The sequence below is a fragment of the Phocoena phocoena genome, chromosome 14, assembly GCF_963924675.1.
Source record: "Phocoena phocoena chromosome 14, mPhoPho1.1, whole genome shotgun sequence".
NCBI classification, from domain to species: domain Eukaryota; kingdom Metazoa; phylum Chordata; class Mammalia; order Artiodactyla; family Phocoenidae; genus Phocoena; species Phocoena phocoena.
The window spans coordinates 4,882,982-4,955,070 of NC_089232.1; the positions used below are offsets into that span (position 1 = coordinate 4,882,982).

At 42.0% G+C, this 72,089-nt stretch overlaps 1 protein-coding gene across 3 annotated transcripts; it reads right to left on the bottom strand.

Annotated features, from left to right (window-relative positions):
* Positions 1-19,176: 19,176 nt before the first annotated feature.
* IL1R1 (interleukin 1 receptor type 1) lies at positions 19,177-44,997 on the bottom strand. Of its 3 annotated transcripts, none has more exons than XM_065891041.1 (10): positions 44,937-44,997; positions 38,139-38,373; positions 37,852-38,041; positions 36,921-37,089; positions 34,987-35,052; positions 30,913-31,030; positions 30,042-30,193; positions 21,344-21,487; positions 20,445-20,612; positions 19,177-19,916 (listed from the first exon to the last, which is right to left on the bottom strand). In XM_065891041.1, the coding sequence occupies exons 1-10, from the start codon at positions 44,995-44,997 to the stop codon at positions 19,498-19,500; spliced, it is 1,722 nt and encodes a 573-aa protein (XP_065747113.1). In that variant the 3' UTR covers positions 19,177-19,497. The 3 variants fall into 3 exon arrangements, with proteins under 3 accessions (XP_065747113.1, XP_065747114.1, XP_065747115.1); XM_065891042.1 differs by having other exon boundaries at positions 34,987-35,042; positions 36,917-37,089; XM_065891043.1 differs by having other exon boundaries at positions 19,498-19,916; positions 20,445-20,519; positions 34,987-35,042; positions 36,917-37,089.
* Positions 44,998-72,089: the final 27,092 nt, after the last annotated feature.

Genomic DNA, 72,089 nt, shown 5'->3' on the forward strand with positions numbered 1-72,089 from the left:
TCTCATAACAATGGTTGGTTAAAGAGGTCATTTATCTGGGAGGCAAAACATCTGGGCTCCCTTCTCAGCCCTCTTGCTAATTAGCTGAGAGTTATGGCAAATTTGGGGGCAAGGGCTGCCCCCCGGGAACTGTCAGTGTTGAGTGAAACTTTGAGCTGAATTACTTAATTTGAAAAAGAAACATTTATCATACGGATACCCTATCAAGTTGGCAAAGACTTTAAAATGACTGTTTTCAGTGTCACACGCTTCCTGTGGGAAGGCAGAGCAAATGTCTCCATGGATACAGTTAGCGAAGAACTTAAAGGTCCATTGCCCTCTGGCCCATTGATTCTAGGAATGTATGTGAAGCTAATCATCAGGGAAGTGGACAGAGATGTTTGGGTAAAGATGACTACTTCATTTTGACCCCTGATAGCTACAAACTGGAAATAATCTAGGTGTACAACCAAAGCAGAAAAGGTAAAGTATAGAGCATCCTCTTGATAAACTGAACGATCATTCATAGACCATATTTCAGATAATGTGGGCAAATGTTGTTACTAAGTTTTAAAAAAAGTTAGGGAATAAAATGCATGTATTATATGGTCTCAATTATATCCATAGAAAGACAATGAAATGTTAATAATTAACTTGTGACGTTATGGGTGAATTTTTCTCCCTCACAATATTCAGGAATTTCTATGTTCTCTCAAGCCAGCGTTGCTTCTACAATATAAAAAGTGTTTTTAAAATTGCAGAAAAATGTTTTTAATACAGTCAGCTCATAGAAGGATTACTATACCAACTTCCTCAAGACCTCTCTTTCTGACCCTTTACTCCCTTCTAATTGGCCTGCATAATAATGCCTGCCCCTCTGTTGACACTTTCTTTATGCCTTAGTGTTCTCCCATTCAAAAATATCCAAGAGCTTCTATATACCAACTCCAAATAATAAAGTCTAAATGTTTCAGTCAGGGAGTTAAGACCCTCTATCATAATGAGCTGGTTTCCTGAACTACCTTCTGTCGACACTAGACTATGACTAGAGAGATTAAGGGTTTTGCAACTTTGTAATTTTCTCAGTGTCTGATAGGCACATAGTTAGCACTTTTAGAACAATCAAAATTCAACTGGGCAGTGAATATATTCCCGTTTTGGAATTTGAGGGAGGAATTTGGGGTCCAGTTTTAGGCAACTAAGACTTCAGAAGCAGTTAAGTGTAGTGTGGAAGGTAGGATTATGGACTATCATGTAACAGTAAAGTCTTTCAACAGATGTGGCCACTGTCCACAGCTACAGAGGCAAATGAGAAGGAGTGTGTCTCAGGCTAAGCGGGATAAGCGATGTGAGATGGCTGAGGAGGGAAAAATGTGGGTAGCCAGACAGGATTCACCACGCGAGCAAAGGCAGAAATGGGTTCACGCGAGGGCCATTAAACATGTGAATACACTCTCACTGAAGACGTCCGAGGAATCTCATTCCAGGATGTGTTAAATGAAAGGAAAACCAGTGAACACCGCAGACTGGTATCAGTGCAGCTCATCCCAGACCCAGAAGCAGGAACTAAGTGACACTTGGAATGACTTCTGGTCAAGGCCTCCGAGAAAAATGAGTTTCCTTGACTTTCACTCTGAGTAAGTTCATCTCCCCACTGGTTGCGCCCAGAGCAAGTCAGCAGGATCCTGTGAGTCTCCATGATTCAGGTGCTTCAAGCTCAACTGGTCTGACAGTTGCACTTTTTAGTGACTGCTGCCTTGTGTTTGGGCGCAGATTTAAGGTGAACATTACAGGATCTATGAACTTTAAACAGCCAGATGACCTTCCTTAGAAGAAATCTGAGCCATGCATGTTAAGATGAGCATGTTTTCAGTTTAAAAGATTAATACTCACTTTAAATATTGTCATCTATTTCCTATAGCTCTCCTCCCTAAAATTTACACACACACACACACTTTGGCTGTTAAAATAAATGTTAGTACACCAAAAAAAGTCCCTCCCAGCTGTCTCCCCGTGTACATTTTTTCGAGGGTTGTCTATTTTTTCCCTATTTTTTGAATTCTTACTACGGTCATTATTCACTTGTGCATTTTATTTTAGTAAGAAAGAACTTCCAAAAAAAAAAAAGAAAGGACTTCCCCCTTCTAGCCCCAGATCATTCTCTTTCCCACCTGCTACCCTCTCTGTGGCCTCCACATTAAGCCAAACTCACCACATTCACAGATTCTTGCCTCAAAGGGGAAAAGGTTTTCTTTTGACAAACTCGCTTATGGAAATCTCTGATTTTCTAACTGTGTACTATTTATACTTAGCCCTTCAATTAATGTTTGGGAAACCAGGTGTATCGTAAACACCAAGCCAGATCCTGACTTGCTAAACTTGGATTAAATGGAAGCTATTATTTTTAGAAGCTGAAACCAGGACTATCTGCCCTCCTCTCCCTCCACTCCCCAATCCCCAGAATTTGAAAAAGATTCATTCTGGATTAAACGAATTTACTCTTTTACTTGTACTGATCAAGAGGTAAAATTAAAAAAATATATTCTGAGATTCTGTCTCAGATATTGGACATAGGCTTTCTGTCATAGGGAAAAACCTTTGTATTCTAAGTTAATCACTAAAAAGGTGTTGCCTATAGCGTTAATTATACATCATGGTCCGTCTCTGGGAACCCGGCCTCCCACGTAGTGATCATTAAGCTAAAAATAGCTGTTTAGCTCACAGGAGACATCCTGACCAGGCCCACCTGTGAATGCCTGCAGGACAGGAGAAGTTAACACATCCCCTCTGGAGGCTGACCTGGAATTGTTTGACTTTACTCCCTCTCCTTTTTGTATAAAAGAAGCATGAATTCTAACTCAGGCAAGGTGGTTCTTTGGGGTACCAGTCTGCACCATCTTCTCAATCAGCTGGTTTCCAGATACAGTCCCTGTTTCTTGCCCAAACAACGCACAGCTTGATTTATTGGCCTGTCTACAGTACTACAAGTTTGGACTCGGTAAAAAAAAAAAAAAAAAAAAAAATAAGGAACCTCCATTCCGTTCTCCATAGTGGCTGTAATTTACATTCTCACCAACAGTGTAAGAGGGTTCCTTTTTATCCACACCTTCTCCAGCATATATTATTTGTCTAAATTTTAATTATGGAAATTCTTAATGTTGTGAGGTGATACCTCATTGTAGTTTTGATTTGCATTTCTTATAATTATCAACGGTGAGCACATTTTCATGTGCATTGTGGCCATATGTATGTCTTCTTGAGAGAAATAACTATTAGATCTTCTCATTTTTTGATTCGGTTGTTTTTCCATTTCAGAAGAGTGAGCTGGAGATTAGTGCCTCGTCTGTCGCATCGTTTGCAAATATTTTCTGCCATTCTGTGGATTCTCTTCATTTTGATTATGATTTCCTTTGCTGTGCAAAAGTTCATGAGTTGACTAGGTCACATTTGTTTATTTTTGCTTTTATTTTTATTGCCTTGGGAGACACTTTTGTAAATAAGTTTTGTAAATAAGTTAATTTTTAAGGAACCTCCATACTGTTTTCCACAGTGGCTGTACCATTTTACATTCCCACCAGCAGTGTAGGAGGGTTCCTTTTTCTCCACACCCTGTCCAGCATTTCTTATTTGTAGACATTTTAATCATGGAAATTCTGATCATTGTGGTGATACCTCATTGTAGTATTGATTTGCATTTCTCTAATAATAATCGAAGTAGAACATCTTTTCATGTGCTTTTTGACCATCTGTATGTCTTCCTTGGAGAAATGTCTATGTAGATCTTCCCATTTTTTAAATTGGGTTGTTAGTGTTTTTGATATTGATGTAAATGAGCTGTTTGTATATTTTGGAGATTAGTCCCTTGTCTGTCACATCATTTGCAAATTTCTGCCATTCTGTAAGTTGTCTTTTCATTTTATGTATGGTTACCTTGCTGTGCAGAAGCTCATGAGTTTGATTAGGTCACATTTGTTTCTTTTGTTTTTATTTTATTGCATTGGGAGACTGGCCTAAGAAGACAGTGGTATGATTTATGTCACAGAATGTTTTGCCTATGATATCCTCTACAAGTTATATGGTTTGAGGGCTCGATTTAAGTCCTTAAGCATTTTGAGTTCCTTTTTTTTGTATGGTGTGAGGGTGTGTTCTAATTTCATTGATTTACATGAAGCTGTCCAACTTTCCCAACATCACTCGCTGAAGAGACTGTCTCTTTCCCATTGTATATTCTTCCTTTGTCTAAAATTAATTGATTGTAGGTGTGTGGGTTTATTACTGTTATCTCTGTTCTTTTCCATTGATCCATAGGTCTGTTTTTATGCCAGTACCATGTTGTTTTGATAACTGTAGCTTTGAGGTATTGTCTGAAGCCTTGGAGGGTTACGCCTCCTGCGTTCTCCTTTGTCCTCAGGATTTCTGTGGCGATACTGGGTCACTTATGGTTCCATATATATTTTAGTATTATCGGTCCTTTTTCTGTAAAAAAAAAAATGTCATGGGTAATTTGATAAAAAGTACATTAAATCTGTAGATTTCCTGGCCATTTTAACGATATTAATGCTTCCAATAAAAGAGCAGGTGATATTCTTCCATTTCTTTGAATCTTTTTCAGATTCCTTTATTAATGTTTCATAGTTGTCAGCATATAAGTCTTTCACTTCCTTGGTCACGTTGAATTCTAAGTACTTTATTTATTTTGATATGATTTTTAAAAATTTCATTTCAATTTTTTTCAAAATTTATTGTGGTACAATATGCATAACATAACATTTATCATCTTAATCATTTTTTAAGATTTTTATTTTATATTAGAATAGTGTTGATTTACAATATTGTGTTAGTTTCACGTGTAGAGCCAAGTGATTTACATATATATATATATATATATATATATATACTCTTTTCCAGTTTTTTTTTTTCCATATAAAATACACAGAGTACTGAGAACAGTTCCCTGGTATACAGTAGCTCTTTGTTGATTATCTATTTTGTATATCGTAGTGTGTATATGTTATACCCAAACTCCTAATTCAACCCTACCCATCTCCTTTCCCTTTGGTAACCATAAGTCTCTTTCCTCAGTCTGTGAGTCTGTTTCTGTTTTGTAAATAAGTTCCTTTAATTTTTAAGGACCCTCCTTACCGTCCTCCTTGATGGGTATGCCAATTTACATTCCCACCAGCAGTGTAGGAGGGTTCCTTTTTCTCCACACCCTGTCCAACATTTCTTATTTGTAGACATTTTAATTATGGAAATTATGATCATTGAGGTGATTCCTTATTGTAGATTTGATTTGCATTTTTCTAATTATTGATCTTGAGAATCTTTTCATGTGCTTTTGGACCATCTGTATGTCTTCTTTGGAAAAATGTCCATTAAGATCTGCCCATTTTTTCATTGGGTAGTTAGTGTTTTTGATATTGATGTGAATTTGTATATTTTGGGTTAGTGCCTTGTCAGTTGCATCATTAGCAAATATATTCTGCCATTTGGTGGTTTGTCTTTTCATTTTGTTTCTGGTTTCCTTTGTTGTGCAAGGGTGCAGAGTTTGATTATGTCCTCTTTTTTTTTTTTCTGCTTTTCTATTTCCTCTGGAGAATGACCTAAGAAAACCACAGTATGATTTCTGTAAGGGAATGTTTTGCCTATGTTTTTCTCTAGGAGTTTTATGGTGTGAGGTCTCCTATTTAAGACCTTATGCCAATTTGAGTTGTCTTTTGTGTGTGGTGGAGAGGTGTGTCCTAATTTCAATGATTTATATGGAGCTGTCCAACTTTCCCAACACCATTTGCTGAAGACACTTTTCTCCATTGTATATTCTTGCTTTCTTTGTCAAAGATTAATTGACTGTAGCTGTGTGGGTTTACTGGACTGTCTGTTCTGTTCCATTCATCCATAGTTCTGTTTTTGTGCCAGTACCTCATTGGTTTGAATACTATTGCTTTGTAGTACTGTCTGAAGTCTGGGAGAGTTATGCCTCCCACTTTGTTCTTTGTCCTCAGGATTGCTTGGGCAATTCTGGGTCATTCGTGGTTGCATATAAATTTAAGGCTCATTGGTTCTAGTTCTGTGAAAAATGTCATGGGTAATTCGATAGGGATTGTATTAAATCTGTAGATTGCTTTGGGTGGTATAGCTATTTTGAAAATATGAGTGCTTTTATTCCAAAAGCATGGGATATCTTTGCATCATCTTCAATTTCCTTTATTAATGTTTTATGGCTCTCAGCATATAAGTTTTTGACGTCCTTTGTGAGGTTGATTCCTAAGTATTTTATTCATTTTGATGCAATATTTTTGTATTTTATTTTACTTCTTGCAGATTTCTTTATTGTGGTATTACAGTATGCATAATATAACATTTATGATCTTAATTTTTTTCTGTTTTTTTACTTTATTTTTTTAACATCTTTATTGGGGTATAATTGCTTTACAATGGTGTGTTAGTTTCTGCTTTATAGCAAAGTGAATCAGTTATACATATACATATGATCCCATATCTCTTCCCTCTTGCGTCTCCTTCCCTCCCACCCTCCCTATCCCACTCCTCCAGGCGGTCACAAAGCACCGATCCCATATCCCTGTGCCATGCGGCTGCTTCCCACTAGCTATCTACCTTACGTTTGTTAGTGTATATATGTCCATGCCTCTCTCTCGCCCTGTCACAGCTCACCCTTCCCCCTCCCCATATCCTCAAGTCTGTTCTCCAGTAGGTCTGTATCTTTATTCCTGTCTTACCCCTAGGTTCTTCATGACATTGTTTTTCCCTTAAATTCCATATATATATGTTAGCATACGGTATTTGGGGTTTTTTTGTTCTTCTTTCTCTAATTGCTTAAGGTGCAAGGTTAGGTTGTTTATTCGAGATGTTTCCTGCTTCTTAAGGTGGGCTTGTATTGCTATAAACTTCCCCCTTAGAACTGCTTTTGCTGCATCCCATAGGTTTTGGGTTGTTGGGTCTCCATTGTCATTCGTTTCTAGGTATTTTTTTATTTCCTCTTTGATTTCTTCAGTGATCGCTTTGTTATTAAGTAGTGTATTGTTTAGCCTCCACGTGTTTTTATTTTTTACAGATATTTTACTGTAATTGATATCTAGTCTCATGGCGTTGTTGTCGGAAAAGATACTTGATACAATTTCAATTTTCTTAAATTTACCAAGGCTTGATTTGTGACCCAATATATGATCTATCCTGGAGAATGTTCCATGAGCACTTGAGAAGAATGTGTATTCTGTTGTTTTTGGATGGAGTGTCCTGTAAATATCAATTAAGTCCATCTTGTTTAATGTATCATTTAAAGCTTGTTTTTCCTTATTTATTTTCATTTTGGATGATCTGTCCATTGGTGAAAGTGGGGTGTTAAAGTCCCCTACTTTAGTAGTCACATCCCCTATGAATGTGTTACTGTCGCTTTCCCCTTTTATGGCTGTTAATATTTGCCTTATGTATTGAGGTGCTCCTATGTTGGGTGCATAAATATTTATCCATTTTGTTTCTCTTTTCAAAGAACCAGCTTTTAGTTGCATTGACTTCTGCTTTTTTCTTTTTATTTTTCATTTATTTCTGCTCTGATCTTTATGATTTCCTCCTACTAACTTTGGGTTTTGTTTGTTCCTCTTTGTTTTATTTATTTATTTATTTTTACATCTTTATTGGAGTATAATTGCTTTACAATGGTGTGTTAGTTTCTGCTTTATAACAAAGTGAATCAGTTATACATATGTTCCCATATCTCTTCCCTCTTGAGTCTCCCTCCCACCCACTCTCCCTATCCCAACCCTCCAGGCGGTCACAGAGCACCGAGCTGATCTCCCTGTGCTATGCGGCTGCTTCCCACTAGCTATCTACCCTACGTTTGGTAGTGTATATACGTCCATGCCTCTCTCTCACTTTGTCACAGCTTACCCCTCCTCCACCGCATATCCTCAAGTCCATTCTTTAGTAGGTCTGTGTCTTTATTCCTGTCTTACCCCTAGGTGCTTCATGACATTTTTTTCCCTTAAATTCCTATATGTGTTACCATATGGTATTTGTCTTTCTCTTTCTGACCTACTTCACTCTGTATGACAGACTCTAGGTCTATCCACCTCATTACAAATAGCTCAATGTCGTTTCTTTTTATGGCTGAGTAATATTCCATTGTATATATGTGCCACATCTTCTTTATCCATTCATCCGATGATGGACACTTAGGTTGTTTCCATCTCCGGGCTATTGTAAATAGAGCTGCAATGAACATTTTGCTACATGACTCTTTTTCAATTTTGGTTTTCTCAGGGTATATGCCCAGTAGTGGGATTGCTGGGTCATATGGTAGTTCTATCTGTAGTTTTTTAAGGAACCTCCATACTGTTCTCCACAGTGGCTGTATCAATTTATATTCCCACCAACAGTGCAAGAGGGTTCCCTTTTCTCCACACCCTCTCCAGCATTTGCTGTTTCTAGATATTTTGATGATGGCCATTCCGACTGGTGTGAGATGATATCTCGTTGTAGTTTTGATTTGCATTTCTCTAATGATTAATGATGTTGAGCATTCTTTCATGTATTTGTTGGCATTCTGTATATCTTCTTTGGAGAAATGTCTATTTAGGTCTTCTGCCCATTTTTGGACTGGGTTGTTTGTTTTTTTGTTATTGAGCTGCGTGAGCTGCTTATAAATTTTGGAGATTAATCCTTTGTCAGTTGCTTCATTTGCAAATATTTTCTCCCATTCTGAGGGTTGTCTTTTGGTCTTGTTTATGGTTTCCTTTGCTGTGCAGAAGCTTTGAGGTTTCTTTAGGTCCCATTTGTTTATTTTTGTTTTTATTTCCATTTCTCTAGGAGGTGGATCAGAAAGGATCTTGCTGTGATTTATGTCATAGAGTGTTCTGCTGATGTTTTCGTCTAAGAGTTTGATAGTTTCTGGCCTTACATTTAATCATTTTGAGCTTTTTTTTGTGCATGGTGTTAGGGAGTGATCTAATCTCATACTTTTACATGTACCTATCCAGTTTTCCCAGGACCACTTATTGAAGAGGCTGTCCTTTCTCCACTGTACATTCCTGCCTCCTTTATCAAAGATAAGGTGACCATATGTGTGTGGGTTTATCTCTGGGCTTTCTATCCTGTTCTATTGATCTATCTTTCTGTTTTTGTGTCAGTACCATACAGTCTTGATTACTGTAGCTTTGTAGTATACTCTGAAGTCAGGGAGCCTGATGCCTCCAGCTCCGTTTTTCGTTCTCAAGATTGCTTTGGCTATTCGGGGTCTTTTGTGTTTCATTACAAATTGTGAAATTTTTTGATCTACTTCTATGAAAAATGCCAGTGGTAGTTTGATAGGGATTGCATTGAATCTGTAGATTGCTTTGGGTAGTAGACTCAGTTTCACAATGTTGATTCTTCCAATCCAAACACATGGTATATCTCTCCATCTATTTGTATCATCTTTAATTTCTTTCATCAGTGTCATAATTTTCTGCATACAGGTCTTTTGTCTCCTTAGGTAGGTTTATTCCTAGGTATTTTATTCTTTTTGTTGTAGTGGTAAATGGGAGTGTTTTCTTGATTTCACTTTCAGATTTTTCATCATTAGCGTACAGGAATGCCAGAGATTTCTGTGCATTAATTTTGTATCCTGCTACTTTGCCAAATTCATTGATTAGCTCTAGTAGTTTTCTGGTAGCATCTTTAGGATTCTCTATGTGTAGTATCATGTCATCTGCAAACAGTGACAGCTTTACTTCTTATTTTCCGATTTGGATTCCTTTTCTTCTCTGATTGCTGTGGCTAAAACTTCCAAAACTATGTTGAATAAGAGTGGTGAGAGTTGGCAACCTTGTCTTGTTCCTGATCTTAGTGGAAATGCTTTCAGTTTTTCACCATTGAGGACGATGTTGGCTCTGGGTTTGTCATATATGGCCTTTATTATGTTGAGGAAAGTTCCCTCCATGCCTACTTTCTGCAGGGTTTTTTTAATCATAAATGGGTGTTGAATTTTGTCGAAAGCTTTCTCTGCATCTATTGAGATGATCATATGGTTTTTCTCCTTCAGTTTGGTAATATGGTATATCACATTGATTGATTTGCGTATATTGAAGAATCCTTGCATTCCTGGAATAAACCCCACTTGATCATGGTGGATGATCCTTTTAATGTGCTGTTGGATTCTGTTTGCTAGTATTTTGTTGAGGATTTTTGCATCTATGTTCATCAGTGGTACTGGCCTGTAGTTTTCTTTCTTTGTGACATCTTTGTCTGGTTTTCATATCAGGGTGATGGTGGCCTCGTAGAATGAGTTTGGGAGTGTTACTCCCTCTGCTATATTTTGGAAGAGTTTGAGAAGGATAGGTGTTAGCTTTTCTCTAAGTGTTTGATAGAATTCGCCTGTGAAGCCATCTGGCCCTGGGCTTTTGTTTGTTGGAAGATTTTTAATCACAGTTTCAATTTCAGTGCTTGTGATTGGTCTGTTCATATTTTCTTTTTCTTCTTGATTCAGTCTTGGTATTTTGTGCATTTCTAAGAATTTGTCGATTTCTTCCAGGTTTTCATTTTATTGGCAGAGTTGCTTGTAGTAATCTCTCATGATCTTTTTTATTTCTGCATTGTCAGTTGTTACTTCTCCTTTTTCATTTTTAATTCTATTGATTTGAGTCTTCTGCCTTTTTTTCTTGATGAGTCTGGCTAATGGTTTATTAATTTTGTTTATCTTCTCAAAGAACCAGCTTTTAGTTTTATTGATCTTTGTTATCATTTCCTTCATATCTTTTTCATTTATTTCTGATCTGACTTTTATGATTTCTTTCCTTCTGCTAACTTTGGGGTTTTTCCTTCTTCTTTCTCTAATTGCTTCAGGTGCAAGGTTAGGTTGTTTATTCGAGATGTTTCCTGTTAAGGTAGGATTGTATTGCTATAAACTTCCCTCTTAGAACTGCTTTTGCTGCATCCCATAGATTTTGGGTCGTCATGTCTCCATTGTCATTTGTTTCTAGGTATTTTTAAATTTCGTCTTTGTTTCTTCAGTGATCACTTCGTTATTAAGTAGTGTATTGTTTAGCCTCCATGTGTTTTTATTTTTAATGGATCTTTTCCTGTAATTGATATCTAGTCTCACAGCATTGTTGTCAGAAAAGATACTTGATACAATTTCAATTTTCTTAAATTTACCAAGGCTTGATTTGTGACCCATGATATGATCTATCCTGGAGAATTTTCCATGAGTACTTGAGAAAACTGTGTATTCTGTTGTTTTTGGATGGAATGTCCTATAAATATCAATTAAGTCCATCATGTTTAATGTATCATTTAAAGCTTGTGTTTCCTTATTTATTTTCATTTTGGATGATCTGTCCATTGGTGAAAGTGGGATGTTAAAGTCCCCTACTATGAATGTGTTATTGTCGATTTCCCCTTTTATGGCTGTTAGTGTTTGCCTTATGTATTGGGGTGCTCCTATGTTGGGTGCATAAATATTTACAATTGTTATATCTTCTTCTTGGATTGATCCCTTGATCATTATGTAGTGTCCTTCCTTGTCTCTTCTAATAGTCTTTATTTTAAAGTCTATTTTGTCTGATATGAGAATTGTTACTCTAGCTTTCTTTTCATTTCCATTTGCATGAAACATCTTTTTCCATCCCCTCGCTTTCAGTCTGTATGTGTCTCTAGGTCTGAAGTGGGTCGCTTGTTGACAGCATATATATGGGTCTTGTTTTTGTATCCATTCAGCCAATCTGTGTCTTTTGGTGGGAGCATTTAGTCCATTTATATTTAAGGTAATTATCAATATGTATGTTCCTGTTCCCATTTTCTTAATTGTTTTGGGTTTGTTATTGTAGGTCTTTTCCTTCTCTTGTTTTTCTTGCCTTGAGAAGTTCCTTTAGCAGTTGTTGTTAAGGTGGTTTGGTGGTGCTGAACTCTCTCAGCTTTTGCTTGTTTGTAAAGGTTTTAATTTCTCCATCAAATCTGATAGAGATCCTTGCTGGGTAGAGTAATCTTGGTTGCAGGTTTTTCTCCTTCATCACTTTAAATATGTCCTGCCAGTCCCTTCTGTCTTGCAGAGTTTCTGCTGAAAGATCAGCTGTTAACCTTATGGGGATTCCCTTGTGTGTTTTTTGTTGTTTTTCCCTTGCTGCTTTTAATATGCTTTCTTTGTATTTAATTTTTGACAGTTTGATTAATATGTGTCTTGGCGTGTTTCTCCTTGGATTTATCTTGTATGGGACTCTCTGTGCTTCCTGGATTTGATTAACTATTTCCTTTCCCATATTAGGGAAGTTTTCAACTATAATCTCTTCAAATATTTTCTCAGTCCCTTTCTTTTTTTCTTCTTCTTCTGGAACCCCTATATTTTGAATGTTGGTGGGTTTAAGGTTGTGCCAGAGGTCTCTGAGACTGTCCTCAGTTCTTTTCATTCTTTTTTCTTTATTCTTCTCTGCAGTAGTTATTTCCACTATTTTATCTTCCAGGTCACTTATCGTTCTTCTGCCTCAGTTATTCTGCTATTGATCCCATCTACAGTATTTTTAATTTCATTTATTGTGTTGTTCATCGTTGCTTGTTTCATCTTTAGTTCTTCTAGGTCCTTGTTAAATGTTTCTTGCATTTTGTCTCTTCTATTTCTATGATTTTGGATCATCTTTACTATCATTATTCTGAATTCTTTTTCAGGTAGAGTGCCCATTTCCTCTTCATTTGTTAGGTCTGGTGCATTTTTATCTTGCTCCTTCATCTGCTGTGTGTTTTTCTGTCTTCTCATTTTGCTTATCTTACTGTGTTTGGGGTCTCCTTTTTGCAGGCTGCAGGTTCGTAGTTTTCGTTGTTTTTGGTGTCTGTCCCCAGTCACTAAGGTTGGTTCAGTGGGTCGCATAGGCTTCCTGGTGGAGGGGACTAGTGCCTGTGTTCTGGTGGATGAGGCTGGATCTTGTCTTTCTGGTGGGCAGGTCCATATGTGGTGGTGTGTTTGGGGGTGTCTGTGGACTTATTATGATTTTAGGCAGTGTCTCTGCTAATGGGTGGGGTTGTGTTCCTGTCTTACTAGTTGTTTGGTATAGGATGTCCAGCACTGTAGCTTTCTGGTCGTTGAGTGAAGCTGGGTGCTCCTTTTGAGATGGAGATATCTGGGAGATTTTCACCATTTGATATTATGTGGAGCTGGGAGGTCTCTTGTGGACCAGTGTCTTGAAGTTGGCTCTCCCACCTCAGAGGCACAGCACTGACTCTGGCTGGAGCACCAAGAGCTTTTCATCCACATGGCTCAGTATACAAGGGAGAAAAAGTATAAAGAAAGAATTAGGAGAAGTAGAAAGAAAGAAAGAAAGGAGGGAGGGAGGAAGGAAGGAGGGAAGGAAGGAAAAAAAGAAAGAAGATAAAGTAAAATAAAATAAAGTAAGATAAAATATAATACAGTTATTAAAATTAAAAAATAATTATTAAGAAAAAAATTAAAACAAAAAAACGGACGGATAGAACCCTAGGACAAATGGTGGAAGCAAAGATATACAGACAAAATCTCACACAGAAGCATACACATACGCACTCACAAAAAGAGGAAAAGGGGAAAAAAATCATAAACCTTGCTCTCGAAGTCCACCTCCTTAATTTGGGATGATTCGTTGTCTATTCATGTTTTCCACAGGTGCAGGGTACATCAAGTTGATTGTGGAGCTTTAATCCGCTGCCCCTGAGGCTGCTGGGAGAGATTTCCCTTTCTCTTCTTTGTTCGCACAGCTGCCGGGGCTCAGCTTTGGATTTGGCCCCGCCTCTGCGTGTAGGTCGCCGGAGGGCGTCTGTTCTTTGCTCAGACAGGACGGGGTTAAAGGAGCCGCTGATTCGGGGGCTCTGGCTCACTCAGGCCGGGGGGAGGGAGGGGCACGGAGTGAGGGGTGAGCCTGAGGCGGCAGAGGCTGGCATGACGTTGCACCAGCCTGAGGCACGCCGTGCGTTCTCCCGGGGAAGTTGTCCCTGGATCCTGGGACCCTGGCAGTGGCGGGCTGCACAGGCTCCCCGGAAGGGGGGTGTGGATAGTGACCTGTGCTCGCACACAGGCTTCTTGGGGGCGGCAGCAGCAGCCTTAGCGTCTCATGCCCGTCTCTGGGGTCCACGCTGTTAGCCGCGGCTCGCGCCCGTCTCTGGAGCTCCTTTAAGCAGCGTTCTTAATCCCCTCTCCTCGCGCCAGGAAACAAAGAGGCAAGAAAAAGTCTCTTGCCTCTTCGGCAGGTCCAGACTTTTCCCCGGACTCCCTCGCGGCTAGCCATAGTGCACTAACCCCTCCAGGCTGTGTTCACGCCACCAACCCCAGTCCTCTCCCGGCGCTCCGACCGAAGCCCGAGCCTCAACTACCAGCCCCGCCCACCCCAGCGGGGCAGCAGACAAGCCTCTCGGATGGTGAGTGCCGGTCGGCCCTGAGCCTCTGTGCGGGAATCTCCCCGCTTTGCCCTCCACACCCGTGGCTGCGCTCTCCTCTGCGGCGCCGAAGCTCCCCCCTGCCACCCGCAGTCTCCGCCCATGAAGGGGCTTCCTAGTGTGTGGAAACCTTTCCTCCTTCACAGCTCCCTCCCACTGGTGCAGGTCCTGTTCCTATCGTTTTGTCTCTGTTTATTCTTTTTTCTTTTGCCCTACCCAGGTATGTGGGGGGTTTCTTGCCTTTTGGGAGGTCTGAGGTCTTCTGCCAGCGTTCAGTAGGTGTTCTGTAGGAGTTGTTCCACTTGTAGATGTATTTCTGGTGTATCTGTGGGGAGGAAGGTGATCTCTGCCTGTTCCTCTTTGTATAGTCACTTTATGTGTAAGGTTAGGTTGTTTGAGACTTCTCTTGTTTCCTGAGGTAAGATTGTATTGCTATAAACTTCCCTCTTAGAACTGCTTTTGCTGCCTCCCAAAGATTTTGGATCAACACGTTTTTGTTTTTATTTGTTTCTAGCTTTTTCTGAATTTTCTCTTTGATTTCTTCAGTGGTCCACTGGTTCTTCAGTAGAATATTATTTAGCCTCCACATGTTTGTGTTTTTTGCAGTTTTTTTTTCTTGTAGTTGATTTCTAACCTCATAGTGTTGTGGTCAGAAACAATGCTTGATATGATTTCAGTTTTCTTAAATTTACCAAGGCTTGCTTTGTGGCCCAACGTGTGATCTATCCTGGACAAGTTCCATGTGCACTTGAAAAGAATGTTTATTCTGCTGCTTTCAGATGGAATGCTCAATAATTATCAGTTAAGTCCGTCTGGTCTACTGTGTCATTTAAGGCCTGAGTTTCCTTATTGATATTCAGTCTGGATATTCCATCCATTGATGTAAGTGGGATGTTTAAGTCCCCCACTGTTAGTGCCCTACAGTCAATTTCTCCTTTTATGTCTGGTAACATTTTCCTTATATATTAAGGTGCTCCTATGTTGGATGCATATATGTTAACCATTGTTAAATCTTCTTCTTGGATTGATCCCTTGATCATTATGTAGTGTCCTTCTTTATCTCTTGTAACAGTCTTTAAAGTTTATTTTTTCTGATATAAGTATTGCTACTGCAGCTTTCTTTTGATTCCCATTTGCTTGGAATATCTTTTTCTATCCCCTCACCTTTAGTCTGTATACGTCTCTAGATCTTAAGTGGGTCTCTTGTAGGCAGTATAAATACAGGTCTTGTTTTTGTGTCCAGTCAGCCAGTCTGTCTTTTGGTTGGAACATTTAATCTGTTTACATTTAAGGTCATTATCAATATGTATTTTTTATTGCCATTTTGTTAACTGTTTTGGATTTGTTTTTGTAAGTCTTATTTTTCCTTTCCTCTTTTGTTCTCTTGTGATTTGTTGATAATCTTTAGTGTTGTGTTTGGATTCCTTTTTCTTTTTTGTGTGTATATCTATTATAGATTTTGGGTTTGTGGTTACCATGAGTTTCCGGTATAGCAGTCTCTGTATATACATGATTGTTTTAAGTTACTCACTCCTTAATTTTAAATGCATTTTATTTTCTTTAATTTTTATTGGAGTATAGTTGATTTACAATGTTGTGTTAGTTTCTGCTGTACAGCAAAGTGAATCAGTTATACATATACATATATCCACTCTTTTAGATTCTTTTCCCATATAGGTCATTACAGAGTACTGAGTAGAATTCCCTGTGCTGTACAGTAGGTCCTCAATTGTTATCTATTTTATACATAGTAGTGTGTATCAAATGTATTTTAAATATCTAGCATTTGTACTCTCCTCTCACAATTACTGTTTTTCATGTCATATTTGTGTGTGGATGACTCCCTACCTTTACTGTTTGTTTGCCTTTACCAGGCAACTTTCCCATTTCATTAATTGTCTCATTTCTAGTTGTGGCCTTTTCTGCTTACAAAAGCAGAAACTTTAGCATTTTGTTGTAAAGCTGTTTTGTTAGCATTTTGTTGTAAAGCTGTTTTGGTGATGCTAAATTCTTTTAGCTTTTGCAAATCTTTTGATTTCTCTGTCAAATCTGAATAAGAACCTTGCTGGGTAGAGTATTTTTGTTGTAGGTTTTCCCCTTCCATCACTTTCAGTATATCATGCTGTTCCTTTCTGGCATAGAATTTCTGCTGAAAAATTAGCTGAAGCCCTATGGGGATTCCTTTATATGTTACTTTGTTGCTGTTAATATTTTTTCTTTATCAGTTTTTGTTCAATTGATTACTATGTGTCTTGGAGTGTTCCTCCTTTGGTTAATCCTTTATGGGACTCTCTGTGCTTCCTGGGCTTGGGTGACTGTTTCCTTTCCCAGGTTCGGAAGGTTTTTAGCTATTATTTCTTCAAATATTTTCTCAGGCCCTTTCTCTCTCTCCTCTTCTGGGACCTCTATAATGCAAATCTTGGTGCATTTGACCTTGTTCCAGAAGTCTCTTAGACTGTCCTCATTTCTTTTCATTTTTCTGTTTTGTGGCAGTGATTTCCACCCCTCTGTCTTCCAGCTCACTTACTGTTTTTCTGCCTCATTTATTCTGCTGTAGATTTCTTCTAGTGCATTTTTCGTTTCAGTTTTTGTATTCTTCAGCTCTGGTTGTCTCTCTACATTCTCACTCTTTGTTAAAAACTTGTAGCTTCTCACTCTGCATCTGTTCTTTTCCCGTGTTCTTGGATCATCTTTATGATCAGTACTCTGAACTACTTCTCATATCTCCACTTCACTTAGTTGTTCTTCTGGGGTTTTATCTTGTTCCTTCATCTGGAATATATTTCTCTGCCTTCTCATTTCATCTAAATTTGTTTGCATTTTTATGTATGTGGAAGGTTAGTTATGTTTCTCAAACTTGGAGAAGTGGACCTCTGTAGGGAATGTCCTATCTCCCTTTCTTCACCCAAGGGCCAGGGATCAGCTGGTCCCAGGGTAGGTTCTGCCCTGTGCTTGGGGACTCATATCCACAGGCTGCAGGACTGTAGTTTTCTTGCATCTGGTGTCTGCCCCCCCGTGGGTGAGGCTCGTCTAGAGGCTTGTTCATGCTTCTGGGTGGGAGGGGCCAGTCTCTGTCCACTGGTGGGCAGAGCCGGGTCTTGGCCTTCTGGTGAAAATGTAAAAGTCTATACAATGGTTGCCCTTATCAGTTTTTGGACTGGTAAAGGGTTAATAAGAAGACTCACATTTTAGTCCATTTTAGGAGCAAGCAAACAGATGGAGTACAGCTGAGGCTACAAAGGGGAATCAGCCCTCATTGGTTAGCTAACGGTCTCTGACCTCCCGAGGCAGAGTGTCCTCACTCTCTATGGGACCTGGGAGTGTGCAGGTAAACTCAGGAGAGGGCTGGCAAAGAAACAGATTTGAAGGAGAACGGTCAATACCAGGTTTTGACAATTTTATTGGAAAATAAGTACAGTCCATTGATCAATGATATGTGCTGTACATGAATCTGGCATCTTACTATATAAAAATATTTGGTATCTGCTACAGAATTATACAAACAAGTTTTAAAAAAAACCCTTCATCACTAACCAGTACAAATATAATTTACAAAAAATATCATTGAAAAAATGGCTCAATACCCTTTCTTTCATTGCAAATAAAATAGAGGCAGAAGGGGGAAAATAAAAATTCTAAGCCAGTTTTAACAACTGGAAATGAAACACTTCATTGCATTTGCAAACTTAAACAGGCTGACCAGAACAAACGAAAAATTTACCATCAGATAGTGCGGTAAAATCTAATTAGTGGGGAAGGCCTGAAAGGAAAGAGGTTAGAGGAAACCTTAAAAGAGATTTTCAAAAATAATAAGATAATCTGCAGACATTTTTAAACAATAAAGCACTACACAAATCTGTTATATGTGCAAATTACTTCTGGAGGCACCTCTGACAAAGAGACACACCCACACCTCTCCTGCAGAGAGCGGGGCTCCTTAGCTGGAGACAGAACAAACTTCCCATAAAGTGACAGCCAACAATAAGTACAAGAGAAAAAGAGAGCAAGTGCCTTAGGGCAGTTTCTTGGGGAAATCTCTTGGAGGAAGTGATTTGGAGTAAATTTTGAGTTTCAGTAAAATTCTGGTCAGCTGGAGAAAATGTGAGGAGACAGGAAGGAGAGGCAGAGATGGAGGGGCACTGGGGGCAGGTATGAAGGTGCACAACTTGGGATTCGCAGAGCAGGACCAAGAGGGGTCCAGCTGTGTTGGGGTGGTGAGATGCTAAGTGGGAGAACATGGGCTTTAGCTCCTGAACCAGGAGGAGCCGGTGGAAGTATTCTAGTAAGGACAGGATGAGATCACAGCAGCATTGTGGGAAAGATGGTTCATCTGGGGCCGTGTGTATATGACAGAGTATGAGGAGGAGGTGACTTGGAAGTTGTCCTTCCAAAGAAGGTACGAGTCAAGTAAAATGCAGAAGAATAAGGTAGAACCGAATGGTCATTCCAGGGGGAAGGTATTAAGAGGTGGATCAATTCTTTGCAACTCTTGCTCTTGAAAGTCTCTCTCTCCTGCAGAAAGCTAAGGTTATTGCAAACCCTTCTAATACTGGAGAATTCCTTTGTTCATTGAAATGACAGTTTTAAAGGTCTGTGAAGTAAAATTCCATCTTTGGAAAGTGACTGCCAGCCGTCAAGGGGTATGGGGAAATGCAAGGCAAATGGAAAGTTCTCCAAGAATGCGTCTAATTTCCCTGGGAAGTACGGGTCTCACTGTGCCTGCAGCAATGTCCAAGAGAACCACTCGAGGACCAGTGACCCTGCTGTCCCCAGACTGGGCCACAGCCCTGCCCTCAGACTGTGGGTGACTTCCTAAAGCTGTCTATAGAAGGGATTTCCTGCACGTTCATTCCTCTTGTTTGCCGCCTCAGTGCCTTTTCTCAGCAGTTCAAACATTCAGACAGGGCCTCTGCTGCCTTGTTAAAGGACTTCCCAAGCCCTCTGCTCTGAGTTGCCCTGGCCACAGGGCAACTGTCATCACATACTGCTCCCTTAACAATCCAATTCTAGGTGACCTCAGGGATAAGGGACTACACAGGTGTGTGGTATGACTGTACAAGTCAGTGAGGCCCAGCCCCGCCTGCAAGGCCTGAAGACAGGAATCACCAAGTAACTCTTGACCAAGCTTCTCTGCTACCCAAGGGGCACGTGGACCTCCCGTGGCCGTTCCTCCTTCGAGTCCAGCTGAGTGGCTGGGGACAGCAGCTTGTGCTTGGCTGAAGGCGGCTGCCGCTGGACTGGCATGTGGTACCTGACCTTCTTCCAGAACCTCGAGTTCGTAGTCTGCGACCCTTCTCTAATGTCCCCCGACCAGCGTATGGCCCCCTGTTTCTGCTTAATGAATTTAATGGATTCTGGCATTTTCTCATAGTCTGGGATTTTCTCTAGCTCCAGCAGGACAACTTTAATTCCTTCCTGAATGAGAGCGTTGTACATGGCTATCTGCTCTTCAGATGAATTCCCCAGCCAGCAGAATCCTGATATTTCTCGGGTCAAAATGATAATCAGTCTTCTGCTTTTCTTTATGGTTTCATTAGCAACCTCAACAATGCCTGAAAAACACGAAGCACAGCAAGTAAACTTTCAACTTAACAATCATTCCCTCCAGAACCAAAACCCCTCAAGGTTCTTCCCACCCCACGGCCTGTGTCTCCTAATGCTCTTTTTTTCTTGCCTTACCTAAGATTGAAGGAGTTTCTCATTTTATAGACTAGATCAAAAACTGACCCACAAAAGGTGAGCAGGGGTCAGAGTACTTTAAGTAGAAATTTATAAACTTTCTCGTTAAACCATTGGATCTATATCACTCCTATTTTACCATCAGCTGTAAAGTAACTACTGGATCTAACTAGTTAAGTTTTCCAAAATGAAATAAAACTTAGTTAATTGTTGCCCCAAAAGAATATGAGAAAAGTAAACACTTTGCATTTAATATGAAAATCGTCATCATGCACCACTTAAGAGGCTCTTAAAATTGTCAAATATGTACACCCAGGTCACAGTCTTCCAGAAAGAGGGAACCCAAGTTTAGTAATTAAATTAGTTTTACAAAAGTATTACTTTTTCCATTGCATACATACTTTCCCCAACATAGTCATCTCGGCCACTGATGAAGAGCTTATATCCACACTGTTTTTCCAAGACCTCAGGTAAGACTTTAAACACAAAAATATCTGAGTTAGAGGTGGACCCTTCCCCAGGGTTCTTTGGACATAGTATGTATGCATCATACGTCTTTCCATCTGAAGCTAAAGAGAAAATGCAATATATTTAGAACCAAAGGAAAAAAAAATGAGATTTGGTAAAGTCAGTATCGCAAACCTGCATTTCATACTGAATTATTAATTTTGTGTGCAATGGTATGAAGCAACAACACCAAAAGTATAATGCCTTTTTAAAGTGTTCATCTTCTTACAAGTTTACATTTATTCTGTTTTACTACAAAGTTCTTCTTATATTATTCGATGGTCCCCTCATATGCAAACATTCTTTACCCCTCCGTATGGAACTACCCTTATCTCACTGTTCTCATCTTCCCCAAATGTCTAAGCCCTGAATTCTATCCATTCTTCCTTTTATATATTAATGTAGTATTACTTTTTTGTGAGGTTTAAACAAAAGAGAGAGTGCCTCCCTGATGCATGAAAATTACATCATTTCTTCCATTTGACGGCAAATCATGGGGTGATCTGTGTTCTACCCAGCACAGAGCAAGTCCTCAACCACAGCTTCTGAATAACTGGATTTATAAGCAGATGCTCTAAATGCCTGTTTATCCCACCATTATGAACACCAGAGCAGTAACTTAGAAAATAATACTATTCAGTCTACTTGGTTAAGAAACTATAATTATGTATAATTATGTTATTTTGTATATGCCACATTTCATTTTAAAATGTAAATAAAACCCCTCTTAGTTAGCTTTTACATCTCTTAACTATCCCAACAAGAAAATACTGCATAGAATACAAAATTGTACCTTTTTTTGGGAGAAAATCATAGAAAGAATCTCTGTACCAAAGCACAATGTCAACCTTGAAGACTTTATAGATGAAAACAGAGCATGTAATTACCAATGCTAGCATGACAAATATACCAATTGTGGGCGTCTGGAAGTCAGGGACTACAGCAGAAAAGAGGGGAAAAATATTAGAACCCGAAGAATTTAAAAATTGAGCATAGCAAGTTAAACATTATCATCCCAGAGAAACCATATTTGGGATTGGCCTGTAATCCCAAATCCCAGACAGTATTAACCCATTCATTATCATTTTTTATTCATGAACACTAATGTACAAAGGCATTGAGAACGGATACTGTATAAAACTAAGGTGCATTGTATTAAATTTTCACGTAAGTCGTATGTAATAACATCGAAAAAATACCAAAGACCATAGGATAGAGCATTCCATAGGACTATGAGTAAAGTCAGAGTCACTCAAGAACCTACAAAAGTTCTACAAAAGTAGGAGAGTCAGGTGGAGCAAGCTGAAGAGAGGAGGAAAGGAGAAAAGGGTTGAGGGATGCCAGACAGTGTTTCACACTTCCACATCCTCCCAGCTTCACATGCTAGTTATTCATCTGATGACTGCAGAGGAGTTCATGTGGAGAGGTAAGGGAGAGGAGAGGAGAGAGAGAAAGAGCCTTCTAAATGTCAAGGGCCAAGGAGGCATCCAGAAAGCTCTGTTATTTTGCTTTTCCAATTTCAGTCATTGATCCATCTGCAGTTGAACTGGCTATGAAGTGGGACTCAAGGTAGATCAATATCCGATTGGCCCAATTGATAGTTCACATTTACAGTCTTAATTACTGTAGCTTTGTACAAGATCATGATATCTGAAGTGTAAATCTTTGCGATTTGTTGTTTTTATTCAAGACCACCTTGACTAGTCTTGGCCCTTTACATTTCCAATATGACCTTTAGGATAAACGTGCCCACAACAACATGCCCACACAAATGCACACCCACACCTGTACAAATATTGCTGAGATTTTGATTGGAATTGTTTTGAATCTGTAGATTAATTTGAAGGGAACTAACATATTTATAATACTGAGTATATCAGTCTTTCAATCCATGGATATTGTATATCCCTCCATCTATTAGGTCTTTAATTTATCTCAATAATGTATTTTTAGTTTGTATCACAGATTTTGAACAGCTGTCGCTGGATTTATTCCTACATACTGAATATTTGATAGTTTTTGATGCTACTGTAAATGTTATTTTTTAAACTTAATTTCTATTTGTTGTTGGTATTTGCAGAAATACATAGAAATACTATATATAAACATATACACTAGTGATCGTGCTAAACTCATTTAGCTATTAATTCTAATAGTTTGTCCATAGGTTCTTTTAGATTTTCTTCCATGTACACATTCATAAATACCGTATTTTAATTCAACTACAAATTATCTTAAAATATTTCACAAACACTTTAAGATTTTTTTATTGGAGTATAGCTGACTTATAATATCATGTTAGTTTCAGGTGTACAGCAAAGTGATTCAGTTATATATACAAATAAAATATATAATTCAGTTAGATATGTATATATATTGTGTGTATATATATATATATTCTTTTTCAGATTTTTTCCCCTTATAGGTTATTACAGAATATTGAGTATAGTTCCCTGTGCTATACAGTATGTTCTTGTTGGTTATCTATTTTATATATATTAGTATGTATATGTTAATCCCAAACTCCTAATTTATCCCCCCCTCCCCTTCCACTTTGGGAACCATAAGTTTGTTTGCTATGTCTGTGTGTCTATTTCTGTTTTGTAAACAAGTTCATTTGTATCTTTTTTTTTTTTAGATTCCACATATAAGCGATAACATATATTTGTCTTTCTCCGTTTGGTCTACTTCACTTAGTGTGATAATCTCTAGGTCTATCCATGTCGATACAAATGGAATTATTCTATTTATGGCAGAGTAACATTTTATCGCAAATATACACCACATCTTCTTTATCCATTCATCTGTTGATAGACATTTAGGTTGCTTCCATTGTTAAATAGTGCTGTTAGGAACATTGGGGTGCGTGTATCTTTTTGAATTATAGTTTTCTCTGGATATATGCCCGGAAGTGGGATTGCAGGATCATATGGTAACTCTATTTTTAGGTTTCTAAGGAACCACCATACTGTTCTCTATAGTGGCTGTACCAATTTTCATTCTTACCAACAGCATATGAGGGTTCCCTTTTCTCCATTCCCTCTCCAGCATTTATTATTTGTAGATGTTTTGATGATGGCCATTTTGACAAGAATGAGGTGACACCTCATTGTAGTTTTGATTTCTCTAATAATTAGTGAGGTTGAGCATTTTTTCATGTGCCTGTTGGCTATCTGTATGTCTTCTTTGGAAAAATGTCTATTTAGGTCTTCTGCACATTTTTTGATTGGGTTTTTTTTGTTATTGAGTTGTATGACTATTTGTGTATTTTGGAGATTAATCCCTTGTCGGATGCATCATTTGCAAATAATTTCTCCAGTTCTATAGGTCATCTTCTTACTTTGTTTATGGTTTCATTTGCTGTGCAAAAGCTTTTGAAGTTTACTTAGGTCCCATTTGGTTTTGCTTTTATTGGCATCTAGAAGATGGATCGGGAAAAATATTGCTGTGATTTATGTCAAAGAAGTTCTGCCTATATTTTCCTCTAGGAGTTTTATAGTATCTGGCCTTACATTTAGGTTTTTAATCCATTTTGAGTTTATTTTTGTATAGGGTGTTAAAGAATGTTCTAATTTCATTCTTTTACATGTAGCTGTCCAGTTTTCCCAGCACCACTTATTGACGAGATTGTCTTTTCTCCACTGTATATTATTGCTTCCTTTGTTTAATTGACCACAGGTGTGTGGGTTTATTTCTGGGCTTTCTATCCTGTTCCATTGATCTATATTTCTGTTTTTGTGCCAGTACCATACTGTTTTGATGATTGTAGCTTTTCAGTATAGTCTGAAGCCAGAGAGCCTGATTCCTCCAGCTGTTTTTCTTTCTCAAGATTGCTCTGGCTATTCAGGGTCTTTTCTGTTTCCATAGAGATTTAAAAATTTTTTGTTCTAGTGCTGTGAAAAATGCCATTGGTAGTTTGATAGGGATTTCATTGAATCTGTAGATTACCTGGAGTAGTACAGTCAGTTTGAAAATATTGATTCTTCCAACCTAAGAACATGGTATATCTTTCCATCTGTTTGTGTCATTTTCAAATTCTTTCATCAGTGTCTGATAGTTTTCGGGGTACACGTCTTTTGCCTCCTTAGGTACGTTTATTCCTAGGTGTTTTATTCTTTTTGATGTGATGATAAATGGCATTGTTTCCTTAATTTCTGTTTCTGATCTATTGTTAGAGTATAGAAATGCAAGAGATTTCATGTGCATTAATTTTCTATCCTGCAACTTTACCAAATTCACTGATGAGCTCTAGTAGTTTTCTGGTAGCATCTTTAGCATTTTCTATGTAGAGTATCATGTCATCTGCAAACAGTGACAGTTTTGCCTCTTTTCCAATTTGGTTTCCTTTTATTTCTTTTTCTTCTCTGATTGCTCTGGCTAGGAATCCTAAAATTAAGTTGAATAAAAGTGGCAAGAGTGGGCATCCTTGTACTGTTCCTGAGGAAATCTTAGAGGAAATGCTTTCAGCTTTTCAGTGTTGATTATAATGTTAGCTGTGGGTTTGTCATATATGACTTTTATTATGTTCCCTCTATGCCCACTTTCTGGAGAGTTTTTATCATAAATGGGTGTTGAATTTTGTCAAAAGCTTCTTCTGCATCTATTGAAATGATCATATGGTTTTTATTCTTCAATTTGTTAACGTGGTGTATCACACTGATTGATTTGTGGATACTGAAAAACCCTTGCATCCCTGGGATAAATCCCATTTGATCATGGTGTATGATCCTTTTAATGTATTGTTGGATTTGGTTTGCTAGTATTTTTTGAGGATGTTTGCATTTATATTCGTCACTGATATTGGCCTGTAATTTTCTTTTTTTGTGGCATCTTTGTCTGGTTTTGGTATCAGGGTGATGGGGGCCTCATAGAATGCGTTTGGAAGTGTTCCTTCCTCTGAAATTCTCTGGAATAGTTTCAGAAGGATAGGCATTAACTCTTCTCTAAATATTTGGTAGAATTCACCCGTGAAGCCATCTGGTCCTGAACTTTTGTTGGTTGGGAGTTTTAAAATCACAGATTCAATTTCAGTACTTGTAATTGGTCTGTTCATATTATCTATTTCATCCTGTTTCAGTCTTGGGAGACTGTACCTTTCTAGGAATTTGTCCATTTCTTTTAGGTTGTCCATTTTATTGGCATAGAGCTAGTTGTTGTAGTCTCTTATGATCCTCTTATGACACTGTATTTCTGCAGTGTCAGTTGTAACTTCTTTTTTGTTTCTAATTTTATTACTTTGGGCCATCTCCCTTTTTTCTTGATGAGTCTGGCTAAAGATTTATCAATTTTCTTTATTTCTGTTCTGATCTTTATGATTTCTTTCCTTCTACTAACTTTGGGTTTTGTTTGTTCTTCTTCCTCTAGTTACTTTAGGTATTAGATTAGGTTATTTGAGATTCTTCTTGTTTCCTAAGATTGTATTACTATAAACTCCCCTCTTAAGAACTGCCTTTGCTGCATCCCAGAGGTTTTGGGTGGACATGTTTTTTTCATTTGTCTCTAGGGGTTTTTTTTTTTCTTATTTCCTCTTTGATTTCTTCAGGTGATCCATTGGTTCTTTAGTAGCATATTATATAGCCTCCACATGGTTGTGTTTTTTTGCAGTTTTTTTCTTGTAGTTGATTTCTAATCTCAGTGTTGTGGTTGGAAATGATGCTTGATATGATTTCCATTTTCTTAAATTTACCAAGGCTTGGCTTTGTGGCCCAACATGTGATCTATCCTGGAGAATGTTCCATGTGCACTTGAAAAGAATGTGTATTCCCTGCTTTCAGATGGAATGCTCTTATAATTAAGTCCATCTGGTCTACTGTGCCATGTAAGGCCTGAGTTTCCTGATTGATGCTCAGTCTGGATGATCTGTCCATTGATGTAAGTAGGGTGTTAAAGTCCCCCACTATTATTGCCTTACTGTCAATTTCTCCTTTTATATCGGATAACATTCTCCTTATATATCGAGGTGCTCCTTCTATGCTAGGTGCATATATATTTACAATTGTTAAATCTTCTTCTTGGATTGATCCCTTGATCATTATGTGATCATTATGGAGTGTCCTTCTTTGTCTCTTGTAACAGTCTTTATTTTAAAGTCTATTTTGTCTGATATGAGAATTGCTACACCAGCTTTCTTTTGATTTCCATTTGCATGGTATATCTTTTTCCATCCCCTCAGTTTCAGTCTGTATATATCTCTAGATCTGAAGTGGGTCTCTGGTAGATGATATATGTATATATGGGTCTTGTTTTTGTATCCATTCAGCCAGTCTGTATGTTCTTATTGCCATTTTGTTAATTGTTCTGGATTTGTTTTGGTAGGACTTTTTTTTTTTCTTTTCCTCTTTTGTTCTCTTCTCTTGTGATTTGATGACTACCTCTAGTGTTTGGTAGTTTCCTTTTTTGGTTTGTGGTTAACATGAGGTCTTGGTATAGCAGGCTATATATATACATTTGTATTATATATACATTTGTATTAAGTTGCTGATCTCTTAATTTCAAATGCATTTGAAATATCCTGCATTTGTACTCTCCTCATGATTACTGGTTTTCATATCTTTGTGTGTCTATGATTTCCTGCCTTTACTGTATGTTTTCCTTTACTGGTAAGCTTTCCTGTTACATAATTTTCTTGTTTCTAGTTGTGGCCTTTTCTGCTTATAGAAGTTCCTTTACCATGTTTTGTAAAGCTGGCTTGGTGGTACTGAATTCTTTTAGCTTTTACTTATCTGTAAAGCTTTTGATTTCTCCCTCAAATCTGAAGAATAAACTTGCTGTGTAGATTATTCTTGGTGGTAGGTTTTTCCATTACGTCATTGTAAAAATACAGTGCCGCTCCCTTCTGGCCTACAGAGTTTCTGCTGAAAAACCAACTGATAAGCTTATGTAGTTTCCCTTGTATGTTATTTTCTGCTTTTCCCTTGTTGCTTTTAATATTTTTATCATTAATTTTTGTCAGTTTGATTACTGTGTGTCTCAGCATGTTCCTCCTTGGTTTTAATCCTGTATGGGACTCTCTGTGCTTCCTGAAATTGGGTGACTGTTTCCTTTCCCATGTTAGGGAAAATTTCAGCTATTATCTCTTCAATTATTATTTTCTCAGGTCCTTTCTCTCTCTCTTCTCCCTCTGGGACCCCTATAATTCAAATATTGGTGCATTTGACACTGTCCCCAAGGTCTTGTATTGTAAACTGTCCTCACACTTCTCATTCTTTTTTCTGTTCTTTAGCAGTGGCTTCCACCACTGGGTCTTCCTCATCTAATTTTGCAGCCCCATGTAGGTTGAGGAGTCTGAACTTTTAAAAGCAACCTATATGATTCTGAAAATAAGTGGTCTCAAGACCAATTTTACAAACTATTAATGGAGCAAATAAGGAACTCTAATGGTGAAATTGTGAGGAAAATAATTTTAGTGCAATGAAAAAGAAAAGAAGACAGCAAAGGAAATAAGGGTACAATGAAGTAAGAGAAAGTACAAGAAGCAAAGAGTAGAATTTTAAGGAGAGTTGGCAAATGCTGCAGAGTATCAGTGAAATGAGGAGGGGGAGAAAGCTGAATAACACTTGAAGGAGTCTGTAAGAGGCTCGAAATATCCAGTAGGCCATGAGGAATCACTGAAGCCTTGGATGGCAGAGTAGAAGGACCTTGAGTTCACCTCCTCTCACGAGCACACCAAAATCACAACTAACTGCTGAACCACCATCGATAAAAGAGTGGAACCTACCAAAAATGACATTCTACATCCAAGGAATTAAAGAAGAAATCATGATGAGATGGTATGAGGGGCACACTCGCAATATAATCAAATCCCATACCACCTGGGTGGGCAACCCACAAACTGGAGAATAATTATATTGCAGAAGTTCTCCCACAGGCATGAGAACTCTGAGCCCCACACCAGGCTCCCTGACCTAGGAGTCTGGCATCAGGAGGAAGAGCCCCCAGAGCATTTGGCTTTGAAGGCCCATGGGGCTTTACTGCAGGAGCTCCACAGGACTGGGGGAAAGAGATTCCACTCCTGGAGGGCACACCAAAACCCAGGGCAAAAGCAGTGACTCTATAGGAGTCATTACCTGCTGGTTTGGAGGGTCTGCTGGGCAGGCGGCAGCTGTGGCTCTCTGGGATCATAAAAGCTGGTGGCAGACATATCTGGGAGTGTTCATCTGCGTGAACTCTTGATAGAGGCAGATATCTTGCTTGGGTCTTTGGCACCAAGACCTGGCCTCCTGCAACAGCCTCTAGGCTCCAGTGCTGGGCTGCATCAGGCCAAACGACCACCCAGGGCAGGAACACAGCCCCACCCATCAGCAGACAGGCTGCCTAAAGACCTCCTGAGCCCACAGCCAGCTCTAGACGTTCCCCTTGACACGGCCCTGACCCCAGAGGGCCAAGCCCACCAGTGGTCAGGCACTGGCCCCTCCTACCAGGAAGCCTGCATGAGCCCCTAAACCAGCCTCACCCACCAGAAGCAAGAAAACTATCAACCCACAGCCTATGGAACTGAGTACACAAACAGGTCAGAAGCTACCCTGGGACCAGCTGGTCCCAGGCCATTGGGTAGCAAGAGGGGAGTGTACTGACACACAGGACATCCCCTACGGAGGGCCACTTCTCCAAGACCAAGAAACATAACTAATCTTCCATATACATAAAAATACAAATAGAAAGTTAACAAAATGAGACAGCAAAGGAATACATTCCAGACAAAGGAACAAGATAAAACCCCAACAAGATAAAACCCCAGCAAAACAACTAAATGAAGTGGAGACAGGCAATCTACCCAAGAAAGAGTTCAATATAACGATCGTAAAGATGATCCAAGAACTTGGGGAAAGAATGGATGCACGGAGCAAAAAGCTATAAGAGGTTTTTAACACAGAGTTAGAAAATATAGAGGCAACCAGAGTTGAATACCATAACTTTAAATGAAAAATACAGTAGAAGGGATCAATGGCAGAATAAATGAGGCAGAAAAATGAATCAGTGAGCAGAAACACAAATACTGCCAATATTGTGTCTGATTACAGAATTCACGAAAACCAGTAACTTCTGACATCCTGTCTGCAAAGTGGATATTTAGGCTTCCCCTGTGCATTCATCATGTAGTGCTTTACCTAAAACTATTCATTAGGTACCGAGGATGACCAGACTTAAGTTGCTATTAGCAAGTTGCTATTAGCTCTGGAAATAGAATGATTAGTAATTATCTGCAACATCACAGAATTTATATTCAAGTAAAGAAAACTAAGATAGATATGGACATGCATAGCAGAGGCGCTATTGGGCAGAGAGGTGGGTTAAGAGTAGGCAGCAGGACAGCAAAACCTCCTAGAAGAAGATACAGTTCAGCTGGGAAGTGAAAAAGAATGGCAGTCCCCAGGTTAAGAGGAATCTAAGAGCATTCTGGGCAGAGGAAATAGCATTGTAAACCTCAAGGTCGTGAAATCTTACTACAGGAAAACAAAATTGCATTTCAAATAAACAGCTGTGTTGTTTACCTGGATGTATTAATTGGATATATGCTGTACTCCTTCCTTCCGTATTCTTGGCTAAACAGATAAATGGATGTAGAAAAAATTTACTTTCCACTGCTGTAATATTAAGCCGTGCGATGACCGCACTCTTTCTTTTGTTTAAAGGATTCGGCACGCTGTTCAAAAGAGTAATAAAATTGTATAAATGGCATCAATTATAGATACGGTAAGCATCCCTGGTTTATCGTTACAGCAGAAATAATCACCAGCCCTGAGCACAGGTATAAGAATCAGGCTTTCCTCAAGACTGATCTGATGTTTCATAGCCCTAAGACCACTGTTAGTAAAAGACTCAGTAGCACAGAGAAATAAAATTAAAATTACCAGCTTCCAAGAAGGAAAATGGGGACCTAGGCATTCTGGTCTCCACGGGGCACAAAGAATATATGAAACGAGTAGATTGGGACAGATGGGAAAGGGTTTGCAGGTGATGCTAAGAAGTAATAGGGCGCCATCAGAGACCTGAGCAGGGGAGTGCCTGATTCTTGGCCACAATGAATGAGTCTTTTCTAAACTACTTTAAAAATGGAATGACATGAAGGATAATTCAGGACAGTTGCTTCATGGGAATGCTGCAACATTTTAACTGAATTTAAGAGAAAGCCTTCCAAGTGGTCTGGAATTTGTACCATAATGACATGTATTGTCACCTTCATTGGACAAGATCTTATGAATCCTGCAAAACTCAATATGGGCAGCAAAGGGTTAAGGACCAATCAATCAATGACCAACTCGATCACTGCCACTAGATTCGATCATAATGGTTATATAACGTATGACATGGAATTCAATACCAAAGTGTCTCTGTGGCATGTCTGGCTCTCGGCATACTCACTATGTAAACTCTTCCATCATCAGAGGCTCATATTCCTTAATTCCTGACCCATTCCACCTCCAGTAGACAAAGTTACTTAACTGGCCAGTAACATTGCAGATCAGCTGGAGCCAGGATCCTGCAAAGGAAGGGATTTTGAATCACAACATTCATGGACTTTTACCTGATCTGCCTAGGTTAATAAATGACTGTTGAACAAAAATTTTAAATTATAGGAAAGCAAAAGGAAGACATGGCCCTTATATCCACCACCAAGAGATAAGCACTATTAGTAACTTTACGTATCTCATTCCTTACCTTTCTGTGTACGTACGCAGTTTTAAAAATGGGGTGTCGTCGTCTACTATTTGTAATTATCGTACATTGAGAATTTCGGCTCACGTGATTAGCCTTCCAAAATAGGCTATTTCATGACAGTTTACTGTTCCATCACACAGACATACTATGATGAATTCCTTTCCTATTGCTAAACATAATTTGTTTCTGATTTTCCATTATCATGATTAACATTCCAATGAATGTTCCTGTACGTCAACATTGTACATATCCTGAAGTATTTACTCTGAATAAAAATCTGGAAGAATTGAGTTAAAAGAGAGACATATCTTTAAAAGCCAAACGCCCTGTCCCAAGGGAGACTACACCAGTCTGCGCTCTGTCCAGCAGTGTATGCAAGAGTCATTTATCCCCGAAAGCCCCAGATACCACGTGTTTTTGGTTAGTCATTGCCAATTGAGAGAAGAAAAAAAATTCCATTTAGATTTTCATCTGCATGTTTTTCATAAGCTTAGTATTCATTTGCCTTTCTTTGAAGAATTGCTTGTTATGGGCTTCCCTGGTGGTGCAGTAGTTAAGAATCCACCTGCCAATGCAGGATCCGGGAAGATCTCACATGCCGCGGAGCAACTAAGCCTGTGCGCCACAACTATTGAAGCCCGTGTGCCTAGAGCCGGTGCTGCACAACAAGAGAAGCCACCGCAGTGAGAAGCCTGTGCACCGCAAGGAAGAGTAGCCCCTGCTCTCTGCAACTAGAGAAAAGCCCACGCAAAGCAACGAAGACCCAACGCAGCCAAAGATAAATAAATAGAACGAATAAAGTTTTAAGAATTGCTTGTTATTCCTAATGGCCATTACTAAGCTGCATTCTCATATTATTAACCTTATGATGGATGGAAGCTCTCTCATTATCAAGGATAGTAACTCTTTATCATACATGAAAACTACCGCCAATATCTTTCAGAGCTTGTTTTCATTTTGTTATTGTTTATGGAAATTCTTTAGTGTATATATTTTTATTATTTGGCCAAATTTACAATTGTTTTATACTACGTCTTCACTATTTTTTTGTTGTTGTTGAAAAGCTCTCTCTCCCATCAAATCAGGAAAATATTCCATGTACTGTTTTCTTTCAGGTATATATGATGTTTGCATTGTTGTATTTTGATTGTTTCAGTTCTTTAATCTGTCTAGAATATAACTTGGGTATGGTATGAGAGAAAGCTTTAACTCAATGTTTTTATCCAAATAGTTGGCTGATAATTCCAGAATCTCTTACTGAATAATAAATCGCTTCCTCAGTTATGTAAGAATTATAAAATAATTATTTGGGACTTTCTAGGTTGATCTGAATGTGTATACTGGTGCCAGGGGTACCACACTCTTAATTATTGCAGTTTTAGGGTAAATATTCATATCATTTAGCTTTTCTTCCCAGTATTATCTTAGTAATCTCAGCATTTTATTCTCCCAGGTGAATTTCAGTATCACTTGACAATTTTGAAGCCCATTCATATTTTTATTGGAATTCCACTAAATCTGTAACTTACTGTTGAGAGTCCATATCTTTACAATTTCCAGTTTTTCATACAGGAAAAACACACATCCTTATTACAGTTTTTCTTAAATTTGTGTTTCTTGAGAGATTGTTTTTATTATTGCTCCCTTTGGAGCTTTTTTGGATTTTTTTTATCCCAGTTGCCTAACTCTCCATGAATTTTTAATACCGCAGATATACACTATATCTATTGATTTAGATTTTTCCACCTCCTAAGAACCAATTTTCTCCCCATTGCCGACAACATCTCCCCATCCCTTTAAGAATGTATGCTTTAAATCTCCCAGTTTTTTGAGATTTATAGGTCAGAGTTTGTGGGGGTTTTGTCTGGTTGGCTTTTTCTTCCTTATAAATCCAATATAATTCTTACAGGTTTTGCTAAGCTATCTTATAGACATCTCTATGGCATTTACTGTTACAAATAGGATCTCTTTTCCCATTGTTTTCTTGGTTTTTGCTAAATAAGTCTAATATTTTAGAATATTAATTTTATATCTGGTCAATACAATCATATTTGTAGGTACCTCATTATATAATCTGAAAATAATGCAGTTCTTTTCTCCCCTACAGTCAGCATGCCTTGGTTCTTTTATCTTTGCATTAGTGGGCACTTCTGGAACATGTTAAGGCCTAGACCTGTAGAAGGTTTAACGCTATGTAGTGTTTCACCGTTAAAAATGTTGGTGACGATTGGTTTGAACTGATGTTATTGAGTGCAGAAAGTATCCCTCAATTCCTATTTTTCTAAGTCATTTTAGTGATAATTAATATGAAATCTTATCAAATAAATGTCTGATTATAGGATACTCATATGCCCCGGTGATCAGGCCTCTGATATATTAAAGGCCTCTGATATATTAAAATTATTATTTCCTAATATAAACTTATTTTTAGATTTGTAGATCAAATCTAGGCTTTAGAGCTCTAAGTATACATTCCTCGAGCATGCTTTCTCAACAGGGCAAAATGTGTTTCTCGGCGAGGAGAGCAAGAGAAGCTTAGCCATTGCAATGGTTTGTGGCCTTTCAAAGTGCCATAGTGCATATCTGGGTATTAAATATCTGAGAAACTAAAGAGTATTAGGGAAAAAAGTGGCTTGTTAGGCGCTACAGGGGAGCAATAATGGGGAAAAAAGGGTTGAAACGCTGCTCTGGATTCTACGGGACAATATTTAAATTTTTCACATCTTTGTTTACATCTATGAAGGTCTTGATGTTACTTTCCACCACGAAGAACAACTTGGCCAAGTACAGAATTCAGAGGTCACAAATTTTACCTTCTAACCTCTGTACATTTGCTCTTTGTCTTCATGCAGTTACTATTACAGAATTCTATATGCCAGCCTGATTTTTGATCCTCTGATACAAAAATCTGTTTTTATGTTTGGACCAGTGGTCTCCAACAGAACTTTCAGCGTTGGCAAAAATGTTCTATAGTTGTTGTGCTGTCTCATATGTAGCCACTAATCACATGTCACTCTTCAGCCCTTGACTGAGGGACTAATTTTTAATTAAACTCAATAAATTTACTTAATTTAAATTTACACGTATGTAGCCACACATGCCTATCATATTGCATAGCTTAGGTCTGAATGCTCATCATGTTACATCTTTATTATTAAAATGAACATTATCACTAACTTGGAAAAATAATTCTCTAGAATAACTCTTTTTGGCCTGTAGTCCTATTCTTCTACCTAAAAGCTTAACTCTGATCATTAAGAAATCCATCCTGCACCAAGTAAGATACATTTCTTATTCCTAGGCCTACTGAACTTGGTCTTTGTTTTTCTTAAGATTTAAGGTTTTTTTTGATGTGGACCGCTTTTAAAGTCTCTATTGAAGTTGCTTCTGTTTTATGTTTTGGTCTTCTGGCCGCGAGGCATGTAGGATCTTAGTTCCCCAACCCGGGATCGAACCCGCACCCCCTACGTTAGAAGGCGAAGTCTTAACCTCTGGACGGCCAGGGAAGTCCCTGAACTTGCTCTTTGGCTGATGGCTTCACAAGTAATAAGTGTCCATAGGAAACTAAGGGTGGGCCAATCAGACATGGCTAGATGTTTGCCATAAGAGGCAAGAAATCCAAAGAAACATTTAAGACATAATCTGTGCCACTTCCCCTCTAACTTTAGATATATACCCACTAAACAGCTTAGGTTCTGTGCAGTAAAGGTACAGTTTACCTTAATCTCGAGCGCAACAAATACTGATTTCAGCATATCCTGATTGTAGCCCACTTACCCAAGACCACTTCTATCGTCTCATTAGCTGGACTCACAATCTCAGGTCTCTTGTTCCTGGATTTCACTGAAAGAAAAACATCCATAAGGTCTCTCATAGACCAGAATCTCAAGTGATGACCACACTTGGCAAAATATACCAAAAATATACTACAAGGCATCTGGCCGATACTCCCTCTACTGGCCAAAGCATATATAGCAGGAAACAGAAGGCCAGAGGTGAAGGTAGGAGGCTGACACAGAGACCACAGCAAAACCCACAGAGTTGGCCCTTCTGAACCCAGAGTTTGGTGCTGCAAAAAAAAACCCACACATCACCAGGCCCTGGGGCTCCAGACAAGTGCCCCTCTTCATGCAAATCAGGAGAAACGAGTCGTTGTGGAAAGGGACTTCCCTGGATGGAGCGTTATTAACCAGAAGGCCATCTAGTGGTAGACATGCTTGTTCTTAGTAATTTTCACAATGACCCAAGAGTGAAAGCCACAATTACTGAAGAATACCAACCATTTTGGCATAATTTATTAAAATAAGCATAAAAATACTAAGGAGCTCCAGAAATTAATCTGACCTATCTGGGGCCAAGCCTGAGAAACTATGAATTTGAATGCCCAGTATTTATTCCGCCACAGTCAAAAAAAAAAAAATGTTAGCTCCATCAGGGCAGGATACTGTCTGCTTTGTTCCCTAATGTATACCTAGAACAGTGCCTGAAACATAGTAGATGCCCAATAAATATGTATAAATCCACCTTTAGAAGAAAACAAAATACAACCTCACATCTGATTAAGTATATTATTTCTACGTAAGGGATCAGAAAGGATGGCAGGAAGTATTTTAAACCCATTGGACCTATTTTTAAAACTGTAGTGCCCTGTCTTCCCTAAAATTTGGTCTGCTGGTCTGGTTGCAGTACCCCAAGGAAAACAAATCAGAGCTACACAGTGACCAGCGAGGGGCTGGACGGTTGTGATTCAAGGACTCCTGAAATTTACGAGTCATTGATGCTTTTAGGATGTAGGGAAGGAATTGATTCTGAGACAATAAAATTAACCTTTGAAGAAAAAATGAATTATTGTAGAATTGAGAGAACATAGCTCTCTGAAAAGTGGTCATAATCTGGGTTTACCTGGGATAGGCCCTGTTTATCCCTGTTGCCCCAGAGTAATTACTGATAGAGACTGCTCTGACTTTCAAAGTCCTGGTTCAACTAACTCTATTCTTTTCTTACTGAAAGCTCAGAAAACCCTGGTATTTACAGAAAGGTTGAGCATTCTGCCCATCCCCGGGGTAACTCGTAGGAGGGCCTTGGTTTTATTTTGTTGTAGTTTTTAATACGAAATATGGTTAATAGAAGCCTCAGGAAAACTAACAAGAATCATCACCACGCACCTACTCATTTCTCATGTTTGGCCCCAGGCACAGGACCGCAAGCTGAGAGCACACTTGACCTCTCGCTTTTGCAACAAGCTTGGAAGCTTGAATTTTCTTACAGAGGAGGAAACAGTCTTAGAGAAGTTAAGTGACTGGACTAACAGAGATCTTGTGCCAAAGTTCATTAGCATCCATCCATCACACCAGTGATGGCTAGACACTCAGACTGCCCAAGCGAGGGATCTCAGAACTGTCGTTCCTCCAGTGCCTCTCCAGAGAACCCTCTGGAGAAGCAGCTCTAGCCAGGCCAAAGAACGTGCCTCCGAGTGCAGCTGGAACACATAGCTCACCCTTGTCTGTTGGATCGGCACTGCCTCCGAAGTAGGAATGAGAAACACATACAGAGCACGTCACAACAAAAACTAAACTAAAGCCAGGTGACCTCTGGCAAGTCATCAGGCTTCTCTTGGATTTAGTCCCTCCATAGACAGTGAAGGTGATAGTAGAGTTGTGGTCTCTGGGCCTTCCTGGATTGAAAATCCTAGGATTGGAGCTCTGACTCACCTAGAGTAATGAGTTTTATCGCCCGGGTGACATGATACTGCTTTCCCAAGTGTGTGTAGGATGCGTGACACGTATAGTGCCCATTATGCGCCGTAGTCACATTCGTGATGATGAGCTTATTTGTTATTCCAACAAAGTTTATATTGTCAAGAAGTAGAGGTTTGCAGTCCTAAACAGAGGGAAAGGAAGGAAGTATTGAAAACCAGTTATTCGTATTTATATTCGTACGTATATGAATAGAAAGGTTCCTTGCATACAAGTTTTAATATTGCATTTTTTTGCAAAGTCATAATTACATTTTTATGGCTATGAGGCTTGAACTTTGAAGACAAGCGAAGACAAACTTACTCTGCAAGAGAAACACATTTGAGGAAAGAATGCTAACACCATAGCTGCTTAGTAATGCTATACTTCCATTCTTCACTGATATTATTTTGTATTTTGTAACCTCTACAAGATGACTCTCCGTGTAAGCTCCAACAAGCCAGGTAGATCAAAGATACCAGAATATGATGTATTCCGGGGAGTGCTGGCCAGTCGCCTTTCAGACAGTTAGAGAAACCACTAGGTTATCCAAGGACCACTTAATGTTTGTAATAAAACACAAAATAGTATACTTCGTAACGAATAGTTATTTCTTAAAAACTCTAAATCTATAATCATCCTTATCTTTAAACATCTTTTATGCCTACTATACTTTTCTCAGCTCTACCTTATTAAACAAAAATGACGTATTTTTAGTTAAGCTGCAAATTAAATGTGTACAGTCTTAAAACCTTTTAAAAACATCCTATTAAATTTCACCACTCAAAGGCAAAATAATAATAATATGCCAAAGGAAAAAGCGCTTTGCAGAGTCATCCTATTGTCTGTGATAGAAAACTGTTTTATCTGCTAGATGAGTAGAGTGCCATATGTAAGATAAAATTACCTTATACCACTGTATTTGGGGTAACTCATTGTTTTCATCTCTGAAAAAATCCAAATAAGGACATACAAGTTGTCCATCTCCTGGAATCAGTAGTCTCTGTGTAAATACGGCTTGTGAATTGTAACACAAGTTAGGCTCATGCTGTACAAACTCTGCAGCTATTTTAGTTTTGAGGCAGTAAGTTGAATTGCTAAAATAAATCAAAACAGGTTTATTAGCAGATTTTTCCATCCTTAACTATTGCAGGTATACACAACGCACGCTTGTAACATTAATTCCTTTCTTACCTCACTGCACAGTGGTAATATCCTGAATCCTCTACTTCAGCAGGAACAAACCAAAGTTTATCTTTGTGCTGATGAATCCTGGAGTCTCTCTCGGTAGATACAGGTGTCTTGCTGTCATTTTTATACCAAATTATAGGGCCTTTGTGTTCACTTAGGATAAGAGGACATGAACGAGCATCAATTTCATGTGCAGACGAAACTAAAATAACTTCCTCTTCACGTGCCACACATTTATCTTTAAAAGGGAGAAAGGGAAAGTCATTTCTATAAGAAATTAGTCAATGTTTCTTAATGTAATATCTAAATATAAACACACCAACTATTAAATACATTGATTTGTGTTATACGTGAGAGTGTCAGTAGCCTTATGATTAAGAGAGTCATCTTGGAAGTCTAAAAGATTTCTAGTCAAATCCAGGATGTCACTTACTACTTGTGTCCTTGAGCAAGTTATTTAACCTCTCTCCTCCCCTCTTTACTCAGCTAAAACTTGAGGATAAGGTAGCAGGAAAAGATGGCTGCTTCAGTAAAAAGATGGAATAACCGTTATTTACCCTCCCCCCGAACAACTAAAAAATGCACAAAGTAGATGAAATAACAATGTTCAAGACATCGAACGTCAGGGAATGAAGGACACAAAGGAGGCGAGCCCTAGGGTTTTCCCAAACTACTGCGTAGAGAGCAATTCTAGGCCACGACATTGCTGGGAGGAAATGCAGGCAAAAGCCAGTGTTCTCTCTTGAGTTGAGGAGATGGAGCAGGGAATCCAGGTCAACCAAGAGAGTGGAGGGCAGAGTACCAGCGAGATTCCAGCTGTACACAGAGAGTAAGCAAGCTTTGGAGGTCTACAGGATCTCCCTCAAGTTTTCAGCTGAGTATCAATTAACAGAAGCATGAAAGAAAGCTCCCCAAGGCCAGAGTGAAAATTGCCGCAAGAATTAGAGTGGATAATACCCGGAGTGCACACATGCCGGGAATGGTGGCTGTTCTCAACAGCCAGAATGGACAATCTTATCAGTCATGGGGCACCAGGTAGAGAACCCAGAAGGGTTTTGTCTCGGTAGATGGAGCAAGTTAGGCCTAGAATAAACCTTGTTCTGCTCCTGACTTACAAAGCTTCAAAGCAAGACCTAAAAGGATCAACTATTTCCAAGTAACAACCCTGTGAAAGAACAAAGCTCAAGAACGTTTTTAGTAATAAAAAAATATCCAATGCCCAACATGGTAAAATCTACAATATCTAGCATCCAATCAAAGATTACTAGGCATGCAAAGAGGCAGCATAATAAAGAGAAAAAAAATCAGTCATATCAAAACTGACCCATAAATGACACAGATAATAGATGGAAAAAATTAAGATAGTTATTATCACTGTGTTCCCCTAGTTCAAGGGAACAGATCAAGCATGTTGAGTAGAGAAATGAAAGAGATTATTTTAAAAGTCCTAAATCAAACCCCTAGAGATGAAAACTACAATGCTGGCTTAAAAAAAAAAAATGGATGTGATTAACGGCAGGTTTGACACGGCAGAAGAAAAGCTTAGTGAACTGCAAGATATAGCATTAGAAATTCTTCAAAACTAAACAGAGAAAAATAACAGAATGAAATAAACAGGATTCTAGTTAGCCGCAGGACAACTTCAATACATGTGATAAGAAGCCCTGAAGAACAGGAGAGGTGGGTTGAACAGGAAAAATAGTTGAAGAAATACAAGTTGAAATTTTTCACGATTTTACGAAAATGATGTAGCCACAGACCCCAAAATCACAATAAAACCCAAGGGTAAGAAGCATGAAGAAAAGCACACCAAACAAAGACAAAAATGATGCAGCCTTCTCGCCAGAAACAATACAAGCCAGAAGAGGGCAGAATAAAGATAAGTACTAAAAGGAAAAACATCATCTACCTAGAACTCTATATCCAGGGAAAGTACCTTTCAGAAATAGAGGCAAAATAAAGACTTTTTCATATTTATAAAAGCTACAAAAATTATCACCAATACACCTGTACTGCCAAAACATGTAAGGAACTCCTATAGAAAGAAAGAAAATAGCATCGGATGAAAAATGAATCTACATAAACGAATAAATAGCACCAGAAATGTTCACTACATGGGTGATCATAAAATAATTTTTCTTATTATTTAAATCTCTTTAAAAATAACAGAATATTTAAAGCAAAAATAATGTCTTTTGAGATTTATAACATATAAAGAAGTAAAATGTATGGAAACAATAAGGCAAAGTTCAGGAAGGGAGAAGCAGATATATACTGTTTTATGTTTTTTATACTATTTGTGAATTGGTATGGTATCACCTGAAGGTAAACAGTGATAAGTCATAGATGGATACCATAAGCACTAGAGTAGTTATTTTTTAAGTTATTAATATAAGCCAACCCAGAAGACAAAATAAATCATGAAAATTCTCAATCCAAAAGGCAGCAAAAAAGAGAAAACACATAACAAAGAATTAATGGTACAAGGTGAAAATAAAACCAGATCCTAAAATAAAACCCAAACATATTATCATATTTTTTTCATGGTCTAAACAACCCAGCTGAAAGGCAGAGATAGACTGGATAAAGAAAGAAGGATCCAACTATATGCTAACATACACACGAACTCACACATAAACACACTTTAAGTGTAAAGACACAAATGTGTAAAGACACAAATATGTTAAAAGTAAAAACGGGGAGGGGAGAGAAATATCATGTTAACACCAATCAAAAGAAAGTTTGAACGTTTATTATTATCAAAGTAGATTTGACAGTGAAAAATATTAACAGGGATTAAAAAGAGTCATGAAATTATGATAAAGGAGTAATTTGTCAGGAGGTACACAGTAACCCTAGACATTTACTCACCTACTGACAGTGCTTCAAAATACATGAAGCAAAAACTGATAGAATTGCAAAAAGAAATAGAGAAACCCACAATTATAGTCTGAGATTTCAACAGTCTCCTCATAATAATCGGTAGAACAAGTACAACAATTAGACAGAAAATCAGTAATGATATAGAAGATTTGAACAACACTATCAACCAATTTGGCATAATCGATATTTACAAAAACTCCTACCCGACAACAGCAGAATACACATTCTTTTTAACTGCACACAAAAGAACGTACCAAGATGTACTATATTCCTGCTTATAACCCAACAGTCAACAAATTTAAAAGAATTCAAAGTATATTCTCTCTTGACAATGAAATTAAATTAGAAATCAGTAACAGAAAAATATCTAGTAATTCACCCATGTATTTAAAAGCTGAAAAAAACCCAACCAACCAACAAACAAAAAAATCACCCATGCATCAAAGAAGAAATAAAGGGGACTTCCCTGGTGGCACAGTGGTTAAGAATCCACCTGCCAATGCAGGGGACACGGGTTCGAGCCCCGGTCCGGGAAGATACCACATGCCTCGGGACAGCTAAGCCCATGCACCACAACTACTGAACCTGTGCTCTAGAGCCTGTGAGCCACAACTACGGAGCCCACGTGCCACAACTACTGAAGCCCGCATGCCTAAATCCTGTGCTCCGCAACAAGAGAAGCCGCCGCAACGAGAAGCCCGTGCACCACAGTGAAGAGTAGTCCCTGCTCGCCACAACTGGAGAAAGCCCAAGCACAGCAACAAAGACCCAACGCAGCCAAAAATAAATAAATCAATTTAAAAAAAAAGAAGAAATAAAGGAGGAGATTAGGAGATAAGTCTTTTGACCTGAATGATAAAGAAAACACAACATATCAAAACATACGGCATGAAAAGGAAACAATACTTAGAGGAAAATTGATAGCACTAAATGTCTGTATAAGAAAAAAAATCTCAAATGATGACTTTGGATTCCACTTAAGAAATTTTTTTAAAAAATTACACCCTAAGTAAGCAGAGGATAGTAATAGATCCAGGAGAAAAATCAATGAAATGGAAAACAAAAACAATAGAGAAAAAAATCAAAGATACCAAAAGCTAGTTCTTTCAGAAAAAATCAATAAAATGGATAAATCTCCTGCCATACTGAGCAGGAAAAAAAGAGAGGTGACATCTCTCATTAAAATGATTTTAAAAGAGTAATGAGGAAATATTATGAACAGCCTAATGCCAATAAATTCAACAACTTAAAGGAAATGGGCAAATTCCTTGAAAGTACAGACTATAAAATCTGCCTGAAGAAGAAACAGATAACCTGAATAGCCCTACAGGTATTAAAGAAACGGAAAGTATAGTTAAAAACCTCCCGACAACAAAAAAAATCTCAGGCCTAGATGGCTTCACTGGTATATTCATAGAAGGCCCAACACCAGTTTTACACACACTCTTCTAGAAAACTGAAGAGTCAGTAACACTTCCCAGTTCACTCTATGAGGTCAGTATTATTCTAATTCCAAAACCAAACAAAGACATTCCAAGAAAAGAAAACCACAAAACAGTCTTCATCATGAACATAGATGCAAAATTTCTTTAAAATATCTTAGCAAATTGAATGCTACAATATATCAAAAAAGGACAGTGCATTATGATGTACACAACATCCCCCCCAAAAAAAAAACCACAATAAAACAAAACTAGGAATAGAAGGGAACTTCCTAAAGCTAATAAAGGACAGCTATAAAAACCTTACAGCTGTCATATACAAGATTAGAAACAAGGTAAGAATGTCCACTCTAACCCCTTCTATTCAACATTGTATTGGAAGATCTAACTAGTGCATTAGGCAAGAAAAAGAAATGGCATACGGATTGAAAAGTAAAATGTCTTTATTTGCAGACAACATGATTTTCTATACAGAATATGCTAGGAAATCTACCGAAGACCTCGAGGGTTTGTAAGTTGTAGGATACAATATGAACATGCAAATTTGAATGTGTGTGTATATATTACCTAAGAACAATTAGAAACTGGATTTTTTAAAATGCCTTTTACAATAGCATCAAGATATGAATAATTTAGGATAAACGTGACAAAAGATGCATCAGACTGATCCAATGAAAATTACAAAATAAATTTATTTAAATAAATTTTAAGAGCTAAAAAAATGAAGACGTCTATACTTTGTTCATTGATCAGAAGACTTGATATTGTTGAGCTGCCCCGTTCTCTCCAAACCAATTAATACTCAATTCAATATTATCTCGATTGTGATGATGGTTTCTGGCGTGGATATGTATGTCAACACATCAAATTGTATACCTTAAACATGTGTGGTTTATTGTATGTCTATTATAACCTCAATAAAGCTATTTAAAAACAGAATGGAAATAAAAGTGGCTAGGCACTCAGCAAGGTACCTGCACTGATGGAGGACTGGTAAGTATTTAGCTCCGAGGAGTAACAGTAGCAATTACAGTGATAAAAGAGTAAACCTTAAGGTCACAGCTCAACACACTCTCCTATTTATCTGGGGTTTGTTCCACCACTCCATCAAAACTGTTCTGATCAAAGTCACCTATGACGTTTAAGTTGCTAAATCAAATCGACAACTCTCGGACGTCATCTTACTTAGCACATCTGCACTGGACACGTGTTATTCTCATCCCTGAAACACGTTCTTCACTTGGCTTTCAGGACATTTGGCTGGTTCTCCTCCTACCTTTCAGGCCAGTCTTTCACTGGTTCTTGGATGAATGGAAGCCTGACCACCCATCCCTGGAGGGCTGCAGGGTTCACTCCTTGAAGTTCTGTTCTTTTCTAACCACACTCACTTCCCAGGTAGACCCATCTAGTCTCAGGGTTCTGATAGCAGCTGCTTGCCAAGGTCTCCAATTTTATACTTCCAACCCCTGGCTCCAGACTGCTTAGTCAACCTCTCTGTTTAGACATCTAATGGACGGCTAACTTTAACATGTTCAGTGTGAACACGTGACCTTCCCCCCTCCCATCAATGGCACCTCCACTTTGCATGCGCTTGGGCTGAAACCCTTAGTCATCCTTGATTCTTCTCTGTTTCTCACACCCACATCCAATCTGTCTGCAAATCCTGCTGGCTCTGTCCTCAAAGTATATCCAAACTCTGACGACTCACTTCTCCTTGTCACCCTTGAATAAGTTACCATCATAGCTTGCCTGGATTGCTGTAATGGCCTCCTAACTGGCCTCTCTGTTTCTCCCTTTGCCTCCCTAGGATCTGTTCACAGTATAAGAACCAGAATGAGCCTTTAAGTTATGGAAATTCCCTGGCGGTCCTGTGGTTAGGACTGCACACTGTCACTGCTGAGGGCCCGGGTTCGATCCCTGGTCGGGGAACTAAGATCCCACAAGCCACACAGCGTGGCCAAAAAAAAAACAGAAAGGAAAGTTAGATCACCTCTCTGGTTTTAAACAGGGAACCTACACAGTCTTCCCACCTCAGAGTACAAGCCAAGATCCTTAGAAAGGTCTACAAGGTTCTCTACACAGTCAAACCTCCACCGCCCCCCATTGCCTGAATGACCTCACCCCGTATCACATCCCTCACCATTCCCTCTGCTCCAGCCACAGCAGATTTCAGCCCCTGGAACATGCCAGTACTCCTGGCCTCAGGGCCTTGGTACATGCTGCCTAGAATATTTCCCCACCCCCAACCTGATCTCTATGACCTTGGGCTCTTAACCTCACTGGGCTTCAGTTTCCCAATGTATAAATGAGAGAATGAAAAGTAAAGATCTTGAAAGGACATCCAGCAATACAGTTCTGTGACTTGGGCATCCACAGACACACGTAAGAAAAATGACTCTGTTCAGCAAGGTACTTCATGTATTCTAAATAACAGATTTTCTTAGCAGACGGGAACACAAGGAAATGCTTAACTCACCAGCCTCCAGAGAAGAAGTCAGTAGAGCTATGAAACAAACAAGCCTGAATAATACTTTCATATTTTCCTGGAGAAACAGAGGAATGAAAGAAAAATTTTAAATGTTACTATTCCCCCAAACATCTCTAAAACTACACACACGGACTCCCCCCCGGTCCCACCCTTACCCGCAAGTCACACTGATGGGTTAGTCTCCCTACATCACTTATGTGATCATGCTTCTGGACGCAAACTGGGGAAAAGGGGAGTGAAGATTTTTAACAGAACTGGGGACAAACTCACACAAGATGAACAAAACTTCCATCAACTGTCCCAACGTTCATTTCCATTTAACTTTCCCCCAAATCTAATCTATGCTACACCCAAAATAGACTACCCACTGGACCCTAAACCATCTTGCCTCTACTTACATGGATGTGTTCCCCACCTGGAATGTACCCACTGCCAGGACCCACTTGCAAAGTCTCCCCATACTTCCAGATCCTGCAAAAGCTCACACCTTCGCCTTATAAGGTAAGACACTAAACCGTTTGTACGAAATGGTATAGCTGCATAGAAATGCACCAGAAAGCCTAAAAGAAATAATAACAATATATCATAATTGGGTTGCTTCTTGTGGTTGGTTGGTTTGCCCCTTCTCTGGGGCTTGCTGGGGCTTTTTATCTAAAATTTCTATAATAAGCATGTATTAATCTTATCACAGAGCAAACCAAAAATATAAACAAAACCTCCACAGCTCCTCTGAGTGGTTTAGAAGCCATACTAACATAGCAGCAGCTACAACAGGTATTGGTCAGCCATAGGGCTACATGTTAAACTGAGGTCCTGGTAACCTCGCATTTCCGTTTCCTAACACTCTGTCCATGTACTTGGCAGGGGGCGTAATCAGATTAGGCGTTTGACTGATGCTGGAAGGAAAGCACGCCCGTGGCTTTATCCATAAAATATCCCTAAAATAATATCAATTGAAACAGGAAAAACGCACTCCATTTTGCCTACCTTTCTAAAGTTCTCAGGCCCAAATTAAGTTAATGTTCAGTACGGCCCCCTTTACCTTTTTGCACGTTCCTGTTCAGTGCTCCTGAAGGGGGACCTGACAACTACATGCAATGAATTCCAATCTCGTGCTTCCAATGAATTTATGCACAAGTCTATTCAACAACCTATGAATTCCTAGTATTCCACGGGCCTCAAACCAAACTCATTCTCCGCACCAGCCATGCTCCCTACCTCAGCGACACGGACAGCACTGCCACACTCCCACCCACCCAACGAGAGACCCAGGCTCAGTGACCCCGACACCCGCCATCCCCAGAGCTGTTCTCACCAGCCCTGAACAGTCCGGCTCCGGAGATCAACAAACCAGCCCGGTTCACTCATACCCGCTGCTGATGCCTCTTTAGCTCAACAATCACTGGTTCCTTCCTGGATTAATTACGCCAGCTAGCTCCTTATCAGTCTCTCTGCCTATGGACTTACTGCTTCTATTCAATCCAGGGATCTTACAAACTCATAGCTACCAAGTGATCGGTTCAAAGCGCCTTCACCGGCTCCCCAGTGCACCCCAAACAGTCCGCACCCCTCAGCAAAGCACACAGGTCCTCTGTGCCGAGGCTCTGGCTGCTCAACCCTCCACCTTCCTCTCCCCATGTCCAGTCCATACGTCAGCCTTCACCTTGCCCAGTTCTCCAACCTCAGAGCCCTTGCCTTTGCTATTCCCTCCACCCTTCACCTGGTGGTGAAGGTACCTCCCCACCCAGCAGGTCTCAGCCGGGGTCACCCTCCTCCCACCAGCTCCGGGGAGCCCCCAGAACCCTTGCCTGGCCAGACCGTCTTTCTCTGGACCCCTGCAGCAACCTGTGTTAATGCCTTCGCACTTTTCACTGCAGTTACCCCAGGACAGGGAGCCTCACGGGGGCAGGAACCGTGACCCGCCTATCACTGCACTCACAGCTTCCAGAACTGTGCTGGGAACTCAGAAGCCCTTGATAAGTGCTCACAGAATGAGTGAAAAAATGAACTAAAGAAACAGCTATCCCCTCGACCCGACCGCAGGGGCAATGTCCAGGGCAGACCGCATAATTTCATGCTTCAAAAAAAAGCTGTCCTTTTCATTTTACAGAAGATGAAATTTGCCTATATTCTTTTCTGTAGCCGTAAGTTAATCGCAAACACAAAATATCTTAACTAAGACATCACAAACCCAGATTCTAATAACATGCAATCATTTGAATATTAGCTGGAAAATGTTCTACTTAAGAAGTGGTATTAAAAGGTATAAAAAAAGGGACAACGTGCTTTTTAAATACAGGCATACCTCGTTTTATTGCGCTCCGCTTCACTGCACTTTGCAAATACTGTGTTTTTTAACAAATGGAAGACTTGTGGCACCCCTGCATCGAGCAGGTCCATCGGCACCATTTTTCCAACAGCACCCACTCACTTCAGGTCTCTGTGTCACATTTTGGTAATTCTCGAAATACTTCAAACTTTTTCATTACTATTATGTTTACATTCATCTGTGATGAGGGATCTTTGATGTTACGGCTGTAATTTGTTTTGGGGGCACCACGAACCACATCCATATGAGACAGCAAATTTAACTGACAAATACCGTGTGTGTTCCGACTGCTCCACCATGTGGCTGTACCCCCAACTCTCTCCTTGGGCCTCCCTAGTCCCTGAGACACAACACTATTGAAATCAGGCCAACTAACAACCCTACAATGGCCTCTAAGTGTCCAGGCAAAAGGAAGAGTCAATCAATGTGGCAAATTTCAGTGTCGTCTTACTTTGAGATTGCCGTGGCCACCTCAACCTTCAACAACCACCACCCTGAGCAGTCAGCAGCCACCGACATCCAGGCCGGACCCTCCACCAGCACAAAGATGATGACTCGCTGAAGGCACAGATGACCGTGAGCATTTTTTAGCAATGAAGTATCTTTTAGTGAAGGTATGTACATTGCTTTCTTGGACATAACGTTATTGCTCATTTAATACACCGCAGTATGGTGTAAACATAACTTTTGTATGCACTGGGAAACAAAAATTTCGTGTGACTCACTTTATTGCAATATAAGCTTTACTGTGGTGGTCTGGAACCAAACCCACAGTATCTCCGAGGTGTGCCTGCAAATGCAGGGAAAAAGAAGACAATCTAAGCGTGAGAGACACCCCCAATCGCATTCTCCTCCGTTTACCCCCAGCATGAGGGCAGTGAGCCCTATACCTGATTCAAGCCTCTAACCCTTCCTCAGAGCCATGAGACCACGTTCCTTAAGTATCCTGTAATTCTGACATTTTACTCACATAAATTAGCCTTCTCCCAAATTAGTCTAGATTAAGAGTATTATCATATTTACCTTGAACCTGTATTCAGATTATTAAATAAGATGGGAGGCTTTGACGTCTTGCAGTCTGGCTTATTAACTATTTCTGTAACCCTGAGGAGGTGTGTTTTAAATTTCTATGATAGAAGGAAGTAAATAAAGGGTTAAAACATTTCCCGATTACCTGTTCCGGGCCAATCCATGACTCACATTAGTTTATTAAAGACACCACAAAATCAGCTGAACTCTGCCAGGTGTTCGTTCATTTAGTCACAAGCTCTGGCTTGTTCAATGAGTGGGCCGGGGAGAAGACAAGGAAGGTGCCAGGCTGAATTCATACAGAGTGTGTCTGGAGATGTAATTCCAAATTAATTGTGGGCAAACAACGTTTAAGAATTGCAAGTCCAAGGACGGTGTGACCTTGGACACAATTCCTCCTGAGCCTCGGTTTCCTCATCTGCACAGCTGGCAACGGGCTGGGTGACTATAGACCCCTTCCTATCTAATAGTCCATAAAATGCAGGAGCCCGGCCCCAGGGGTCCAGGTTTTACTTCACCTGCCCTGGAACTGCTCTGGGAAAAAAGCAGGGGGGGGTGAGAGAAGCCCCTTCCCCTCAGCAGGGGACCTTCCGAATCCCTGTCAGTCTCCAGGATCCTAGGGCAAGGGGTTTGGCTCCAGGCCATGGGATGGGGGTTAAGAGTCCCATGAGTGTGGACAGTGTAGAGAAAGCAGGTAAAGACGTACCATCCAAGGCCAAACTAAACAAAAAAATGAACAAAACCCCCCGTATGTCCCCAAACAATACAAAATTCCAAGGGTGAAGCCAAACCTGACTAGCCTTCACCCTGCCAGTCCTTGAAAAGCTGGGCAAATCAGAAAATCCCTCAACGACATTTGTGTTCTGCTGTATACCAACATATACAGCCTGTACACCAGGCTGTATGTGCTAGTGCCAGGGACAAAAATAATTTTTAAAATTCAAAATAAATAAAGTGAAATACAAAACAAGAAGCCGCTCTTCAAGATGGTCACAGTTCAGCCGTCAGCCACGTGTGATCACACAATACATCCCACACAGCCATCAATGGCACGCTGGATAAAAGTTCAGCCTCTGTGTCGCAGCTCCCCCTTTGGACAAAATGGGGATGATGATAACAGTATTTGTCCTTGAAGGCTGTGATTAAGGGAGTTGTCACACATGAAGGGTTTAGAACATTGTCTGGCAAATGGTCACACTCCGAATTAGCTATTATAAGTCACCCATGCTCTGATGAGAGATGTAAGTTCTGGTAAAATGTTCTCGGATATCCATTCATTTCTTGATTCATTTGCTGCCAAATCAACACCTGTATACTGAAGATCTACTACATGCCTGTGTGTACACTTGGTCCTGGGAACAAAATTAGGAATAACGACTCAGGGGCTCGAGGAGCTCACCAGCCAGCAGGGAGAATGGACATGTCTGCAGAGTTACACCACAATGCGGGACTGACTGTCCATGGGGAGAGAGATGCCCCGGGTAGGAGGAAAGATAGGGCCTAACGCGCCCTGAAGGAGGGCTTCTGGACCAGGTGAGCCTCACGGTGGGGAGAGCATGGGGGATATTCATCATGTTCCATAGCATAAATCAAAGGTGAGGCACCGGGAATTCCCTGGCGGTCCAGTGGTTGAGACTCCGCGCTTCCACTGCAGGGAGCGCAGGTTCGATCCCTGGTCGGGGAACCAAGATCTCATGTGCTGGGTGCGGCCAAAAAAAAAAAAAAAAAAAAAAAAGGTGAGGTGCCAAGAGGCAAAGCAGTTGGGACTGCCATTTGTAGGTGGCAAAACAATCACGTAATGGTTTTAAGCCACAGAGTGGTATACGATCAGATTTTCATCTTTTAAGGAAATGTTGGCACCCATGTGGAATATAAACAGGAGAGGTGTCTGGGGAAGGGCTGTAGATGAGCAGGAATGCAGGTATGAGCAGCCAGCAGTGACAGACAGACGGAAGGGGGCATATCTGAGTCCCACTCAGAGGCAAGCCAGAGAAGGGGTCTGGGACCCACCGGCCCTGATTCCCTCAGGTGGGACCAGCAAGGGCAGGGCAGGTGAGGAGGGCAGGTTCCAGCACCCACACAGCCGAGGAGATGCCTGGGGGTGTCACTCACTGCACTACCAGCCTGGGTCTCCTGAGACCATGTAACAGAAATCGAGAATTCGATTGTGAGGTGGAAATTCAGTGACGTGGACATGGAACCCGGGATGATCTGGAATTGAGGCAGCTCAGACCTGCACTGGGAGCCACCATGACATGGTCACAGCTGAAGCTGAGGGGGAGGCAACCCTGAGAAACCGGGTGAGCAGTGCTGCTTTTTTTTTTTTTTTTTTTTTGTGGTACGCGGGCCTCCCACTGTTATGGCCTCTCCCGCTGCGGAGCACAGGCTCCGGATGCGCAGGCTCAGCGGCCATGGCTCACGGGCCCAGCCGCTCCGCGGCATGTGGGATCTTCCCGGACCGGGGCACGAACCCGCGTCCCCTGCATCGGCAGGCGGACTCTCAGCCACTGCGCCACCAGGGAAGCCCAGCAGTGCTTCTTAATGGCTTCACAGACCCCTTCAGAAGTCAGATAAAACCACGGAGATGTCCCAAAGAAAAATGTACCGCCAAAACCAAAATATTTTGTATACAATGGGAAATAGTCCAGAACTACCTGAAACAGGGTGGAGGACTTCAGCTGTTGACGAGAAAAGGCCGGCAGGCCCCTGGGGTGAATCAGCCCAGTAACTGTGGAGGAGGCCTTGTCTCGTAGGAAGTGACCGGCTCCTTAGGAAGGAGTCACCATCTTCAGGGGGCGCATCTACCTGGGGAAGGAAATGCACACACGGGCATGAGCTGGAACAAGGAACGTCAAGTCCCCGACCACCACACAGATCTCACGGGGTCCAACAAAACAAAACAGGCTTACAAAGGTGAGTCACCTGTTTAAAGAGCACGTGTCCCACAGTCCTTTGAGAAAATCAAGTCAGGGGTGAAGAATACAGAGGCGGACAACCCCTAGTTTTGTTTTTTCTTTAATTTTTATTGGCGTAAAGCTGCCTTACAATGTTGTGTTAGTCTCTGCTGTACAGCAGAGTGAATCGGCTCTACGTAAACACATATCCCCTCTTTTGGATTTCCTTTCCATGTAGGTCAGCATAGAGCGCTGAGTAGAGCTCCCTGTGCTATCCAGTAGGCTCTCATTAGTTATCTATTTTATGCGTAGTATCTATAGTGTCTGTATGACAGCCTCTAGTTCGTTTTGGTTAAACGCACACACCTGGCACTTTGCTGCATACAGGGATGAGTGAAGCCACCTCTTAACGCACCTGGCCACTTAACGCAACTGGAGAATGCTCAGGGAAACACGCCAGAGGCAGGAAAACCTTCCAGGCCCTGCTTAGTAACAGTCATCCCCTCAGAATCTTCACTCTTCCTTTGCACCAAGCATATTAACACACTGGCATTCCACATTACATAACTTAAGATAACTTCTAAAAAGCTGAGCTGGGACTGCCCTACTGTGACGTCCTCTAGACGTTTCACCATTCATTCCCTGGTTTTGCAGTTTCCTTTTAGAGTTCTGGAGTGTCATATTTTTTTCTCAGGTCTGAATCATTTCCTTAGGCCTCTGAGAAGCTTGTAAGGCCTCAGCATAAGGCCTTTTAATGCCCAGTGGATAAAACAGCCTAATTCAATGCCAAACATTCTCCTTAGACTAAATGTGCCAAATGCCACCCTTGTTATTCACTTTGGACTTAAGAGAAAGTACAGGGCATCCCATCAAGGTGTCAGAGCTCGTCATCATGAATCATAACAGGACACAAGATCAAAGACAAGCCTCCCAGATATTCCCGTCTGCAGGCCCCGCAAAGGGCCCTCCCCACCTCCAGTCGTGTGGCCCAGAATGACCGCAGCTGATGGCAGTCCCGTGGACGACGTCTGGGAGAAATTAACAGACTGGGGGAGGGGTGGACGGGCAAGCGGACCAGATTTGTTTGGAAGGTCCAGGAAACCTTCCGCGGGGAAGGACACCCCACAGCCCTCTAACCACTTTCCTGCCTTGATGCAGTGATGCCTATGCTATGTATGAAGTTTCCCAGACTTGCTAACATCCTCTCCATAGCAGCTTCCAGCTGATGTGCAGGCGTGCAGCAGTGCACTGAGGTACCCCACTGCCCGACGCAGGGCCGTCGTGGGGGGCCTGGGTCAACAGGCCTCGGCTACTCACCCCACCTCCAGCAGCCTGGCCCGCTCACGACAGTGCACCGTGGAGTGGAAACACAAGGCGCGACTTTCTACGACGCTCGCTGCAAAAGCGAGCCCTTGTGAGCTCCCCAAGTCCAGCTCCCATTGCTTTTTGGTGACACCGTTTGGAAACTAGTACATCACAGCATGCCTATGCGGTACATGGAACATACCTAGAAAGCTAGTGGCTTATTAAAGACAAAGTGAAAGTACAAATGTGAGGCATAGAGCAATTTCCTTCTAGACCCAGAATGAGAAACTTCAACGTGAGCTAATTTAGAAGAACAGAGATTAAGCATCAGAATTTACAGTGAGCGCATTGGCCCCAACCAAAGCCCCCCTTCCGGGAAGGACTGACTTTATCCATAGCGCCTTCCTGTCACTGCAAGAAGTTCCACACCCAGTGCAGACAAAGGAAAAGAGACATGGGGGTGGGGTGCTGTCATGAGAACCCGAGGGATTGCCACAAGTCCCAGAGCCCCCGTGAAGGGCGGGGCAGGGCACTTGCTCCTAGTTTGTGGCCACAGAGCATCTATTAAGGCCTTCTTATTCTTGAGGAATTTCCTTCTTGTTTCTAAGGAATTTCCTTCGCGTTTCTGAGGAACTCCCCCTCTGTGACTCTCGCCTTCCAGGACAGAAGCCACGCAGAGGACTGAGGTGGTGCACAGCAGGTGCACCCCAGATGCATGAAGACATACTGTTGCGTGGGCCCAGGGTCCGGGCTGCACTGTCCCACACAGGGTCTACAGGGGGCCGTGCCCAGTGGGGCTTGAGCAGTTTCTATCTACAGGAACCTCCAAGCCTGACTCCCTGGCATGCCCCCAGCTCCATCCCATACTGTGACGGCCCTGAGTGTGCATACAGGCAGACATCCTCCCGTCTGGCCCTGGCCACTCCGCAGACCAGGGAGGCCCTCAGGCAGTGGAGTCCCCAGTGGACAACCCAGGAAAGAGGGTTGCACACGCCTTGGAATCCAAGTCCAGGTTATCTGGGCAGGGAATTCCAGGGCTCTTGGGCCCCTGGACCATCCTCTCGGCCCTACAGACTCCTAGCCGTGCCGAGGCCAGCAGCCGGCTCTGAGAAACAGAACAGAACCCTCCAAAGTACAGGGCCTGGGTGGGATCTCTCCTGCCAGGTCTAAGGGAGGTTTCTGGAGAGACATGACAACACTAGGGGGCCCCATCCTCTTCCAGGGACCTTAAGTAGCAGAGCCCCGCCTCCTAAATATGAAAGGAAATCCTAAGGGTACTTTCCACGTTTCCACCTCACGCCCGCTCACTCTTCACACTGAGCGCCGCGTAAAGACACGGACGGCATTATTTACTACAACTTCTCATCCCAAACCTTAATCAACGTGGCCTCCATGTATATCGGACATCATGGGAAAATATTCAGAGGATGGCGCTCCAACTGATTCACCTACAACTGAGAAGGTCCAGTGGATGAGCCCCTGGGGAAAGCAAGGGCTGTAAGGCAGGTTCTTCAGCTCGTGAAATGTCACCTCCCACATGTTCTACTGAAAATCAGTGGAAACGTGCACAGGGAATGGATGACGGTATTAAAATGAAGCTCATAATTATCTTCACCTGTTACAAGCACTCAACCAGCTATTAAACAGTCGATATCACTCAGACCAAGAATGTCAGTTTTCGGAACTTATAAAGCCAGGGGACTACACGGTGGTGGGAGATACTTTAGAATTCTGTACTTACACGAGTCCGTGTTTTTTTAAACTAGAGCCACGAATACCCGCCCAGAGAAGCTGCAGACGGCCAGGGATCTCAGAGCCCATCTTCCAGGGGTAAGGATTCTCTCTGAAGCTTTTCTAGGGGGAGTTATCAAGGGCTATGTCATGAAGAGGAAAGAAAAGTCTCCAAGAGATAAAACATGAGGCAAAGAACTATCTCTTAAGGTGATATTGTGGAGTGCTGGGTTGAGCATCTACTCTTCACTTCCCAAGAGGAGCATTTTGGAGGTAAACTCGGCGAGGCACTGTCTTACGTAAGCACCACAGTCATCTCCGTTCCGTCCCAACCACGAGAAACAGAAGCACTGGGGTCCCACAGACTCACACCCACCAGCCCCAACACACGGAGCAGCCCGGCCCCGAGGATGGACGGGGCCCCAGGACGGCTCCATACGGGGAAGGAGAACGTGAACGTGACCACCTGGGGGTCGCCACGGTGTGCCCCTGACGTGACGTGATGACTGTTCCCATTCTGCAGAGATGAAAAACACACAGACATCCTAAACCCTGACTATGTGGTCGGCATGGCTGTCACGGATCTTCCCCCGAGAAAAAGCTTTCCACGACTCTGAGCATACAAAACCACTCCCACCACAGAGGGAAAAGGAACACTTATCCTCTCAGAAAATCCAAAAAACCCTGAAATGTTGGTGATTTTCCTCTCGGGGGACAGATCCGAAAGCCTAGCTCACAGAACTATTTGACTTATTTACCCAAACGGGGCAAGGAGAGTTGCTTTTTTTTTTTTCATCATAAGGGTATCATGTACAGGACATGAAGATAAAGTAAAAATAGCCACAGAGGTTTCCGGTGTTGCTAGGAAATCTAAGTTATTCAGCTCTTACACGGCTCAAAGCCACCAGATTGGTGGTGTCACGTGGGTGTTAAGGGCAAAGGGGAAAATGAGGCAGAGAGGGAGTGATTACCATCACAAGAGGGCTACAGACAGGAGTGGGCTTAACCGCTAGGCTGGAGTTTGGCAAGGTCTCCACTTTGCCTTCCTTGGGCTCCTGGACAAGAGAATCCAGACCCGGTGATGGGAGTGACTCTGGTCTCCATCCCTGGTGACCTTTTAAGCGCACTGCCTTGCCCCTTCCAGAATCGCATCCTGAAGCATAGCCCCAACGCAGACACTTGCCAAAGGCTCTGAACTGAGTCTGGCCTCACAGGACTTGCAAAAAGTCAACTGTGAGAGACAGAATGCCCCGAGCACTGCCTTCTCGTCGGCTGAAAACAGTCCCGCTTCTCAGAGTGGCGACTACAGGTGAGTCTCAGAGGACCAGACAGTCTCTACAAGAATCTTCCAGTGTCTTCACTCTTGTGGGGTTTTTTTAATTGAAGTAAAGCATGCATATGATGAAACACACAAATCTTAAGTGTACAATTCCATAAACTGTGCCAACTGTATATGCCAGGAACACCTCCACTGGGATATACTGTTTCCATCCCCCCTAAAGTTCCCGGGTACCTCTGAGCACTCACCGCCCCCCACCCTGCTGCACGTGGTCCTCACCGGTCTGATCTCTATCACCTCCTCTGCGACCCTCTGACAGTTCACGCGCATGCCCCCGCTGGCCAGCTCACACCTGCTACTATGAGTGCCCTGCTATTTCAGGGTGCACACCTGCATTGGCGTTTTCATCGCTTACCACCTAGTGACGCAGTGAAAGCATTGGTTCTCCATGGGGCCAGCATGTCCCCTGAGGGAGCACATTTTGCAAACTGTGGGGAAGGGGACCCTTTGGGTAGCCATTTAGTGGCGGAGACAATGGACGCTACACACCGGGAACGGCCCTACCCAGCGAAGACCTGTCCCTCATCCTCCTTGACTTCCAGGGTCCTGCAGACATTCATGGCGACAGAAGCATCGTTTACCGCTTTGGGAGCCTAGCACCCCACTCCACGCTCCACTTAGATAATATATATTTTGTTGGCACAGTTTCATCCCCCTGAATTTTCCGGGGGATGCAACCACTGTGATAACAGAGGGAAGACTGGCCTTTGACCTCCACTTAGACCTTGATCAGGAGTCAGACCTCATCATGGGCAGCGCCCCATGTCCTCACGCTCGGTCTGCATAAAGCACCACTGACCCCACAAGTCCTGGTGTGGCTCTGCCCAAGCATTCACACACCAGAATACACCATTTTAACCCAAATTACTTTACTTATTCTTTACATCTACTATTATATTGATTATTTGGAAATTATGTTGTAGGTAAGTTTTATTGTATCGTTTTGGAATTGTAAAAGGGTGTTTGCCATATTCGCATTCAAAGGGGATACTGGGTTTTGACAAGCACTGGTCTAAAGTGACAGCATCCGGTATTTGTTTCTCTTTCTGGCTTACTTCACTCTGTACGACAGACTCTAGGTCCATCCACTACAAACAACTCAGCTTCGTTTCTTTTCATGGCTGAGTAATATTCCATTGTATATATGTGCCACATCTTCTTTATCCATTCGTCTGTCGATGGACACTTAGGTATGCTAACACATATATATGGAATCTGAGGGGAAAAAAGGTCATGAAGAACATAGGGGTAAGACGGGAATAAAGACGCAGACATAGGGAATGGACTTGAGGATATGGGGAGGGAGAAGGGGAAGCTGGGATGAAGTGAGAGAGTGGCATGGACATATATACACTACCAAACGTAAAATAGCTAGCTAGTGGGAAGCAGCCGCCTAGCACAGGGAGATCAGCTTGGTGGTTTGTGACCACCTGGAGGGGTGGGAGGGAGGGAGACGCAAGAGGGAAGAGATATGGGGACACATGTATAACTGATTCACTTTGTTATAAAGCAGATACTAACACACCATTGTAAAGCAACTATACTCCAATAAAGATGTTAAAATATATATATAAAAAAATAAAGTGACAGCATCTAACTCTTAATTTGACTCTTGGTCAGGAGCCATCGGCTGTATTTTCAGGGATCCATGCGTTCTCTGGTTTGGGAAGCCAGAGGCGCAGAGCCCGGCATGCCAAGATGCTCCTCCACCCCCATCGACGGCACCCTGAGTCCCGCTGAAATGCACCAAACTGCACTTTTAGCGGGGGTCGCTTAAGAGATGCCCTGAAACTCGCTCTTTGTACCTCTTAAATGGGGACCTTCAGGACAGAGTTCCCTCTTCTCTCTACCAGGAATGCTTTTGCATCCCCCGAGGACTTCCTTTTCATCTCGAAGACACAGGCAGCTGTGCTCTGCCAGGTGTCCCCTCTCCCACTGCCTGCAGGAAAGTGTGTTGTTGCTGTCGGCCTTGGCTACTCGTTAGAACCACCCTGGGGGTTTCAGAAACACCAGAGCCCGGGCGCACCCCGAGATGCTCGTTAGTTTGCTCTGCCGTCGGTCCAGCAGCAGTGGGAGGGCCCCGGGGGGTGCAGAGGAGCCAGCAGGGACGGGCACTGTGCTGTCCTCCGCCCCTGCAGCCCCGCTTGGGTCACCTTACAAGATACACAACTACTACCTATAAAACAGTTAAACAACAAGGAGAGGGAACAATATTCAATATCTTGTAATAATCCATAATGGGAAATAATATGAAAAAGAATATATATATGAATAACAGAATCACTTTGCTATACACCTGAATTATTGTGTCAACTCTACTGCAATAAAAACAAGCACATAGGTCATCAAGCTTTACCTTTTATACATTTCTAGACTCCTCTTTGTCTCCATTTCTGTTTTACTTTCTTCCCACTGTTAACTCATAGCGTCTTACAAATCCTTTCCAGAACAGGTAGGAATGAAAAACTTGTCTCTCTTACTCTGCCACACGCATAAACGAGGGGCCAGCGCCGAATCCAAAGGTACGCCGGCGACCCGCAGCCTCGAGGAACCCAGCCCCTTGCCACACTTAGGGAGATCACTCTACAAGCTCCCGCGCGCCACGGCCAGGAGGCTGCAGCAGCGCCGCCTGGGGCCCCGGCAGGCAAGGGGGCGGGTGGGTGCAGAGAGGGAGCAGAAAGACGCAAGCAAGTGCCTGCTTGACATCAGCAAATGGGGAGCATCACGGGGCAGAGCCCCTGATGACTTCTGTCCTTCAAAGCGGCAAGTTCACACTGAGTCTATCATGTACCACAATAATAATAACCTCTGCGCTCCCCTACCCGCTATGCTATGGTAGCTTCACTGCAATTGTCCGGCTTCGCCACTTGGATCAATCACATGTTCTCTCCACAACCTCTCTACCCACGTCCAGGTGGACACACCTCCCACCGATGCATCCCAGTCACAGGCTCTCCATCTGTCCTGGTCCAAGGCCATGGCTGAGCCAGAGTATGTCAACTGACGTCCTGCCTGAGGGCAGTCCGTTTCCCCACACTTTGTCCAAGGGGGCAAAGTTCCAAGAACCTCATTATGCGGAGAGACCTCCAATGTCCGGTGACTTCACCCAGAGGACTCCCATCCATTAGAGGACAGGAATTTGCATCTATCTTGTTCATTGCTCTATCCTCAGTACATGGAACAGTCCCCGGCACACGGTAGACCTCCAATACACATTTGTTAAGTGAATCTAAAATTAATTAGTGTTTCACCAACAGTGAAGGAATTACTCAAGATGCTGCGTGTTTCAGAGCCATAAAAGAAAGCCCACAAAGGGCCCCGCAGAGCCTATTAGAAACGGGGAGGGTTTTTCCTGCCTCTGCCAAGTTCACGTGAGAATACAGGTCAATCCTTTCTGGAACCGCAGGGAGGCCCCCTGAGGACATTCAGGTGCGCGAGGTGCTCCACACACAGCAGAATGGCACCCAGCCAAACAAGACACAATAAATCAGGGCTCCCACACAACGGCCACACCCCTTCTCCATCAAATCCCATCCCAAAGGCCCCACGTTTTTGTCTAGCACAAAACTTAAGGTAGGATATGAATACAGAATATTAAGTGAAATACTAACTAGGATATACTAGATAAGAAACAGAAAGGAGTCCAGAGAGAAAAAGATGCCCGTAGCTGCATAGCAGACTGGGTGGGGAAATGGTAGCCGCCTTCCCCAGCACCACCCGTAGTTCTCCTCATTTTCTTAACGGTCCCAGAGTCCCATTTTGCACATCCACCTTCCAGAAGCCCTGGAGGGCAGGACCACTGGGAACTATCACGCCATAAAGTAGAAGCCATAGGGTGTGGAGTCCAGAGGCCTCTGTCTCCTTCCGGATGCCAGCCCTCCAACAAGTTAACCACCCTGTTTTAGCTTCTGCTTCCTCCACTGGAGCACGACTGTGATAATTGCGTGTCTCTCACAAGACTGCTGGGAGGATAGAAGAGCAGTAAGTGTAAAGGGGCTTCGAGGAGGCTCCCAAACCGGGAGGCTCCTAGCAGAGAGCGGACCTGCAGGCCCCAGGTGTGCTGGTTTCTGCTTCAGGCAGGGCAGCCAAGCCCCCTGGGGGCTGCAGCCGGGCGTCCCCCCAGTTCTATCCTCTGGGTCAGGCGAGGCCACACTGGATTCCCAGCCACTGGCTAGATGTGAGCTCAGAAATGGGATCTCCCTATTCACCAGTTAGACCCCAGTTCTACCTATTTCCACATCTGTCTTTTAAGTAAATCTAAAAGAACTGTACAGTGTTTGACCACACTGAGTGGATGTGACCCCCAAGCATGCAAGAAGAAAGCGGTGCGGTTTCGTAGATTCTGGAGTCCCGCAGACCTCGACTGGAATCGTTATTCTGTGGCACTATATTCTCTCCAAGCCCCGGGTTCTTCCTATTTAAAAAGTGGAGCGTTGACACCTAGAATTCAGGTTTGTGTCAGGAACTTTATACACATATATATACATATAATAGTTCCAGACACATGCAGATGTGCAAATGTACCTAAACACATACAAAGACATCTAATGTAACTACTTTTTAATTAAATAAATGTGAAATATTAAAACAAATAATTACTAACCTAATTTTAAACCTTCTATTTTGGTCACCTTATAAATAATATATATGGATAAAATGGACAAAGTGCTAATCTATGTAGTGTCAAATAACTATTCCATGCCATGCTACTTTCAGGATTGGTCCATATCTTTTTAAAGCTCCTTTCCTATGTAATAATGTACCTTTTCAAACTTGTCTTTACATTAGAAAATTACTTAGGGTGTTGGTAACACGAATCAAATACAAAATACTTTCAAATAAAAAGATTTGAAGTAAAAAAAAAGTGTAAAGGGCCTTATAAACTCTAACGTGCTGGACATGCCCGTTGTGAGTGAGTGTCTTCCTGGTGTCCGTAGCTACACCACCCAGCATCATCCTTCACCTGAAGGGGCCACAAGGTACCCTTCCCCACTGTGTTTAGCGAATTCATACCTTATCTTCTCGAGAAGACAACACTTTTGACCCTAAACCCCAAAGAGGGCCACTCCCAAATCAGTTGAATTTGGCCGGATTAAAACGCCTGGAAGCAATTTACAGACACACCCTAGAACAACCCTCCAGAAAGATTGCCAAGTTCCCCAAAGACAGATTTGAACAACTTTTACTCCCGCTTCACACAGGAATAAAAGCCTCCCCCCCACGCAAAAAAATAAAAATAAACCCACAAACCAAACTACCATCACCTTCGTACACAACAAACTGACAACCAAGAGTAACAGAAAGGACGCTTTCTGCGCGCTACACAGGGAAAGGGGACTCCGCGAAGGTGCCAAAGCCACAGTCGCCCCCCCACCCCCAAACCCTAACCGCCTGAATTCCGGCCCCGCGCCCCAGCGTCCTCCTACCTGGGCGCCCCGCGGGCGGCGAGCGGGGAGGCCGGCCGGGCGGGGGCGCCCTGGGAGCCGGGCGAGAATCACATCCCCGCACTCCGGGCCGGGCTGTGCGCCCCCAAGCGGCTCCGCCCTCGCGCCCGGGAAGCGCGGGCGCGGCTCTGGCTCCGGCTCGGGCTCCGCGGGGGCGGACGGCTCCCACCCCGCCCCACTCGGGAGACGGGGAGACCGCCAGCCCCTTCCGGTGCCGTCTTCCCCTGGCATCCCCGCGGGGGGGGGAGGGGCAGGCCTGGACGGCTGTTGCGCGCTCCCCCCGGACTGAGATGGAGCGACTCACCGAGACCTCGCCAGTCGGTTGCCCCCCTCCACGGCGGGGTCCCTGGGCACGACTTCTAACGGAGCTGCCGACCCGCCGGGCTCCCAGGCTCCAGCGACACTCACGCTTCTGTCCCCGAGCCTGACCGGCGGCCAGCCTCCGGAGCTTTGTGAACTTGGACGAGTCGGAACTTCTGCGAACCTCCGTTTCCTCTTCTGCGAAAGGGATTTGAACAGCACGCACCTCGTGCAGCGGTTGGGGCTATTAAAGGATTTAATGCTGTAAACCTGGGCGAGGCGCGGAGTTGATACTACACGAATCACCTGCTACTTTTATTGTCGCAGTTCAGCGCCTGAATGGGCAAGCAGCAGTGCAAGTGGTACAGTCTTGATACCAAACTTATTGGCCAGACCTCGTGTGCTTTTAAGCTTAAAACCTACTTACCCCACCGGTTCGTTTTGAACTCAGAGGAATGCAGTGAATGGGTCACACCTAGACCTCTGGGGGGGGGGGGAGGGGAGGATGCTGGGGTCCTGGCAGCGCGCGCTTGGCTCCAAGCGGCCCTTCCCCTTCCAATCCGTGCCTCCAGCAAGTGACTGGACCCCAGCTTGTTTTGAGAACCACCTAGGCCATCCTTCCAGGAGACACTGAGTAAACGATGATTGTTTCCTTTCTAATAGAACACACCACCCCTTCCTGTATCCCTTCCAGGCTGGGCAGGCACTCCTTTCCCTAACCCATCCCTTGATATCCATCAGAAACTCAAGAATTGAGATAACCTGGGCCTCAGCTGCCCCAGATAATTCTGCGATGGAAAAAAGCATAAACGATACAGCAGCAACAGCGCCTCTGCCCTAATGCTGCCTTGCGACCTGGAATGATGACATTTTCTCACTTTTTATTTTAGCTGGTTCTAGACCATGTATGGTTCCTTTTTCTCAGAGGAACTGGCTCACATCTGGGGCTGGTGACATAGTATTATGAGAACTCATCACATGTCCCATCTCTTAGTTTATTCCTGTTTAGGTGGCCGTTCTCTAAACCTGGCCCACATGTTAGAATCACCGAGGGCATCTGGACCTCCCAACGCTCAGATCGGTCCCTTCAGAAACTCTGCAGCTGAGGCCCAAACCTCAGGGTTTTTAAACCTCCCAGATGATTCCAACGTGCACGCAGGATTGTGAACAAGTGTGCGTCCAAGCTCCTACAGTGATGCCCTCCCTCTGTATCCTCCACCTGAAAATACTTCAGTGAGTGTGTCCGAGTGGCAGTGAATGAAACTAACAGAGTTCGACACCGCAGAACTATCTCACAAGCGATAAACTGTCTTACTATTTATACAATGAAGATTTCTGAATAGTTCACAAGTAGAAAGAAAAATTGGTTTGTGCAATAATATAGAAGTAAAAAATTATACTTTCCTTTTATTTTTCTTTTATGTTCTCGATGCTTCCCACCTACCCCTACCCCAGCTGTTCCACTAGACACCGGGGCCCCTAAACCCAGGTGGGACCCTCAAACACCCCCCCCGTTATAGGGATGGGATCTGAAGACCTGACCTTCTCACCTATAGCCACTGCTCTATTGGGACCATGAATTCATCTCCTCCCTCACAAAGCGATGCTGACCACCTTCCCTGGATTCTCCTCCCTCTGTTTCCTCTCCTAGGTAACAGGTGTATTCACCTGCCTCACTCCACCCTGGGTTGGAGGGTCTTCACGGGGTGGAGACTGTCACCCTACATCACTCTCTGCTCTGGTCTCAGCACCGCACAAGTGCTCTGGGTGTGGGCGTGTGCTTCAATTCAGAGACCACTTCATGAAAATGAGGACAGGTGTGTTTGACAAAACCGTACGAGGAACAGAAATAACACCCAGAGCCTCGGGACCCCTCCTGGAGTGTGTGTCCCTCACGACCCTCCCACCTCTGAAACTTATCCTTTGGGAGACCTGACGGTCTGCCACCCCGGGCCACCTTCCTTAAGAGAGACCATATCCCCGAGGATTTTCAGCCTCTCCCCGACCTGTCAAGCTGCTCAGATCACATGACCCTCCTTGGAGGACTAGCTAATAATGCACACGAAATAGCACCCCACCGACCAGTACAGCATGCTCTGGTGATCTGAAACACAAGACATTCCCCATGGCCTCTGAGGCATGACGCTTTGAAGGACTGTCCATTATAAACATTCACTAGCCTTGGCAGCTTTAAAGAGGGAGCGTTTGTGTGATTGTTTCCTTGAATCCCCAAAGCCAAAGTGCTGGAGAACTCTGAGCCTTGAGTTTATATCATAAACCATCGAGTTCAGAAGGATGTACGGTCATGTCAAGAATGAAAGGTATTTTTCCCACCCAAAGGAGCAGAGTTAGCCAGCAGGTGAGAAGGAAAGCAGAGGGGAGACGCCTGGTGTTTACTGACCCTGGAAGGTCGCCGAGAGGGGGTCCAGCACCCCCATTCTCCACCACCGCCAAACAAGAGACACCCTAGCCTCCTCCCAAGAGACTGAGGGGACCCTGGAAGAGAGAGGCATCCCTGGGCTCCCCTTGGCGTAGCCCTGGACACCGCCCATGTCATGGCAAAGTCTGGGGTCCAGCATGGCCTGTTCCGAGGGGCAGCCCGACAGCGGAACTGCCCGAACCTGGGGCCAGGCTGCCTCGCTAAGTCCAGTGTATCCTCGAATGTTCAGAGTCCCAGACCCTCCAAGGGGGCTTCAGATGGACTGAGATGAGCCGTTGCAGTTGGGGACCAGTAGGGCAAGCAGGATCTCAGCTGAGGGCTGTATGTCCAGAGGACTGGCCAGCAGGCAGAAGCCGTATCCAGATGCCAGGACAAGCCTCAAGCAGTCCATACCTCCGTCTCCACCACCCCTGAAGAGCCCCAGTTACTGTCCAGAGAAAAAAAAGCCCCTTGAAGAGGGAAAATTCTGAATAGACTGTGCTGTTTCCCCAAAGAGACGGAGCCTTGACCCAGCAGAGACTAAACAACTCTGCATTGGCAAGATTTTCTTCTGGCCTCAGATGGAAATGAGGATTCACGAGCTAAGTTGACTTCAGTTGTGGGAAATTTTTTTTAAACTTACATTTGCGCCTCTGTGACTCTGGCTACGCCTCTTTTTGTTATTTATGGAACTGCCAGTAACTGCTCACAGAACCACAGCGTTCCCTGAGATAGATTTAAAAACCACTGTCCTAGATGGACTTCCTTCTATGGCCTAGTTTTCTGCTCCTTTCACACATTTTCCATCCACTGAGCTCCAAATAATCACTTTTTAAACCTATGTCTCTTTCCATGTAATACTTCGCAGTTTTAATCGTTCTCTATGCAGTCTTGTGTGGGCTTCTGTGATCATCTTTCTGTCCAAGTTTCTCTGATTTTGTAAGACCTCTACCAATCAGACAGCCACGTGTGAACTAGAGAGGAGAGCTGGGGAGAAAGTATAAACAATCATAAGACTTCCACGGACAATAAACTATCTCTTAACCTCCTTTATGAAGAAGAAAAGATAGACATTGCCCTGCCAAGCCTTAGTTCCAACTGCAGCTTTCATCTTGTTCAATGAAGGCAAATGACCACAGAGGCTCCCTGTACCCAGTTTTCCCCGTGTTAACACAGAAAGTGCACAGCAAGTTCCAGAGGCCGATAGACTTAGTAACTTCCAAGAACTGTTAGTAACCTAACAGAACCAGACTGGCAGGCCTTTTCTTTTCTACCAGCTGTCTTTGATTTGATGATTGCTTCAAAACATAACACTGAAGGCACCAATGACCAAATCATCCATCACCATCCGAAAGGCAGCCATTACCAGCTTCCCACGTCATCCAAGCAGGGCCAATTGAAACCTTTGTGCTTAGTCAAATGCAAGCTATGTAACAAAAGTACTGTTTTCCTGAAACACGGTTTTAAATCTAACAGTCTTTCCTGGTAATTCTACATGGTCCCAGCACCATTGGTGCTCTGCAAATTTCTGTAATTCATCCCAAAATTGTGTCACTTTCCCTTTTCCCCAAGCACCTTCCAAGATCCAGATTTTCATGTTGCAGCCTCTCAACTCTTTGATACTTCCTGAATATAACTGCCAATTTCATTTCTCTATGTGGTTTCCTTTTAATATGATCCCTATAGTACTTTAAAGATGGCTGCAAATTCTTCACTCCTCTAATTAAGGGGCGAAGTCAGATTCCCTCCCCTTGAATCTGGCCCCCCCCGAATCAGTGACTTAACCAACGCCAACCAATAGGATAAGGTGGAATTGAAATTTCCGGGACTTCTGAGGCAAGATCATCAAAAACCTTTCAGCTTCTTTCTGGGTCTCTTGGAGCACTCACACCCGTTGCCCAAAGCTACCTGGTAAGAAGTGTTACTCTCCTGAGACTGCCACACTATTAGAAACACTAAGCCTCATAAAGACCACATGGATGCACCCCAGTCCACAGCCCCAGCTGACAGCCAGAACCTACCCCAGTCATGGGAGCGCCATCTTGGATGTTAAGCCAGTAACCCTAGTCAGCTGCTTGCTGACTATATCCACAGGAAAGGCCCCAAAGGAGAACCACCCAGCTGAGTCCCATCAACCCACAGACCCATGAGAGATAATAACACGCTGTTGTTTAAGTCACTGAGTCTGTAGCACAATAACAGACAGGCAAAGCAATGACCACGCTCAGGAATGTGTTACGATTCTCCACGGCCCATCCTGCACCATGTAGAGTCAGCCCAGCATGCAAAGTCTCTATGAATTAAAATGATGCCTAGCTCCCTTCTCCAGCATCACCTCTGAACACTACCCAGTTACAGGGTTCCTTAAGATTACGACTGTCTCACCAGCAAATAAAGGAAAAATGAGAGTTATGAGATAGTCAAATAGGTTTAGTTTTACATATACCATCTTGGGTAAAAGAGGCAACCATGTACTTTGCAAACGCTAACTGCAAGAATGATTTAGTTTCTAGTGTTGTCCTTTCATGGTTTTTCCAAGAAAGAGTGTGACCCGTGGGAAGTAAGCCTCTGCCAGCAAAGGTACTTGGAAGAGTGAGAGCAGGCCACGACTTCTGCAGTAGAAGCAGAAAGAAAATCTGGGCAGACTCAGGAGTGCCGGAGCTGTTGAACCATTTCTCTAATGTCCAAAGATTACATTAACACTCACCTATTCATTTCTCTTGTCTTTCCTCAGAACAAACAATCTGGCGATAACTCGGCAGCTGGTGAGCTACTCCAATAATAATCACTGTTTTCCTGAGGCAGGAGGAGAGCTGTGTCCAAGGGGTGGGAGAAGAGGCCCTGGTACCGCTGATTCCTTCTTTGCCTCTTGCATCCTTTCTAGTAAGTCACTGAATTGAGAGCCTTGATGGTGGATGCTGAGCTATCCCGACTCTGGGATGGTTCGACCCGCTGATGAGCTCAGCCTATGGTCAAGAACATAGCTGGTATTGTCCTCAGAGGAGGCCAATGTCACTGAGCCTTGAGTCTTTCTGAGAGTGACAGTAGTAGAAGCCTACGATCCCAATCTCCCAACAATGGCATAAAAGATTCAGGATCCAGACTTGGTACCAGTTCTGGGCAGGAGACACAGAAGATCCCTTGAGTGTGATTTCCGCATGGGTTCTCAGGACTAAAGATTCCCTCTCGTATTCCTCTAGATCTGTGCTATCCAATACGTGTGTAGCCTCTAGAAACATGAAGCTGTTTTAATAGTTAAAAATTGAATAACGTTAAAAATCCAGTTGCCCAGATGTACTAGCCACATTTCAGGAGCTCAGTAGCCACACATCATTAGTGGCTGCCATACTGAACAGCACAGTCATAGGACGTTCCCATCTCTGCAAAATATACCATTGGACATTGCTGCTCTAAAGCCTAGACAATTCAAGGCCTCTGGAATAGGGGGTCCTTCTCTGGCCAGCTGGTTTTCATCCAAAATAGACAATCTGCTCATTTTCAATCTATACCTGAGCGAGAAACCTCTTCATACGTCCGTCTTTCCTCTCAATCAGCCAGGTCATCATTTAGACTGCCTTTCGTGGCTCAGCCCGACCCTACCTCTTCACACCTTCCCTCTATATTTCATGTTCTCAGTTTGTATACTGTTATAACTACTTGACATTCATCAACATAATGCTTTGCCCATAATCATTTCCACTCTATATTTTTTTATTTCTCTAGTAAATATAAGTATTTTTGCATTTCTCTAGTAAATATAAGATTTTATATTTACTAGAGAAATAAAAAGTACAAAACCCATGTATTTTGTGGGGGAGGAAGGGAATCCCTCCACCCCTGTCCCAAAACACTCATATCAACCATAGCAATACCCTGGATGTCAGAAGTAGTCAACAGACCAGCTGAGGAGGAGGGTGTAGAGTTTTTATAGCAAGTATCACTCCATACTTCTACTGCCCCGCAATGAATTCTAGCAGAGGCAACACTGTAGTCCCTAGTCACAGGAACATAAAATCAGCAGCAGAATATTTATTACCTTTCAATTTAAAATAAAAAGGCCAAAGATTTTAAATACAAGTATGCTAGTAAACGAAATTGAAAAGTCTTACCACACTCTATATTCTTGTCATTCCTTTCTGTTATTCTCTAAGAAATAATAATCACTTACAGTGCTTTCCTGTTGCTTTGACATATTAACCATGTGTTTATCAAGTAACCTGGTGTTGCCCAACTCAACCTGGCCATGGGAATAATGACACAGAGAAACAGTCTCAGAGCGAAGGTGCCCACCTAGAGCCCAGGCTTTCCTAAGAGCGGGAAGAAGGGGTCCCGTTGCATCCTGTTTTGAATGCAGAGAAAAGCCCTAAGTTTCCCATGCTGTTTCATGAAAAGGAAAGCATCTCAGGAATGAACTGGTGACGGCTGAAAAAGGATTAAGTGCTTCTTCTGCTTTCCCTGCTCCATGTATAGAAGAAGTGAGCTAGGTACCTGAAAGACCCGGTAAAAGCCAGTGATTTGGGAAAGATCTTGAAAAAGTCTCTGCAGAGAGAGCGGCATAAGCCAGGGAGGGCAGGGAGCAGAGACAGAAGACAAGAGCAGTGCCTCGCCCACCATGGGCTCAAGGGAAGGACAGCCTCCCATGGCTACCACCTCACATGCTGGTCTTGTAAGTCTTCTGTCTATTTTATCTCAAAGTTTTCATACTGTTGATCCTACTGTAGAGGGTATTGCTTTTAAATGCCAATCCTGGATCTTCATCGCTAGTGTATGGAAATACAACTGATATTTGTACATTGATCTTGTGGCCCACAGAACTCGCTTATTAGTTCTAGTAGCTTTTTAAAATGGATTCCATAGACTTTTCTATATAGAGCACCATGGTATCTGCAAATATAGTTTTACTTCTTCTTTTCCAGTCTGGATGCCTTTTGTTTCTTTTGCTTGACTTTTTAGATCCTTTAGTACAATGCTGAATAGAAATGAGGAAAGTGGATATTCTTGCTTTGTTCCTGATCTTAGGGGAAAGCTTTCAGTATTCTACCATCAGGTATGATGTTAACTACAGATCTTCCATAGATGCCCTCTATCAGGTTGAGGAAGTATACTTGTATTCCTCATTTTTGGATAATTTTTATCAGGAATAGACATTGGGTTTTGTTAAATGCTCTTTATGCATCTGTTGAGATGATATATGGTTTTTCTTTTTTAGTTTTATTAATATGGTGAATTACATTTCTTGATTTTCCAATACTAAGCCAACCTTGCATTCCTGGGATAAAGCCTGCTTGGCCATGACGTATTAGCCTTTTTATACATTGTTGGATTAGATTTTATTTTGTTTAAAACTTTTATATCTGTGTTCATGAGGAATATTGATCTATAGCTCTCTTTTCTTGTGCTGGTATTTTTTTTAAGATGTTTTTATTTTTTAACATCTTTATTGGAGTATAATTGCTTTACAATGGTGTGTTAGTTTCTGCTGTATAGCAAAGTGAATCAGCTATACGTATACATATATCCCCATATCCCCTCCCTCTTGAGTCTCCCTCCCACCCTCCCTATCCCACCCCTCTAGGTGGGCACAAAGCACCGAGCTGATCTCCCTGTGCTATGCGGCTGCTTCCCACTAGCTACCTATTTTACGTTTGGTGGTGTACATATGTCCATGCCACTCTCTCACTTTGGTTTTGATTCCAAAGTAATACTAGCTTCTTACAGTTGGGACGAACTTGTGAGTTGGGAAATATTTACTCCCCTTCAATTTTTTGGAAGAGTTTATGCAGAACTGATATTATTTCTTCCTAACGTGTTTGATAGAATTTACCAGGGAAATTATTTAAACCTCAAGTTTTCTACGTGGAAAGATTTCTAACTGCAAATTCAATTTCTTTAATAGATAGAGGGCTATTCAAGTTATCTCTTGCTTCTTGAGTGAGGTTGGTAGTTTGTGTCATTCAAAGAATTTGTCCATTTCATCTAAGTGTCAATATTTTTTGCATAATTTTGTTCCTAATATTTTTTTATTATCATTTTAATATTTTTACTGTAGTGCAGTGATATCACCTAATTCCTGCTATTGATATTTCTGTCTTCTTTTATTCTTAATCATTCTGGCTAGAGCTTTATCAGTTTTACTGACCTCAAAGTATTAGCTTTAGTGTCATTGATTTTCTCTACTGTATTTCTGTTTTCTACTTAATTGCTTTCTGCTTTGATCTTTATTATTTCTTATCTTCTGCTCGCTTTGGGTGTAATGTTTCTTCTTCTAGTTCCTGAAAGTGGAGGCTGAAGTTATGATTTAACACTTCTCTGCTTTTTTTTTTTTTTTTTTTTGCGGTACGCGGGCCTCTCACTGCTGTGGCCTTTCCCGTTACGGAGCACAGGCTCCGGACATGCAGGCTGAGCGGCCATGGCTCACGGGCCCAGCCGCTCCGCGGCACGTGGGATCTTCCCGGACCGGGGCACGAACCCGCGTCCCCTGCATCGGCAGGCGGACTCCCAACCACTGCGCCACCAGGGAAGCCCCCTCTGCTTTTTTAAATAGACATTTTGTGATGAAAATTTCTCTTCACGATACTACATTTCCATTTCTCCCTGCCTGGGCTTTGTGCTATTTTTGTCACTCATTTTGCTTTTACATATGTTATAAACCTTGCACTGTGCTATTATTATTTTGTTTAAACAGTCCATTTTCTTTTAAAGAAGTTTAAGTAATAATTCCATTGCCATTTCCCATGGTCTTTATTCCTCTGAATAGATCCATATCTCTAGCTATCATCATTTTCCTTCTGCCTAAAGGATTTCCTTTAATGTTTCTGTAGTTCAGATCTTCTGGTGATGAATTCAGCCTTTTACGTTCAAAACAGTTTAACTTTGTTTTTGAAAGATATTTTCAGTGTGTATAGAATTCTACGTTGACAGGGTTTTTGGTTTTTTTTTTTCCTTTCAGTACTTTATTAATAAAACTTCAAAGTCTGCTAGTCTGCATGGTTTCTGTAAGAAATCTGCCATTTTGTCGTCCTCATTCCTCTGCAGGTGTGTTTATTCTCTGGCTTTTATTAAGATTTTAATAAAATTTAATTAATTTTAATCTTTTATTAAGATTTTATTCTTTATCACTGGCTTTAAGCAATTTGGTTACGATGAAATGGTATTTTTCTTTGTGTTTGTTGGGGTTCTTGGATCTGTGGGTTTATCATTTTCATCTAATTTGGAGACATTCTGGTCACTAATTTCAAATATTTCTTCTGTTACTCCCTTCCTTTGGGGGACTTCAGTTACATGTGTATTTGGCTCCTTGAAACTGTTCCAAGTTCACTGATGCTCTGTTCTTTTGTTTGTTTCCCCTCTGTTTCACTTTGATAGTTTCTATTGCTGTGTGTTTAAACGTATCCATCTATTCTCTTCAGTGTCTAACCTGCAGTTAATCTCATCTAGTATATTTTCGTCTCAGACATGGTAGCTTTCATCTCAAGAAGTTAGAGGTGGGTCTTTCTTTCTCATATCTTCCAATCCACTACTTACTTCTTTGAACATATGGAATACAGTTATAAAAAGCTGCTTTAAGGTCCTCGTCTGCTAATTCTAACACCTGTGTTAGTTCTTAGCTGGTTTTGACTGACTGATCTCTCTCCTCATTGTTTTCCTACTTCTTTGTATACCTGGTGAATTTTTTTTATTGGATGCCAAACATTCTGGATTTTGACTTGTTGGATGCTGGGTATTTTTGTGTTCTGGGATGCATTTGAGTTCTTGGAAATGTTTGATGATTTGGGTGCTGCTTTGTGCCTTGTTTGGCAGGGGCACAGCAGCATTGGGTCTAGGGTTCATTTTGCCCCACTGCGGAAGCATGATCCTTCTTAGTCCTCTACCAGATGCCTGCAAATTAGGTTTTCCAGCCTGGGTGGTAGGAATAGAAATTATTCCTGGCCTTCTGCACCATCTAATCCTTTCAGAGCGGCACTTTTTCTGGCCTCAGGTAATTTCCTCACATACATGTGCGGACTGGTACTCTGCTGATTCTTTTTTTTTTTTTTTAACAGAGTCAACAGGATTATTTATTTTCAGAGCAGAGAAGGAGAGCGTTTTAAAGGTTTGCATGTTTGTTTATAATTACAAGTTTACATTTGCTCCAACAGAGCAGCCGCGTTGCTATGTTCTAATTCTTAGCCATTAATTCCTACAAAAATAAACCTAAGCTTTTACAGTAACTTAATCGACACAGAACTAAAACCGTTCCGCCTACTTAAAGGGATTTAGTTACCAAGGCGCTTATGCTCACCACGATGCCCTGTCAGAGGGACGCACGCTTCTACTGAAGATCTGATCCCTTTGCTCATGCCACAAATTTA

What these genes read in the sequence shown, in the direction of transcription:
- IL1R1 (XM_065891041.1), bottom strand. Translation starts at nt 44,997, where the DNA reads ATGAAAGTATTATTCAGGCTTGTTTGTTTCATAGCTCTACTGACTTCT. An exon ending in GATAAAACTCATTACTCTAG is followed by an intron (nt 35,053 to 36,920) that starts GTGAGTCAGAGC and finishes TTTTTCTTTCAG; the next exon opens with TGAAATCCAGGAACAAGAGA. An exon ending in GACGATAGAAGTGGTCTTGG is followed by an intron (nt 31,031 to 34,986) that starts GTAAGTGGGCTA and finishes CTTCCTTTGCAG; the next exon opens with GATCCTGGCTCCAGCTGATC.